This window comes from Adiantum capillus-veneris, chromosome 13, assembly GCF_014529385.1.
Source record: "Adiantum capillus-veneris isolate H3 chromosome 13, ASM1452938v2, whole genome shotgun sequence".
Lineage (NCBI taxonomy): Eukaryota > Viridiplantae > Streptophyta > Polypodiopsida > Polypodiales > Pteridaceae > Adiantum > Adiantum capillus-veneris.
In genome coordinates this window covers 113,179,721-113,251,809 of record NC_140943.1, presented here as the reverse complement: position 1 = coordinate 113,251,809, position 72,089 = coordinate 113,179,721, and the positions used below count along the sequence as shown (strand labels likewise).

The 72,089-nt window shown below is 41.7% G+C and overlaps 1 protein-coding gene and 1 pseudogene across 3 annotated transcripts; one reads left to right on the top strand and one right to left on the bottom strand.

Moving 5' to 3' along the window:
- Positions 1-2,013: 2,013 nt before the first annotated feature.
- On the top strand, positions 2,014-3,071 carry LOC147444676 (uncharacterized; annotated as a pseudogene).
- A 33,357-nt stretch (positions 3,072-36,428) lies between these two features.
- Positions 36,429-39,901, bottom strand: LOC147444675 (2-oxoglutarate (2OG) and Fe(II)-dependent oxygenase superfamily protein). Of its 3 annotated transcripts, none has more exons than XM_086527209.1 (9): positions 39,763-39,901; positions 39,501-39,627; positions 39,070-39,198; positions 38,754-38,911; positions 37,802-37,904; positions 37,567-37,662; positions 37,354-37,419; positions 37,143-37,262; positions 36,429-37,056 (listed from the first exon to the last, which is right to left on the bottom strand). In XM_086527209.1, the coding sequence occupies exons 2-9, from the start codon at positions 39,624-39,626 to the stop codon at positions 36,973-36,975; spliced, it is 882 nt and encodes a 293-aa protein (XP_086383335.1). In that variant the 5' UTR covers position 39,627; positions 39,763-39,901; the 3' UTR covers positions 36,429-36,972. The 3 variants fall into 3 exon arrangements, with proteins under 3 accessions (XP_086383335.1, XP_086383334.1, XP_086383336.1); XM_086527208.1 differs by having other exon boundaries at positions 39,758-39,896; XM_086527210.1 differs by lacking the exon at positions 39,763-39,901 and adding an exon at positions 39,297-39,372 and having other exon boundaries at positions 39,501-39,617.
- Between the last annotated feature and the right edge of the window lie 32,188 nt (positions 39,902-72,089).

The window sequence follows — 72,089 nt, the reverse complement described above, 5'->3', positions numbered from 1 at the left end:
GTGTTTGCTCAAAATTAGACTTAAGTGTGTTTTACCTTGCATTTAGATGATGAGCTAGCTTTGAAGAAAACCACAAAGTTAAGTGTAAATTTGTGTAAATGCTTCAAATTTTAGCTTAAAAACAACAACAGTTTTAAGTGTAGCCTTGTTTCTTTGGTTAGAAAAAATGTTTGTGGCAAGCCCTCAACCATGTGTTTTGCCTAACCGAAAGGGCCCTGGACTCCGTAGGATCATGTAGAATATTCTATAGAGCACTATACTCCACTGGATGTTCTCAAAGATCAACTAGATCAATCAACATTGACTCACCAATATTGTCTGCAATGTCTGAAGGATGTCTTTCCAATACAACCGTCCTTTTCAACCTAAGATTCCTCATTGATCTCCTCCCACACCAATAGGCAAAGCAACTAATGAAAATAAAGAACAGCAAGCCGTTGATACATATTCCTCCAAACATAGCAGCCTGCTTGAATCTCTAGTCACATGATTTTTTTTTGCTACCTATTTTCCATTGATCTGCAGTTGGAAAATAGGACACAATATGATGCTACAATTGTTTGGTAAAAAAAAAAGTGACAACTATGTTAGTTACTTCTCTCACTGTTACAAGTGAAGTTTTGAGTGCAACATTCAGGACACCTGCTCTAAAATCAAGTGAATGTTGAAAATCTTACCAAGGCCTTACCATCGTAAATGTTGCAGGATGATGTAGCATCATCGAGGACTTTGAACTAGCCATCTTTCATGCAGTTGCAGCCTTAGTACGTAACTACCATAATTTGAGGCACCGACATACACACATTCACCGTTGTAGTATTCACAATGCATATGTTCAAAGTTGAAGAGTAGAATTACCTACATCACTCTTGGAAGCCACTACTCAAATTCTACAATTTGATTTGACCCACTACTGCTACTAACCACAAAGACATCAAAATGTATGCGGGACATATTCTCGAAGATTGATTGACATCTTATGACCTTTGACACATGCTCCACAACCGCATCCTCAATGGCATGGCGATATTACTAACTCAGCATGGACTCATCATTGGTGGAATTCGTATCACAATATTTGTAAAATGAGTTGTGATACTACTTTGCGTGCACATTCATAGAGGCCAATATCTGCTTTGATGGGTTCATATCGACATGATACGAAGATCAACCATAGAGAGTTCTTAGCGTGTAATTTATCACAAATTAGCTCGCAAAAAAAGATTATTATGTCTAAAAATAATGAAGCAATTCATCTTCAAAGCCTACTTAACCAATTCAAGTTCTAGTTTTAGTATCTTGAATTGATAAACGATTAGTCTTCTCACGAAAAGCTACAAAAAGTTTTGATCTTTGGAGAAATTAGTCTAACAAGTAGGGGTATTTTGGGAAAATTGGAGAATTTGAAGGGCATTTTGGAAATTTATGACAAAATGTTGGGGGCATTTTGGGAATTTTTGAAATTTGAGGGGTATTTTGACAAAAAGTTTTAATCTTTGGAGAAATTCATCCAACGACTAGGGGTATTTTGGGAAATTTGGAGAATTTGAAGGGCATTTTGGAAATTTATGACAAAATATTGGGGGCATTTTGGAAATTAATAAAAATTTGAGAGGTATTTTGGGAATTTCCAGAATTAAAGGGGTATTTTGGTAATTTCCCTAAAAATACACTAAAGGTCGGTTTTTAGAGAACAATGCTTGATATAACCTCTCTGTAGTAGCGCGCGCGTTGATAGAGAGAGAGAGAGGTATCTGAACCACGTTAGGCTTTAATAGATTTTTGTAACAGCGCACGCCGGCGCGCGCTGCTAGAGAGAGAGAGAGAGAGAGAGAGAGAGAGAGAGAGGTATCTGAACCGCATTAGGCTTCAATAGATTTTTGCAAGGCATCTTTATATGCTTGATATAATCTCTCTGCAACAGCGCACGCCGGCGTGCACTGCTAGAGAGAGAGAGAGAGAGAGAGAGAGAGAGAGAGAGAGAGAGATCCCAGTTGATGTCCATCGGTGATAAGCTGCAAGGTATTTGAACCACATTAGGTTTCAATAGATTTTTGCAAGGCAGCTTTATATGCTTATATAATCTCTCTGTAGCAGCGCACGCCGGTGTGCACTACTATAGAGAGAGAGAGAGAGAGAGAGAGAGAGAGAGAGAGAGAGAGAGATCCCAGCTGCTGTCCACCCGTGATAAGCTACCAGATTTGGCGACTGGGATGACAATAGGACTTTCATGTGCAGCTGCAAGCCCATCATGCCCTCCCATCTCGTTCATCGCGTGTAACAACGAGCCATCACGTCCAAGTCGCAAGCTTATTTCTCACTCTGCCACCGAGCGTCCACCACGGCCTCTTCTTGTGTGTAGCAGGCCAACAGTCCTTGCCACATGCTCCACAATCTCTGCTGAGGAGAGGCTAGTGGGCAATGTGGATGGATGCTCTGGGTTGAAAGTAGAACAAGGAAGTATAGAGGAGGATTTGAGGCTGGAGGATCTCAGGCTTGGACGGTTATATAAGGGCAAGGTCTTTGTGGTTGAGTCATATGGTGTGTGTGTGTGTGGACATTGGCGTACATGTAGATGGATTTGTCCATATATATCTAAGGCTGGGCAGATCCTTGGTGAGGAAAGAGGAGGATGTCATGCAAGTAGGACAAGATGTGACAGTTCAGATTGTGGACATGCACCCTCATGCTGATTCTATCTCGCTCCTTCTAGCACCTGAGGAAGACATTGAAGTTGCAGCGGTTGACCCTTTCTGAGCGGGAGATTTTGAACAGGGCTGCTGCCAGAAGAGCCAAAAAGAGTGCTGCACGATGTGCAGATACTCTCTCAACAAGAAGTGTCATAAGCTTTCAGACGAGGCAGCGACTTAAAGCTCACAAAAGATTAGTGCTGGCTGAGCGACAAGCCATTCAACTACATCAAGTGAGATCAAGAGTGAGCTTATGTGGAACACCTAAAAGTGTGACTGCTCCAGATGGTATGAGAAAGTGAAAGCTTTGTCAGATGATGATTACATGCATTGTAAAAAGTGTGCTCTTGAAAAAAAATTCATGTCTCTTAGAAAATTTGATTCCTGTAGTTTAAGATAACTTTCACCTTGAGAGAGAGAGAGAGAGGCCCCCCAGAGCATGGGACCCATTTCCTCTGCATGCCACTCCCACCTTGTTTGTCAAAGGCCTTCCATCTGATTGCACCGCAGGGAGGCTGCACATGTGTTCGGTTCATTTTTTGGGTTGAAGTAAGTCTGGCTCGTGCACAAAGATGGGAGGCCTATCGCTTTGTGCTCAACATGCAGCCAATGCTTTGAAGGCTTTGCAAGGATAAAAATTTGATGAGATGAGCCGTGAGTCCTACGATAGGATTTTGATGGGGCCCGCGATTCTGATAATTTCCCCCGGGGTGGTCGGCCTTTTCGACACTAATTTAAGTTCTTCCGTAGTGCAGTGCTGAAGGTATTCATGTCACGAGGAGAATTATTATTTAGGATTGATGTGGAAATGCCTACAACGTCTTGCAATGTTGAAGTGGGTTGTAGTTATTCAGCAAATCAGTAAAGACTTGGAGCTGTTATTGCACGCCAATTTCTCTCTCATATGAAGTTCAATGACCTTACCTATATGAATATTCTGAAGTAGTTGTTTCTAAAGTTCTCCCTCAATAGAGTAGATGCACTTGAGAGAGAGAGAGAGAGAGAGAGAGAGAGAGACTCAAATTCTGCTTGTCAGTCACAGTAGTAGAAGATGGTGCATAGCATCATACTTGTGCTTGTGAGTGTGAGTGTGATTGTGCTTGTGCTTGCACCTTCACATAGGTGTTAGGTTGGGGACGAGGGGCTGCCGCATAACCTAGGGAAGGCGGCTTGCAAGCACTCCATTGAGGGAACTTTTGATGCTGCAGGAGACCTTGTCTGGTTACCTTAACTCTCAGTGTTTGTGGAGGTTGTGCACACTATAGTTGGTATTGTTCCAAATGGTGTCTTTGTTGAAATGGACCATTGGATTGTGGCAGTTCTATGCAGCATTAAAGAGGTCCAGAGACGTCGTTAGTATTTATCACTTTTGTAGCATGGTCATTGACTGAGGTCATTTGATACCCATAGTATGCATTAAGCATAATTGGTCTTCGTCCATGGTGGTTAATCTAGGCAAAATTTTGTGATGTAAATTTCTACTATGGATCACTCACAATTGGTCTTTGTCCATGGTGATTAACCTTGGGTAGATTTTTTAATGTAAATTTCTTGCCATGTTTTGCTCGCTTTAGAGAGTGCTCGAGAAAACTCGCTCGGGGTTTGGGATTCCTCGTTTATATGCTATGCCCCCAATATTTTTAAGAACTTTAAAGGGACCACAATATCTAGGAGAAAGTTTGTCACACTTTCCTATTTTCATGATTTTTGACTTTGCAGGAACCTTTAGGAATACAGAGTCACCTTCTACAAAGGTACATTCTTTTGTCCTTTAACAATTGTATACGTCTTAGCATGATTATCCAGCTTTTTGAAGACTTTCCTCCAAAAATTACCACTTAACTTTCTATCTCTATCTGACACTATAGCTATGGGCAATCCATATAGCTTATAGAGATGTTCAATAAAGAGTTTTGTCAACTCTAGCATTTTAACAGTTTCCTTTGTGGCAATAAAACTTTGGTTAATATATCCACTACCACCCACATTGAGTCATTTCCTTGACTAGTCTTGGCTAAGCCGGTAATGAAGTCCATGGAAATGCTTTCCCATTTCCATTTAGGAATCTCTAAAGGATGGAGTAGTCCCCCTTAACCTTGAGCGTTCATGTTTATTGACCTAACACTTATTGCATTTTAGCACATAAGTCTTGACTTCCTTAAATAAAATAGGCCAATAGAATTGTGTTTTAACTAGTGCTTAGGTCTTCTAAATCCTGAGAAGATCAGCATTTAGACTATCATGAATCACCAATAGTTGGTACACACACTCTACCCTTGTAGAGTAAGCACACATCTCAATGGAGTAGTTAGCATATTTTTGGGTGAAAGCATGTTAACGTGTCGCGCTTTTTGTGCTAGTTATCATATGCCAACAAGCACATCTTGTAAGCATAACACATGGATAGGACAATCATGTGTTTCCAAGTGTGTGGGCCACCATCATGAACTATACAAAGTGTATACTTGGACTTCAAAAAAATGAATTGTAATATTTTTAAGATCTCAAACAGTTAAGCTCAGTCATTATATTGAGGTAGTGGTGAAGCATGGAGGGAAGCTCGACGCATGGGCCACAGGTCAGAGAGAGGGAGGAAAGTGATTGTGAGCTACAAGCAGGTCTATAGTTAGAGGTAGGTCTGTAGTCAGAGGCCAACAGTCAGCCCAAGTGGAGGATAGCTCAGCATTGGAGCCAGCCACCTTCGACAGCCATCTTGACAGTACTCCACCAAGAAGGAATTCGAGGGGCAAAGGTTTTTTTGCTTCTCCTCCGCCCTGCAAAATATTGAAGGCTTCTAATTCCCAAGGATCCCCAATGTCAAAGTACATGCATGCAGGGAAGGGGAAGCAGGACTTAGGTACTCTCTCTCTCTCTCTCTCTCTCTCTCTCTCTCTCTCTCTCTCTCTCTCTCTCTCTCTCTCCAACGAGGGGGGCACATTTGGAAGTTGTAAATCAAGCAAAGCATCACACATTTTTCCAGCATGCCCCGACTACTAGTCTGTTAGTGAATCGTCTACCCACTAATCTGTTAGTGAATCCTCTCACCCATGAGAAAATTGTGTTGCTAAGCATATGTTGCAATCAACACAGAGGACTATGCATTCAACTTATATGCTTGTTTTTGCAGCAGCCCCTGGCTAGAATCTTGTTGTGGATTCTCTCACACTGATCAGGTGCTTGTACATTGCCTTAGCCATTCAAGGTGCATGCTTAGATGATTGCATCTAAGGAGAGCCCGTGCAATTGCTTGTGTAGAAATTACTTGACAGCACTATTCTAGTGGGGTTCTGCAAGGTTTTAATCTTATAATCCTGTGTGGTGTGCAGGCCGATGGAAAGCTCCCAAGCTAAGCATCCCATTGTAGCAAAACTTCTAAACAGTAGCTCGGGTCAGGAGCTTGAAGCTGCAAGGGTTCTGAAAGCAAGCCATGATATGGTCAGCCCTGTAGTACTTGCTATGAGACAGAAGCTTCATGATGCTGAGAATGAATTGCGGTGTTTAGGCTTCACCAACAGTGTGGATGCAAGGAGAGAAATAGAGCTCAAGGTAAAGATCAAGACACTAAAAGAGACACTGGATGGTTTGGGGCTTCCTCACAATGATGAGGACACCCCCACTGCTGTTGATATTGACATAAACTGTCTTCGTGTAAGTGCCAATGGTTTTTGTGATTGAACCTTATGTTTTGAATATGTGCACAACTATCCTATGTACTTACCATGCTTCTGTTTTAATTGGTTTGTAGATTAATGTGGAGGTGCAGGAAGCAAAAGTGCACGCCTATGATAGTCAATTGCAGCTGCTCATGCAGATAAGTAGGATGATACAAGGCTCCTTCATCCCCACTGCCCTATGCAAGATAACTATGACACTTTTACAAAGTGTACAGGAGGGGTACGCGATGGGACAACAAGCAACATGTGTACTGGCTGTGGTCTGCCACTAGAAGTACAAAAAATCAGTGCAATAGTCAAAATGCCATGTGAGCATACCTATCACCTAGTTTTCTTTGTTGTTGCATGCTCCCTGGGGACCGAATGTAGAGCTTCCACCTGCTAGCAGAGGATACCAGTTGAGTGGTGTGGCAAGGTCACAGGGCAAGGACCTCCAATCACACAAATTTCTGGTAAGATAATGTTAAGGAACAATTATCCAACCTTGATTCCTACACTAGCCCTGTGTATGCTAGTTAGCACAAAAGGTATGCTAGTTAGCTTAGAGGGTGTGGTGGCTAGCATATTGTGTATAGTAGTCGGCAAGCCTAGTTATGCTAGTTAGCATACTATGAGATATAGCTAGCATACATTGTCATGGTGGTAAGCATCCTATGTATGCTAGTTAGCACAGGTAGTTATCCTAGCTAACATATTGTGAATACTAGTTGGCATTTTTTATATGCTAGTTAGCATATTGTGTTTGCTAATAAGAATTCCTTCTATGCTAGTTAACATTAACAAACTATGCATGCTAACTAGCATAGAGAGTTTCCCAATTAGAAACAAAGTATGCTAATCAACATATTGTATACCTTGTTAGCTGTATATTCTAATTAGCGTAGGAAGGTAGGATGCTCAAGAGGAAGGTTTCAGGGCTGACCGTTGGCTGACTGCGCAAGACGCCGATCATTGATAGCCCCTTGCAAGGTTTTGTAAACAAAGTGAAATTAAAGAGAAAAGGTGGCCTGGAATAGATTCTGGAAGATCCTGGGGACAAGATATGTGCTACCCCTCCGAGCACCCTGGATGACATAAATGAACGCAATAGAGGTGAAAAGAAAGCCATTCGCTCATGCGCTTGCAAGAAACTATGATGAATTTGTTCCCTGTGTCACAGGGCAAGATAAATTGCAGCTAGGTGCTCTGCATGATTTGAATTATGCCATTGCATGCAAAACCATACAAAAGCAGCGTATTGCCAAGGCGAGACAACTACAAAAAGGAAAAGCCGAGATTGAGAGGCACCTGACTAGCTATCTTAAACGCTTAACAAAAATTCTTGCGTACTTCAATTACGTTCATCCCTTGGGGGAAGTTATTTTTGTTGAGTGGTATGCACTACCAGACCCAATATGCGTGCCAAAGCCATTGCCAGACGAGGGGCGCGCGTTGGTTCTTGATTTAAATGGCCTGCTTGTTCAAGCTGTAGAGCCAATGCACAGTGACATTCCCCCTAAACATGCAGGGGAAATGATAAAGAACAATGTGCAAGATAGGAGGTATGTATTTTGTTGCAAAGAAAGCCACAAATTTTTGGATTGGTGCCTCTGATTTTTCCATGTGTATATATGGAGCACCAGTATGGCACCTAAAGTGAATGCAATATTAGAAACATTATTCAAAGAGCAGCGGGCTAAGCTAAAAGGTGTTTTTTCATAGAATCATTGTAGTGACCAACCTTGACAAGTATATATAATCATGTATTCTTGAAGGATTTGAGATTGTTTTGGAAGAACTACAACTTTAGGCCCCAAAACAGTCTAATTATTGACGATAGTATGTACAAAGTGCACCAGAACCCTGAAGGAAGTTGGCTTGTTACTCCTAAGATAGAGGACCACACCAAAGAACAGTGGCAAAACTTGGTGATAGATACTTGAGCAGCTGGCTATTCCTGTTGGGATCGGAGAGCACACACACAGAGAGCCAGCACGAAGAAGGAGATAGACACAGTGTGTGGCGGGGCGGTACTCACACTACAATGTGTAGTTGTGAGTATAGTTATTATGAATGAGTAAATGAATGGTTGTACATGGGCGGCTGAACAACGGGCAGCCGGGCACACGGGCCTTTAACCCAACAATCTCCCACTTAAAGGCAGTGTGTGTCAACACTAGACATGGCCTCATCATAACATGATGGCTCCCCGCAATCAGTCAACAATACATAATCCATAGAAGGCACAAAACGCTGAGGCTGTCTTGCACGCCGCTCTGAACGCCTCAAAGGCTGTGCAGGAGGTGCATCTGGCTGTCCCACATCTACATGATCTCCCAACAAGGGCTGATCTCCCACTTGAGGGTCAATGGGCTGCCCACGAGCAGCCATGGGACCATCATATCGATTACCATCCTCCTCAAATATCACACGCCGAACCTCAACAGTTCGCGGTGATGCTCTATACATAGAGTCCTCATGAAAAACAACATCATGGCTGCGCACAATCTTCCTGTCAATAGGATCCCACAATCGATAACCCATCTCACCAGAGCTACCATAACCCAAGAAGATACATCTCTTGCTCTTTGGATCCAATTTGCTGCGTTTTGCCTTAGGTACATGTACATAAGCTTCACAGCCAAAAACACGAAGGTGACCATACGAAGGTGGCAAACCTGTCCATACCTCTTCAGGCACTTTGAAGCCCAAAGGAACACTAGGTGAACGATTTATCAAATGCACAGAAGTGGCAACAGCTTCAGCCCAAAATCCATTTGACAAACCAGCCATAGAAAGCATACTACGGACTTTTTCCTGTATAGTCCTGTTCATGCGCTCTGCCACACCATTTTGAGGAGGTGTATAGGGAGCACTAAGCTCGCGCCGTATACCCTTCTCAACACATAATGTTGTGAAAGCATGAGACATAAATTCACCCCCATTGTCCGTACGTAAGCACTTCAACTTACAACCTGATTGGTTCTCGACAAGAGCCAACCATTGCTTAAATATATCAAACACCATATCCTTCTTACGAATGGGGTATGCCCATACCTTCCTGCTAGCATCATCAATGAACGTAACAAAGTACATAGCACCTCCAAGAGAAGCATTGGGCATCGGCCCACATACATCACTATGCACCAAAGCTAGCTTTTCCAAAGATCTGTGTGGAACACTTTTCTTATGAGAAGACCGAGCATGTCGACCATAAAGGCAGTGCTCACAAAACTCAAAACCACCAAAATCTGAAATGGGAATGTAATCCGCACGTGCCAACAACTTCAAACCTTTTAGTGACATATGCCCCAAACGCTGATGCCATAAAGAAGCAGGAGGTTGCTCAGTGATCCCCACAATGTGATCAGCCACACTAGCTACACAAAGGGAATACAACGTATTCCTCTTAGCACCTTTAGCCAAAACAAGGCTGCCCTTAGTGAGCTTCCAACCTCCATCACCAAAAGATACATTGAAACCAAGTGAATCCAACTGACCCACACTAATCAAGCTTTTTGCAAGAGCCGGCACATGATGCACACGCTGCAAGACAAACGTAGTAGAGTTTGGCATAGCCAAATGAATATCCCCAATGCCATGAATCTGCATAGAACGCCCATCGGCAATCCTGACAGTACCTGTGCTCGAAGCATCATAGTCATGAAACCACGACCTATGAGGCGTAACGTGAAAAGAAGCACCACTGTCAATGACCCAATCCATAGGCATACTACGCTCATGAGTGAGAAGAAAAGCGTCATCAAAATAGGATGCAAGCAACACATCACCAAGCTCTTCACTAGTAGCACTAGTTGGAGCACATACATGGTCATCTTGAGAGCTACACTCTCCCTGTGTTGCATTTAACTCCTCAATCTTGACATTGGACTTAGGCTTGTCCTTAGCATCATGGTCTTTCTTCTTACCATCTCCATTTTCCCTTTTCCACTTGTAGCAATCCTTTTTGAAATGGCCTTTTCTACCACAATGAAAACATTCCACATCCTTTTTACTTGTGCCTGCACGGGACTTGCTTCTAGATTTACCCCTGTTGGACTTATACTTGTCCATAGTCCTGCCTCTGACAACCATTGCACTAGAAGACTTACTACCTGCATTATTCTTTCGATTAATCTCTTCTGTGAGAAGACTAGACTCCACATTAGTACTTGTCAACTCATCCGCAGGAACCGAGTTACTTATGGCTGTCCTAAATGTGTCCCATGACTCAGGCAACGTGACAAGTAAAAACATAGATTTTACATTGTCCTCAAACGTAATTTTCTGCGTAGCAAGTTGGCTGAAAATTGTATTGAACTCATTCAAATGCGCATTCATGGAAGCACCTTCCTCCATTCGCAAATCAATAAGCTTTTTAATCCAATACACCATAGAAGCAGCCGAATGCTTATCATACATATCGCAAATCCGCTGCCATAGCTCATAAGCTCCACCCTGTGCATCTTTCACATTGTAATAAACAGACTTTGAAAGGGAAAGCCTAATGGTAGACCTGCACATCTCATCCAACTCCTCCCAATCATCCCTCTCCATGTTCTCTGGCTTAACTCCTTGCAACTTTAGAGGTCGAATCTGTTTCTTCTGCACCAAGACATCCCAAATCTGATCTTTCCAATATGAGAAATTAGCACCATCCAATTTCTCAATATTGAAAACTGTCCTCTTTAGTGCCCATTACAACAAGAATGCAACAATGAGAAACCTGTAACCAACCAACAAACTGCCACAAAAAAGTAGTGTTGCAAATCTGACAACACCTGCTGCTCAATCAAAGAGCAAACGCATAGAGTATAAATCAGCTCATAATATGGTCAAAAAACGTACGTAGAAATCCACAAACAAATGCATAAACCTGTGACACCTGTAACTCAACCGGCCTAGGCAAACCGTGCCACAAAATGCATCAACAATGAGCTGTCATAGAGGCATAAACATACTCCATGTCTGAATAACCACAATAGAGACATAAGCTGACCAAGCTTACACAAATCCGTGAGCACAAATGGATCCAAGTGAGCATATAACCAATGCACAAGCTCAACGAAGTCCAATCTCTACTGTCAACCAAGTACCTGTCCGTACTCAAACCGCAACACTGCAAGCAAGAGCAAACCCGCTCTATGTATAAGTGAACCAAATCTCCACAATATCATGCATAAAGAGTGTCTGTCAAACTGCCATATCCACATCCATCAACATACATAGATGATGTAAACCTGTAGCTCAAGAACACGCATAAACAGACTGCCCAGAAGAGTAGAAGCTCCCACTCAAACCACAACCATATACATGGCTGTCCCACAGTCAAAATACATGTTTTGTAACCACAGAAGAAACCTGTATCCAAAGCTCCCTGTAACCTGTAACCTGTACCCGTACCTGTACCTGTACCTGCACCTGTACCTGTACCTGTAGTCGAAGAAGACAATGTCGCCAAACTCCCACTCTATCTGTGTGTATGAGGCCACTCCAAGAAGAGGCTACACACTCTCAAATGAGCTGTGGGCTCACGTAAGTGGAAGACACTACAACAATGGCACCTGTAATGGCTATGGAAGCTCTGGCAGCAGAAAACTACCAAAGAGAGCTGAAAAACGCAGCTCCTAGTCTGTAGCTCGGATGGGATTTCTAATGGCACGAATGGCTCCGAAAGGGGGGTTAAACACCAGGACGCCTGGTGAAAATACTCGCGGAGTGCTGAACCTTCCAATGCCAAGCTCAGAAAAACCTTCTGCTCTTTAGAAATGCGCGCGTGCGCGAAACCGAAAAACGGCAATGAAACAGCAACAAGTTTCAACACACTCAACAATGATGATGAAGCTCTCAATGCTCTCACTACCAAGCTCTGATACCACTTGTTGGGATCGGAGAGCACACACACAGAGAGCCAGCACGAAGAAGGAGATAGACACAGTGTGTGGCGGGGCGGTACTCACACTACAATGTGTAGTTGTGAGTATAGTTATTATGAATGAGTAAATGAATGGCTGTACATGGGCGGCTGAACAACGGGCAGCCGGGCACACGGGCCTTTAACCCAACAATTCCTATGGCCGCAATCAGAGGATCATGCAGCGTATACAACTGAAAATGCGTTTGATACTGCCCCAGATTTGTTTTCACAAGAAGTGATCATGAAGCTGGCATCAGAAATGCAAAAGCCCAATGAGGCCCAGCATAAGGAAGCCTTGCGTAGGAGACAAAGGGAGGCTGATGAAGAAGCTGACAGATATAAGAGAGAGAGAGGCTACAGAGAGAAAAATTAGAGAAGCAGTAGCAAGAAGAAGAAGAAAGAGAGTTGCAAGGACCAAAAGCTCAACAAGAAGAAGAAAGAGACAAGACCCAAAAGCTCAGCAAATGAAGAAGCAAATGGACATTGGGCAAAAGCGAGTGTACAAGCGCACTAAACCACAATCTTATCCAGAGTAGGAGGCTCTCTACAATTTTGTAACATTATGAGGGAAATTTGTAAATTGCCTTTCCAATGTTTGTAACTATTCTGACATTCACTTCAGATAGTAATGATCAGATCTTGTACTATTCTTTTTTTGAAGACAATACTATGTGTACTGTTGGCATTCTTTTTTGACTTGTAAACATTGAATTTGTATAGTGGAAATTAGCAAAGGTATGGTAATTAGCATAATGTTTATGCTAGTTAGTAAACTGTTTATGATAACTAGAAAAAATAGTATTCTAATTAGCATATCATGTATGCTAATTATCATACCCACAGTAGCTAATTAGAATACATTCTAATTAGCATACTGTGCATTTTTGTTTGTGCTAACTTCCACTCACAGCATACCATAGTATGCTAATTAGCATATACAGTATACAGGAAGCTGCCAAGTTTTCTCCTTGAGACCAGCAATGGTATGCTAATTAGCATATTGTCTATGCCAACGGGCACAAAAACAGTATGATAATTAGCATACTGTCTATGCCAACTGGCATAAAGAGTATGCTGATTAGCATACATGGTATTCTAATTATCATTCCTTCAATTAGCATATTGTGGATTTTTGTTTTTGCCAACTTCCACTCATAGCAAAGTATGCTAATTAGCATACACAGTATATAGAAAGCTGCCATCCCTTCTTGAAACCAACATACAGTATGCTAAGTAGCATACATGGTATGATTATTAGCATACACAGTATACAGAGAGCTGTTATCTCTTCTTCTTAAAACCAACAAAGGTATGCTAATTAGCATCCTGTCAATTGGCACACTATACATTTTTGTTTGTGCTAACTTCCACTCAATATAGTATGCTAATTAGCATACACATATTACAGAAAGCTTCCATCTCTTCTCCTTGAAACCAGCAAAAATATGCTAATTAGTATATTGTTTGTGTCAATTAACTATGCTAATTATCATACCCACAAAATTTCAATTGGCATAAACAGTATGCTAATTAGCATACACAAGATGCACAGACCTGTCATCTCTTCTCCTTGAAACCAGCAAAATGATGCTTATTAGCATATTGTTTATGCCAACTGGCAAAAACAGTATGCTAATTAGCATACATGTTATGCTAATTAGCATACTGTGCATTTTTGTTTGTGCTAACTTTCACTCACAGCATAGTATGCTAATTAAAACACACAGTATACAAAAAGTTTCCATCTCTTCTCCTTAAAACCAGCAAAGGTATGCTAATTAGCATACTGTTTATGCTAACTGGCATAAACAATATGCTAATTAGAATACACAGTGAACTGAAAGCTGCCATCTCTTCTCCTTGAAACCAGCAAAGATATGCTAGTTAGCATACATACTATACAAAAAGCTGCTATCTCTTCTCCCCTAAACCAACAAGATTATGCTAATTAGCATATTGTTTATGCCAGTTGGCATAAACAGTATGCTAATTAGCATTCCACTCACAACATAGTATACTAATCAGTATACACAGTATACAAAAATCTGCAATCTCTTCTACTTGAAAACCAACAAAGTTATGCTAATTAGCATACTGTTTATGCTAACTAGCATATATAAGTTTATGATAATTAGCATAAACAGTATGCTAATCAGCATTAGCATAGACAGTATACAAGAATCTGTCATCGCTTCTCCTTGAAAACCAGCAAAAGGTATGCTAATTAGCACACTGTTTATGCTAACTAGCATAAACAATATGCTAATTAGAAACTAATTATGCTAACTAGCATACCCACAGAACACAATTAGCATACCTTCTTATTATCATATTGTGCAAGCCATTGGCCTTCTTTGTACACATCTTTCCAAACCCTGTTACCTTTCTTATAAGCTGGGTGTCCCTTCTTTTATAGTTTCCATTTATATTTGTGGGCTACCTGCCCAAACCATATGGAGTCCTGCTGTAAAAAGCGTAAATTGTAAGACACCAAAGGAGGCGGACTTTGAGCTTGTTTGATCACCTCTCTAGAGTTCTACATTTTCTTGATGAGCTCAGATCCTCTAGGTTTAATGAGACAGATTGTACAAATGATCTCTCTTAAATTGAGACCCCTCTTTGATAGACACCAAAGCCATGTATACACAAAGCACACAAGAGACACAAGATACCCAAGTTTTTTATAAAACTTCATTCTCCGAGCAAGAAGTATATTGAAGATGAAGTGATTACAACTTAAAAGCTCAAGGACATGCTATTATAGATTGCTTCATAGCTTTCTGGGTTGATTGTGTACACCTGCCGTCTCCTTGGGATGTGCTCCATGGGTATTTTTATACATCATACCAGATGTGAAAGTACGTGGATGATGGGTTGCTTGTGGTCTAGCTTGAAGGTGTATGCATCCAAATGCTCGTAATACAGACCTTGCAGAATATATGAGCCTCTATCAATTTCATTACCCCACTCATTGAGGTACCCCTTCTCCACCTTCTCCTTTGCTGCAACACACTTGACCAGGTAGAAATCCACATCCTCGACGTTGGTCGAAGCATCTAGATTTATAGAAAATGTGTCGCCAGCACATAGAGTGCTACTCAACACATCATGATGACCTTCGTACGTGAAGTCATCGTAGGGGGTTGCTTCATCTTGCGGCTCTGAATCTGACACAGCCTCATCAGGTAATGGCAGTAGAGTATGATAATCCCAAGGCTGTACGTGAGATTTATTGACACATCGATTCTGTCTTCCGTGCATGCATGCATCACAGAAGCATGCCAAGGCTCTTGTTGCAAGGGCAATTGGATCCCCAGGGTTGTGACCACAAAAAGCATACAGAGAGCGAGTTTTTTCTGCAGTGGCACAATTCCCACTTCACCTCCCTGTTCACTTCCCCCTCTTTAACCTCCCAGAACACACGGGCACATTCCCTTTCTTTTGAAGGATAGTGTGTTGGTGCTCCCTATGATGACAGGTTGGCTTGGAAATAAGCAACCACATCAACTGCACACCGTAAAATAGCTCCATTAGGTTTTAGATGTTCATGGGTCAAGGTTCTTTTCACAACTGCTCCTGCACCATCATGCTCCCCCTTGCCGTGCCCTGATCCAAAGAAGAACCAGCTCATCCCCATCTCTGTGAGTCCACCATATCTTGCAATGAAGTAAAAAGGCATGGATCCCTTGAACTGCAAGGCTGCACCATTAGACCACACCCAATGTTGCTTAGGAGTGACACCCTCTTGTTGTAACCGGCATGGTGTAGCATGAAGCAGTGTTGCACGAACAACGTGTCATGCACCTTGTCATCTTATATGAAGAAGTGAATGGTTTTGACTACCTCCCCTGCCCTGCGGTAATACGTTATGTGTACAAAAATGGTTACTTGACTAGGGTGCCAATGCATTGAGTGAATCTCATTTTGTTCCGTGAAGGCATAATTCTCTGCAAAATCAACAACTGACACGACCACATCATCCAAAAACAAAGAAGGCAATCCTTGAATTGTTGTCCTTTCCATTGAGCCACATAGTTATGAGTGATAAAGAGCTCCAACTTGGTCTTCAAGAGTTGAAGAAACTCCCAGCACTGCATTTCTTTGTGCAAAAGATCTTTTCTTTTGTTACTATTTCCCTTCTTGTCTTGAGCTTGTACATATGCAAATACTTACACATTTATACTATTACCCACCTTTTTTGTCTCCAAGCAACATAATTCCAACCTATTCACTCCACATGTCAAACAATCTCCCATCAGGCATTCCCTTCTATGAAAACTGCATCTGCAGGCTTTGGACAGAGAAAAGACTCCCACATATGTGTGACACCTTTGAACATGTGATGTGAAGCCAAGCAACCCTTGTTAATGTTCTCACCTGGGCACACATACTGCATATACAGTCACAACATGCTTTATGCAGCCCAAAAGCACGAGAGGGCATGTGGTTCAGTGTGTCCTTCAAAAAGGACATTTGCACATGGTATTTGCAACAGCATGTGTATCTATCCTTCAGCCGCCTACAAAAGCATGGCTTGAATATCTCAAATATTTTCATGCCAATCTTACAATCTGGATGTTTTTCCTTGAATCTACGAAAGAACTCAACCTGCAACATCCAGATGATGATGAGAATTCAGATTGCTAACTAGGACATCCAACGTTTTCATGAAAATAAATTATAGTGTTAAATAGCACAATCAACATCCTAATGTGCATGCAATAGTGTATGTTAACTAGCATAAAGAGTGTTAATTAGCATATATCTTGTGTTTACCAGGTAACTTTGTATGCTATGTAGAGCACAAGGCATGCTAACTAGCATACTCATTAGGACACCCATCATGCTGTTGAGCATACTAGATGTTAACTAGAAAAAATTATGTTAATTAGCATACATTTTGTACTGACTAGCTAACTCTGTATGCTAGGTAGAACACAAAGCATGCTAACTAGCATACTCCATATGCTAACTAGCATACCCAACCCAACTGCTAGTTCTAACTAGCATAACCCTTGTCTTAAATAGGATACCCATCATGCTAGTGAGCATACTAGGTGTTAACTAGCATAAGTGGTGTTAAACTTGCATACTTTTTGTGTTGAACAACTAACCATGTATGCTATTTAGAACTCAACTAACCATGTATTCTTTTTGTGTTGAACAACTAACCATGTATGCTATTTAGAACTCAACTAACCATGTATGCTTTTTGTGTTGAACAACTAACCATGTATGCTATTTAGAACTCAAGGCTTGGTAACTAGCATAGTCCATATGCTACCTAGAAAACTCCATGTGCTAACTAGCATAATCACTTTCTGTTAGGCATCATACTTATCATGCAATTGAGCATACTAGGTATGTTAGCTAGCATACCAGGTATGTTAATTAGCATACATATTTTGTTTACCAACTAGCTCTGTATGTTATTTAGAACCCAAGGCATGCTAACTATCATACTCCATATGCTAACTACTACAGTCCATATGCTAACTAGCACAGTCCATATGCTAACTATCATACTCACTATGCTAACTAGTATACGCATTAGGACACCCATCATGCTATTGAGCATACTAGGTGCTAACTAGCATAAATGGTGTTAATTAGCATACATCTTGTGCTGACTAGATAACTCTATATGCTAGGTAGAACACAAGGCATGCTAACTAGCCTTACTCCATATGCTAACTAGCACACCCAATCCAGCTGCTAGTTCTAACTAGCATAACCCTTGTCTTCAATAGCATACCCATCATGTGAGCATACTAGGTGTGAACTAGCATAAGTGGTGTTAACTTGCATACCTTTTGTGTTGACCAACTAACTCTGTATGCTATTTAGAACTCAAGGCCTGCTAACTAGCATACTCCATATGCTACCTAGCAAACTCCATATGCTAACTAGCATAATCGCTTTCTGTTATAGACATTATACTTATCATGCAATTGAGCATACTAGGTATGTTAACTAGCATACCAGATATGTTAATTAGCATGCATATTGTGTTAACCAATTAGCTATGTATGCTATTTAGAACCCAAGGCATGCTAACTAGCATACTCCATATGCTAATTAGTACAGTCAATATGCTAACTAGCACAATCATATATGCTAACTAGCAAAAGTCTACAGATCAGTATGTTGTTGGTCAGCATATACAAGTTACTATGCACTAGAGATGCAATGCATAAAATGCATAAGTTATGGTACAAGTATTTGATTGGTCACATGAGGCTCATCTAGGAGGTGCACAAGGTGTTCTATGCACCTTTTCCTCCCCATCCTCTTTCGACGGACATCCTTCTTGTTTGATGAAACGTGAGTCTCCACTTTCGAAAATGTGTAGACCAATTTCTTAATTTCATCAGTGATAGGGCTATGATGGTATTTCTTGTGACAGGCAACCAATGAAAAAAATCAACCATCAACATCAGGCTTCGCCTGTCGTGATCTCCCCTTGTACAAGGTGCACCGATTAACATTTAAGACCCTGGAAATTTTTGCAAGAGGCATGTTTTCCTTTGAATTCAACATCATCTGCAATGCTGCATTCTTCAAAAACAACTCCTCATTGGAACCTGGCTGCTTGACGGTAGCCAGTGTGCTGCGGACATTAGAGACAATTGCGGTCTGTACAGTAGCCTCCTCCTTGAAAGAATCATCATGGATCACCCGAACATGCGGATGTTGAGCAACAAGGTTCAAATTTCCCACTTTGCTTATGTACTTAAACCTTCAGTCCTACTCTTGAAAGCTCTCACAATCTCGAAGGAGATTTTTTTTCTTTCTCATCATTGAGGGCATGATGTTGTCGCTCAAATTTCATTTGTTTCTGCTCCCGTTGTTTCCTCTTTCTTACTCTCTCATATTCCTTGAGTACAGAAGGAGCTGGATCTTGGGAGTTGTAATTCATTGCGTGTAGTGGCTCTCTTCTGCTTTTTCCTAAGAACTGTAGACGTGCATAATATGTTACTTACTTAAAATCACTTAAATGTATAGTTGTCAACACTTGATGATGTAATACACACATACTATGAACAAATTCCCTCACAAATATATAGACGTTACCAACAAAACCAATGACTTCATTTGGAGTGGGTGGGCTACACATAAGATTTGCTTAACATCACATTACAATACGGCTCCATTTCCAGCATTGGAGCTAGTGGAAATAATGTTGGCTGCTAGTTCTCCATTTTTGTAGGTCTGTGTCAGAACGAGAGAAAGAGCTCAGCTTTGACAACTCATCTTTGAGACAGGATGCCCAGCGCAAGGAACAAACGAGAGATAGAGATAGAGAGAGAGAGAGAGAGAGAGAGAGAGAGAGAGAGAGAGAGAGAGAGAGAGAGAGAGAGAGAGAGAGAGAGAGAGAGAGAGAGAGAGAGAGAGAGAGAGAGACTCTCCACGTCATCTTCAGTAAATGAAAACAAAAGCACATGAGAAGGGAAAATAGTTTTTTTATGGAACATTTGAAATTCAAAGGACTTGCCCATCTGTTTTCAATATATGCTAACAAGCACATGTAACTAGCACTGTCTGGGACAACATATTCAGTGACACGTTAACATGCTTCTACCCTTCTCCCCTCGATGAAGTTTATCACCTCCCTTTGAAGTAGTAGCAGTCAAAGGTGACTCAAAGTGTCTATGTTAGAGCTCTTGTCCCCAAAATATACCCAAAAGTCTCAGTTAGTTTCTTTCAACTAACTCTCACTTCCCTACTTGTCGTACCTATGGCTTGTCTCTTTGGACTTGCACTACGTGCCAATGAGGGAGATGGTCGCATTTGCAAAATAGTGCAATCGCGTATAGTGCACCATACCTCTATAAAGGATGGATCATGCTTGCATAAGCCATGTAGTGACTCCAAGAAATCATTCTTGAAGATTGTAAGCTTAATTCATTAAAATACAGCATGCAACTAAATGCATCCACCACTATGTTATATAATATATTTACCTCTTTGATAACGTATTTAAATGTCAAAATCTTGTAGGATCTCCGCCCATGGAACTTTTCTTCCCTTCAATTTAGCCTCACTTGAAAGCCATTTCAGACTTTCGTGGTAAAGTGGCACCATATAAATAGTGTCTCCACTTTTGAAGTGCACGTACTATATCTAATAGCTCTTGCTCATAGCCCCAGTAGTTAAGTTGGGCAAGATCTAACTTTTTGCTTTCAAATGCAATCAAAAATCCCCTTTGCATAAGCATGACTTCAAATGCCTCATTACTTGTATCTTTCTCCAAAACAAACGGCTCATTTGGATCCACTATATCAATATAAGTTCAACTAATGTAGCCACCCTAAGCTTTTCAAAGATTTTTTGTTAGAATTCCCCTCAACTTATATTCTTACTTTTTGATTCAATTGGTTTGTCAATAGGCCTGCAATCTTCATGTAGTCCTTTATGTATTTTTGGTAAAACCATGACATACCAAGAAAAATTTGTAGTTCTTTGATATTTTTGGTGTTGGCTACTTGAGAATAGCTTCTACTTTCTTAGGTTCCATCCGCATTCCCTCTACGGATATAATGTGACCCAGATAATAAATTTTAGTCTCAAAGAAATCACATTTTCTTTCCTTTGTGAATAATTCATGTTTTGTCAATAGCTCAAATACTAGATGCAAATGTTATAAGTGTAATTTTTTATATTTACTATAGACTAATATATAAACTAGGAAAATTGATATAAATTTTCCTAAGTATGGATGTAGAATGTTGTCCATCAACATCATAAATGTCGCCATTGCATTTTTTTAGCCCAAATGGCATAACCAAGAATTCAAAATTTCCAAAAAAAGTCCTAAATGATGTCTTTGCAATATCTTCCAGTTTAATTATGACCTGATGATAACCAGAACTCGGGTCTACCTTTGAAAAATACTTTGATCTAAAGAGTTGATCAAACAACTCATCCATACACGGCCACATATTTGTTGTTAATTGTTATCTAATAAAGAGCTCTATAATCTACGTACAGTGCATAGATCCGTCCTTCTTTACCAAAAGAATAGGTGCTTCTCATGGACTAGAACTAAGCCTTTGTTCAAGTATTCCATTTTTTCACCTCCTGTGCTTTGGAGTGGTTTAATATATAAGCAGGTTTGCTTATAGGTTTTGATCCTGGGCCAACACCGATACCATTATCTACTTCTTGAGATAATGGCAAGCCGTCTAGTAAGTCACTGGGAAATACATCCTACTAAACCTTCTCTAATAAATTCATTAAAGCATCTATGTACTTTTTCTTAAGAGTTTCTTTTGCCTTGGATTGTTTCATTTTAGAATTGCATGCATGCCATACATGTTCTCAAACAGTGGGTCTCGTCCAAGGCCATGTTTTTAAGTGTGTTTGTCTATGCAAACATTACTTACAGTTTCAACTACAAAAACAATTTTATCATTTTTCTTTAAAACAACAAAATTTAAAAGAGCATAACAAGAAAACACCTCTGCGGCCTGCGCTATGTAGCTCCATGGAAGAGATGAGAGGGGTAATGAGAACACTACGGTCACACTATAGGGTGATGACTCTGCCATCACACTGAAAATTTAGCATGTTGTGCAAATAACTCGTCACTACAGTAGGGCCCAGGTTGTACAGCCACTCCCGCCCTAGGTACACATTTGCTCTAGCCAAATGCATGACCTAAAATTCAAGCATAGACTCATGGTCCTGCATGGGAAATGAAACTCCTAAGACTACAATATTCCATACGGTCTTATCGTCCGTTGGCCAAGCCAATAGTATACTCATGATCGCTTGCGGTCTCAAGTAACCTTAACTTCTTAACCAATGTGTGGTTTAAGAAGTTATGGCTAGATCCATCATCTATGAAAGTAGTGACCCTAAAGCACACCATCACCTCCTTGAACTCTCCAAAATTGAGAGAAATCATCTACAATGTGTGCAATTTTCTTAGGCTCATTGCCACTCGTGCTAGTTTTGAGCTTTGGGCATTCGGCCTTGGTGTGCCCTATCGCATTATAGCTAAAGCAACATTGTCCTTTCGTGCTTTAACATAGCTCTCTTTTTTTTGCAACTTGGACTCTCTTTTCTTTTTAAATGGGACTCGTTGTTTTGTAGTCCAATGACCACCCTAGTCAATTGTCTCCTCCAAGCTCTCACCACAAAACCCCTTTCTTTTGAACCTTATCCCTTTTTTCTCTTTTTTTCCAGCCCTATCGACACCATCTCTTGAACCACGGCACTTAATGTCATCATATATCTATGCATATTTGATCCCCTTAGATAAATCCTTCGGCTGAAGAGGCTCAATGCACTCAAGATAGTCATTTCTGAGGCCCCTCTTGAAGCCCCACAAAGTCTGTAATGCATTTATTCCCTTTAACTTGAGTACTATCTCTTTATAGTTTGAGATGCACTAAGCTGGGGGCTTTTTTTGCATCGAGCACTTGTCTCATAACTCTTAGTTTCTCTGTTCCTCATTTCTTGGCAAGAATTCTTTTTGAAACATTGTTTCAAACTCTGTCCAAGTGACAGGATGAGTGGTCAATCTCATCCACCACTTGTACTCTTGCCAATCAATAAGAAACTAGCCTCTACGGGCTACACATGGCTAGGTTTCTTTTGTAGAATATGAATATCCGATCACTTTGCTAGGAACATGTTCACATAATCTTTTTTTGGCGAGTCTCTTTTTTCACCTTCAAAACTAGTCAATTTGAAATCCTTGAGTAGAGTTGAAGCTGTCTTTTGCGGATGGCCCTGCAAGCACATCGGCCAAGACTCTCGTAACCATAGGTGAGGCTACACTCACTCATATTGTGGGTGTCCTCTTGCTACCACGAAGAGAAGATGCAATTGGAGCATTTGTCAACGCATCTTGACATATAGAGATGCTCTCTAGCATCCTGACTACATTAGCCTGTACTTTTTCTAAGGTGGTCTACTTGGAATGAAAAGATGGTCTCTAGCATCCTGACTACATTAGCCTGTACTTTTTCTAAGTTGGTCTACTTGGAATTAAAAGATTTGAATATCTTGCTTGAGAGCTCCGTCTCCATAAGAATACCAGTAGGATCAGTCACGCCATAGTCTTCATCATCATCATCCAACGGTTCCTTATCGTCTCCCTCTGCAATGTCGATCTCCATATACTCTGGCTTATCATTCTCAAAATTGGATCAATAGGATCGGCGGCCTCCACGGGTGTCCCAAGTTCAATGGTAGTATCTACAGCCATGGAGGGCATTAGCGGATCATGTGAAGTGATCGGCGAACGTGCCCCCCAGAGTGAGAAAGAAGCTGGACGTGGTAGGGAGGTCCGCCCACCGGCAACCGGCCCCGTTTAAAAAGGATTAAACACACCCCAACTCCCCACCCCCACCCCCCCTTGGTTTAAACCATATATTCGTTTGAACACGGGCTTGGAACAAACCAGCATGGCTATGCTAGTGGTTGAGCATCACGCCTCTCACCGCGGGCGCCCGAGTTCAAACCTCTACCGCCAAGCTCCCTACAATGTAGATTTCCTCTCGAGCTGCTTCCTTGATTAAGTATTTGGCCACCTTTAGCCTCTCTTCTCCACTTCCTCTTCCCTTGGAACAAATTTTCACAGCAAGCTCCTCTTCTGTAGGGTGGTTAGCAGGGTTCGGCCTCCTGATGTAGCAGCTAGTGGCAAAGACATTCAAGTGTACCTCACCCAGAGACAGAGTCGAGAGGAAGCAAGAGAGTGACAGAGTGAACGAGCGAGCAAGAGGGAGAGAACTCAAAAAATTTTAACTTTGTATAGCTATGGCATTCTAAGTTCTCTAGCTCCCCCCTCGTAAAACCATTGAAACCTTATCTCCCCCCTCAAACCCTCATTATGCAATGATTGGTGGCTTAAATCTTAGGCAGGCCCGTTCATGCGTGGAACTTCACATCAAGCTCTGATACCAATGTTAGTTCCTTGTAAGGCCACTATGGGCGATCTACCACTAGAGGTTTAGGTCAATAAGCTCAATGAATGCCATCATCCCTCGACGCTTACTTATAGTGTGGCGTGCCTATCCACATTGGTCCAGCTGCTCGGGCACTATGACCAAGCGGTCTCCCCTTGAAGCCCACCTTCCTAGATCTACAATCAGAAGGTGGACAACGTGGACGCAGCCATAGCAAGCTACAAGACAAGAGCTCTTCCCTTTATGAAAAATTCCAAACATTGTTTTGCATAGTGATGTGCATGCTTTAAGATAGTTGACCTCCATAAGGCTACTTGAAATATTTTTCTTCTTATGATTCAACTTGAGAAGTGTTCTCAAAGTACTCTCATGTGCTTCTTCAGGAAATTTTTTTATTCAAAGTGTGGGCCATATCTTCTTTCCAACACTTCATCAATTCCTTTTGTGTATAGTACTCTGGCAGTCATTAGAACTAACCTCCTTTTAGGAAATACCCCATTAGTTAGAAAACCCACAAAAAAAAATCACAACAATTTTCTAGATTTGTTGTTTGCATTTGTGGAAGATACAATGTAGCCTTTGTTGGCATGTACCAAGGAGACATGTGTGAGCTCACAAAATGTATATAACATGTTGTTGCCCATGTTTAATGGTTGGATTACCAATACAAGTCTTAATGATGCACATCCATGGGCTATGTGGGTTTCAAATGACATTACAAATCAGTCAGTTTTTTATGGATAGGGCTAAAAATGAGCAAGTGAAAGGTACACTAACATGGTGCACACTTTCACGATTATAAATTGAGTGCACCTTTTTTGGTTCTTAGCATGCCACTTTTGATTGTTATATTTTGGATGTGTCTTTATTATGTACGATGAGGAAGAACCTTTTCATCTGACAAAGCAAAAAATTCAAAGAAATGGCCGGCTACAATGTAATATGAGTATGATGTGAAAGATGGCCTTTATCTAACTTGCCTCCTAGCAAAAAACCCATTGATACTAAGTGGGTTTTGAAGTTGAAATGTAAGCACGATGGTAGTTGACCACCATTCACAACATTTGTGCGTTAGCAATTCATAATGGTTGGAATGTACATCAGTTGGACATGAAGACTACATTTTGAATAGCCTATTTCTACTATGATGGAGATAGATTGAAGCTTAGTCTTCATAATGATGGAGAATACTATGATATCACTCTCTATCAGTAGGTTGTTGATTGCCTGATTTATCTATGCATATGAAGCTAGATGTTTAGTATGTAGCCTTGCATGTGAGTAAATTTATGTGTAGCGTAGGGTCTACACATTAGAAGTTGGTTAAGATTATCTTTTGCTCCTTGAGTGACACAATATTATACTATTGGGGTAAAGGCGTGTGGCTTCCCACACATGACTAAATTGTTAACTCCAATCTTCATATAAGAGTAAAGGTCACACACACTACTTCTTCTTGGTGTGTTGTTTCCCCCAGTTGCTTCTCCTTCTTCTTTCTCTTTCTTGCATGCATGTAACAGGCACATTCCACGTCCTTCAATTGGTATCAAAGCATGGTGTTAAAGCATCAGAGAACTGGTACCCTTAAAGTGGTATTAGAACATATTGGTGGCATAATCGTGGCTTTCGTGCAACCCCCCCTTCCCTTGCATGTGCAACAACCATAGCTTTGGAGGAAATGAAGAAGCTCACGAAAACAAAACCAATGTAGAAAATAGAAATGTAAGGTTGAAGCTTTTGAGATAATCTTGAACCTTAGAGAAACTAAGTTGCATTCTTTTGGAAAATAAACAAAGAGAAGCTTGAAACCTTTAAAAAAAAATTGGACCTGCAAAAAGAAAATGCCTTCTTCTTGAAGCTTTTGGGGGAAGGAGGAGATCAACTTTTGGCAAAGTCTTGGAGCTTTGAGTTTGCAAAGATTCCAAAAAGCTTTAACCTTAGTAAATTAAGGCTTATGTGCAAGTTCTCAAATGGAGAACTTTTGTGTTTCATTGTGTGTGCGCGCACACACACACGTTAAATTGGGGAGCTTGTGTGTGAGCTTAGGCATCGGCAACCTTGCATTGAAGCCTTCACATCGGCAATTTTTGGCAAGGGAGTGTGTAACTAACACACACACACACACACACACACCACACAGAGTGTGTCACAAATACACAAGAAGGAGATCACAAGAACCCGAACATCAGTGGCCACCATCATACTCTCCCTCAGAGGATCGGACCCAAGAGTTTGAGAGAAAATTCTATGGATATTGACACTCAATTTTGGCTTTGGATTGCATCTTCACTTCATTGAGCATCAGTGAGTCCGGCCGGCCCCACATTTCAAAGACTTTAAGCATCGATGAGCTTGACACCATCATCAAAGCTCGGCACTTCCATTTGGAAATGGAAGATGACATCAACTCACATCATCTTTCGTATCACATTGACTCACATGCATCTTTGGCATTCACGGCCTTTCCTAGCCTACCATCAACACACACTTACGGATCGCTTACACTCTTAGTGATTGATTTTCAGAGAAAGAGCGTAATTTTTGGCTCTTCTTGGGGTCTCTCAAGAGATCAATTTCCTAAGCACACTGCTCAGAGGTGGAGTATTGGAATCAACATCACAGGTGGGGTTTGTTGGAGTTTTGGCCAAGGATTTTATTCCAATTGAGGTGTAGTTTTTTGCATTGACATTGCAGGTGGAGTGCTTGCAAGGATAGTGTTTTCTCATCGCTTGCACAGAGTTTGTTAGCTTCTATAGACATAGGGAGTAAAGGTTGTTAGATATAGGGTTTATACCAATTTTTTATTTTTGATGGGAGATTTATGCATTGACAAGTGCATTTTCTTAAGCACCTAGAGTGCCATTAAACTCTTTTAAGAGCGATATCCCCATCAAAATTTGACACACTACTACTTGAATTGTACATGTTTTTACTCGTGTACATTGAGTTGCAGCCACTTCCTATTGTATATTGTGTGGAGCCATTTTTTGGCATTTTTTGATAGTTTCTTGGATTTTTCTAAGACTTAGACCTAAAGAGTCCTTTTTAAGACTATGGCTAGTGTTTTGTGTCTATTGCTTATTTTTTGGAGGGCCCTGTGTGAGGTTTTTTTGAGCTAGAGTATTCTCAAATGTTGAGATACCTTTGATGATACACATTGCTAGAGTTTCCTGTTACAATATCCTCACCAAAGGTCATGTATCTTCAGGGAAATTTTGCTTGATGTTGCATGATAGTTGATAGTTTATGTTGTGTCTTACTCTCTTGAGTTGATTTTATGGTTTTTATGCATCATTTGGGTTGAGTTTTTGCTCCTCATACAAAGGAGAATCTACCAAATTTTCTCACGAGTCTACCTGTGCGTTTTATGACATTTTGAGCACTATTTTGGCTTGAGATTTTTCTCTTGTTACAAAATAGGTTCTGCCAAAATTTTTCAAGGATTCTCGCCATAGTTTTTTGGCATTCTTACCATAGTGCTTAACTCTTGCAGATATAGCATCCTCTTTTGAGAAGGACATTTATAATATAAGAAATTTTGATGGCACAAATTTATCTATGTGAAAAGAGAAAATCCAGGTATGTTAATCTAGAAGAGACAATTGGAGCCAATATCTGAGAAACAAGAAGGTGATGGCTATACAGTTGTGCAATGGAAGATGCTTGATGCCAAAGCTAAGTCCACTATACACCTACACCTTGGAGAATCTATGTATTTCACCATAATGAGTGAAGCTATTATTAAATCCTTATGGGACAAGCTATCCAATACATATGAGAGAAAAAGCGCAAGTAACAAGGTGTACTCAATAAACAATACCTTCAAGCATTGCATGAAAGATGGTGACGTGGTTTTTGAGCACTTGATTGCATTCAATGTACTTTTTTGTTAATTGACATCAAAGAAACTCGATTTTGACAATGAAGTATGATGTATCTTCTTATTGTGCTCTCTATCCTCTTCATGGGACATATTTTGCACTGCAATTAGTAACTTTACGCTCGAGGAAAAAATGGCCTATGATGCGTTTTCCAGTCTAGTCAGTGAAGTCTATGGAGCCTGCAAAGCAAGGTGATGCATATATTGCCAGTGGCAAAGATAGAAAAAGGTCTTACTCATAGCCCTACCAAAAGTAAGGATTGCAAGAATTCTCACAGCAAATCTAGAGGTTCTTTACACAATGTTGAGTGCTACCATTGCCACATGAAAAGACATTTAAAGAAAGATTGTTGTGCATGGCAAAGAGAGAAGAAAATTTCTTAAGATAACAAGAATTCTAACAATGATGGCAAGGGCAAAGTCGAAATTGAGAAGCTCAATGTGCTAGAGTCTGCTAAGTTTGTAGATGCATCTAAGGTCCAAAATTTCTCGAATACCTTAGTATTTACATCATATCTTAGTGTTACTAGTATGGAGACCAATTTACCCTTGTAATTTTTATTCTAGAAATACGTATTTGTAAGGCCCCCGTTATGAGAAGAAGCCATTGTACATGAGAAAATCACTTGCTAGAAAACCAAAAATTCATCGTTGGAATATTCCTTTTTATCAAAATATATTGGCCAGATGACGATCAAAAAGTGATAAAAAAATGGCCGGAGAGAGGTAGACACATGGCCGGTGGCCAATGGCCTATGGTCTATGACAGCGTTCAATGATTAGTGGTTAGAAGTCAATGGACGGTGACCAATTTTTGGGTAGACTCGTCAACACATGGACAGTTACCTCTCATGTGAGAGGGCATCCAATAGAGGCTCCTTTGCATCAATAAAAGGAGGCCTCTTCTACACATGAAAAATAGAGTGAAGCAAAGAGAAGTGATAAGAAGAAACAAGGAAGGAGAGAGAGAGAGAGAGAGAGAGAGAGAGAGAGAGAGAGAGAGAATCAAGCAAGAGAACCACTAAAGGGTTTCTAAGCCCTTTGTAAACAACTTCAAGTTTGAAGTGTAAAGCCATTGAGCGGCTGCTTTCCCCCCATGGACGTAGCCCCACACTTGTGTGAACCACATAAATCTTTCTCTCTCTCTCTCTCTCTCTCTCTCTCTCTCTCTCTCTCTCTCTCTCTCTCTCTCTCTCTCTCTCTCGTATGTTTACTAGTAGCTATTACTAGATACAGGACGGTAGGTTGAAGATTGAGAGATTCAATGGCAAAGGCTGACAGTATTGGAAGATGCAAATCAAAGATTATCTCTACCAAAAGGATCTTTATTTTCCATTGGGAGGTCTTGTAAAGAAGCTCGCAACTATGGTAGATGAAGCTTGGAACTTCCTTGATGAAAAGACATTGGGAACAATTTGGCTTTTCTTGGCGTCAATCATGGCATTCAATGTTTTGGACATGAAGACCACGCAAGACTTGATAAAGTTCCTTAATGGCCTCTATGAGAAACCATCTGCATCAAACAAGGTATTTCTCATGAAGTGATTTTTCAACTTAAAAATGATAGAGAATGGTTTGGTTACAGATAACTTGAATGAATTCAACACCAGCATAAGTCATCTTTGATTGGTGAAGGTCAACTTTGATGATGATGAAGTCCAAGCTCTCCTAATACTATTCTCTTTGCTGGATAGTTGGGGTAGTCTTGTGATGGCTATAAGTAATTCAATCTCTAGTGTAAATACTCTCAAGCTTGATGATATTGTGGGTATTCTCTTAAGCTGGGAAATGCAAAGTTTTGCTTCTAGGATTTTTAAGAAATTTTCATGCTAAATGTCACTTTCAAATCTCCTTTCACTTTCAAGACTGTTATCACCCAAAAGTTTCCCTCAACATAATGCCATCTGGTGTAATAGAAGATCAAGATAAAATTATGGGTGGAGATTATCTATTTGCAATCAACGGAGTTGGATGGGACATTTCATGTAAATCCATTGACTATTTTTGTGTTCCATCCCTCATCCACAAGCTCAAGAACTTTTTCATTGCCTAAGTATTTGACCGAGAGCATTGTTCTAGAAGCTTTGACTTTAGTATTTGAGAAAAAGTCCACAAACACATTTATTGGCATGAAAACTGTTATTCTGCTTTGTTTGCTTGAAATATTCAGCTTCAAGCATATCTGGATTTCATTGAAGAGTTTACACCTATAGCTCTTTTGACTAAAAAAACCCCATTCCCCATTATCTCTTGGAGGAATATAAGAATGATCATTAAAAAAATCACCAATCTTAGCAAGACATCCCTTAGTTCTCCCTTTGTAAATCTCTTCACCAATAGACCCATGAAAGACATTCAAGATGTCAATGACACACTCCACATGTTGCCACTCCTCTATGTTGGAGGGATATAAGTATGTGCAAGCAATAGTTATACTCAATAACAATTGTATGTGCAAGCAGTCCCATGTGGAACATTCAAAGGTAGTTGTGGAGGAAGATTGCAGTTCTCTGGATCCACATATAGCTTTTTGTGCATGTACACATGCTTCACCAAAATTTTCTTAATGCTATTCTTGCTAGTTCCTTGTCTAAAATCTTTCACTCTTCCCTTCTAGCAAGACAAGAACGGATTCTTGGAGGATGGTTTCTCTCTTCTACTCTGTTGCATAAGAATCCTGCTACCTTTGGTTATAGTGATTCAAATACATTTCTTTCCTTTGTTGAATGTGTTGTAGATAATGATTGAATCAATGGACGTGCTTGGTATTTTGGATCAAGAAGCCATAGCTTCTGAGCAAGAAACGGGAAACTTTGAGGAGGTGTAGACGATGTGCAAAAGGAGCTGCAGACTCAAGGAGGAAAATCCAAATTTCAAATGTTAGTTCCACTTGTCATTTATTTTAAAAGGACATCCTGTAATAACAGAGATTTAAGAGGTTTTTTTTTTTTAAGGAAAGGTGAAAAGGATAGATTTCTTATACAAATAGCACTTCCACAAGTGGAAAGTGACTCTTACCCGATGATCTGTTCCATTTTTTGAATCTAAAACTAATTTTTAGATAGGATGATTCCAAAGATTCCATAATGGAAGATTTCCTCCCATTGGTTGAGAGCACTCTCTCTCTCTCTCTCTCTCTCTCTCTCTCTCTCTCTCTCTCTCTCTCTCTCTACTCTAAAAGGCAAAAAACTAACCTCAAACTTCTCCTAATGGTTGGGAAATACATCATCCTAATGTTGTATGTTGATGACATGCTAATTGCAAGTGCTAACATGAAAGATATAAGAGATCTAAAAGGAGAGTTGTCTAAGTCTTTTTCGATGAAATATTTAGGTGCTACAAAACAAATACTTGGTATGAATATATCAAGGGACAGGTTGAAGTAGACATTAAGACTATCTCAAGAGGATTACATCAAAAGGTACTAGAAAGGTTTGCAATGCAAAATGCAAAACTAGTTTCTATACCTTTGGATAGTCACTTTAAGCTACACAAAGATATGTGTCCAAAGACACAAGAGGAGATAGTATGTTTAATGGTTCTTGTGCCACAACAGTAGGTTATCTAATGTATGATATGGTTTAGACAAGGCCAGATATTGCACATATAGTGGGATTTGTAAGTAGGTTCATGGAGAATCTAGGTAAAGAACGTTGGCCAGTTGTGGAATGGATATTTAGATATCTAAGAGGGACAACGTGAAAAATGCTTTTTTGTTTGGAGGCACGGACATTTGTTTGCAAGGATATGTTGATGCAGATATGGTAGGTGATAAGGAAGCAATACATGCTACGTCTTCACCATATTGGAGGCACAATAGCAAGTTGGGCTTCAAAATTGCAAAAAGTGGTCTCATTGTCTACCATGGAAACAAAATATGTAGCTCTTATAGAGGCTAGCAAAGATATTTTGTAGCTTCACAAATTATTGGATGAGCTTGGATATAAGCAAGACAATTGTGTCTTGTATAGTGATAGTCACCTTGAGAATAATTTAACCTTTCACTCAAGGATACAGCATATAGAAGTGAGGTATCACTTCATACGTACTCTTTTGGAAGAGGGACAACTAAATCTTGGAAAGGTGGGCACAAGCAAGAATTCTGCAAACATGTTGACAAAAGTGGTTAACAAGGAGAAGTTGAGATTTTCATCATCTTCAATTGGTATTCGAGGATGAAAATCCAAATTAGAAATCAGTCACAGATTTGGTGAAGATTGGTCTCTAAGTGGGAGATTCTTAAGTATGTAGCGTGACGTACCGTTGTAATTTTTAGAAATTCACTCGTTGAAAAACAAAAAATTCATCACCCGAAATTCCTTTTTGTCGAAATATCTTGGTCGAACGGCGGCCAAAACACGATATGAAGAAAAAGGTCGGTATAGATAGACACATGGCTGGTGGTCTATGGCCAGTGGGTGGCATTCAATGGTCAATGGCGGAATTTTGGGTACACGTCTACACATGGGAGGCTACACATGGACACCTCTAGATTGCTCATAACAGTAAACTTATCTATAATAAACGATGATGATTATAGGCTTGGACTTCATGGTGTGAATAAGGTAAAACTAGGCATCATTACAACCTCAATATTGTCAAAATCTCTATAGTAGAAGCTGCAAGCAATTGTCTGAATCTACCTATGATCACAAGGAGTAAACCCATCAAGCGCATTGACTCCTTGCCACCATTCCTTCAAAAAATGTTGTTGTCTCATAGCCAAAGACTATATTGATGCATCCAATTGATTTATATCCTTTCAACTAGAGCACATCAAATTCCATGAGTACCACAAAACATATCAAATCCAAAAGCACAATCAACATAACCTTGCATAATACTTCCAAGACACATATAACAATGCTATAATCATGAATCGTCACCTTGTCAAATTTAATGGATATAATCCACACCACTACACAAAGTTTCTTCTTCAATGTTTTTTTGTAGAAATTTCCTTTTTTTTTTAAGAATGAGACAAACCTTCTCTCATGAAGTAACATATCCTCATCCTACTTTGTGGAGTGCAAGATGTGTAGATTGGTTCTTAACAATGATGGCATGGAGATGTATATAAATGAGTACAAAAAACACAATATGCTCATTCTCAATAGTGAAGATCCAATTGTATCTATAACAACACAAGACCTCAAGTCAATTGCCGACCAAAATTATAGTAGAATGCTCCACTTTCTAAAGAAGTTTCAAGACACCAACAATGCAATACTCACTATGCATCAATAGAAAATCTTTGAAGAGACATCCAAATAGAAGAAGGGCCTACACATCATAACAGGTGTACTAGTGAGCAGGAAGACGTTCCTCATCAAGTACTTAGCCTCACTATTCATAAGAAATAGTAAAAATGTTATCCTTACAACATCCACAAGAGCAACCACATTACATATCAGTAGCTTATGAACAACAATTTAGTACTAATTCAAAATACCATCATCAAAATTATAATTTCCACAAATGATACACATAACATTACTTTTTCACTTTCCCGTGCAACAGACCCAATTTACATCCAATTCCTAGATGTAATCCGAGTTAAGCAACCCATAGAGCAACAAATCACAAATATCAACCTAGCTTTAGGTGCAGCAAACAACTCAATTTTTGAAGGATTAGCAATATCATATGACAATAGTAAGAAGTTATTATGGACACAGATAAGGTAAATAGTATGGATACATATTGATTTTAGTCCTCTTAATACATGACATCCATTCTCAAAACAAATTTATATCATACAACTATTTCACATGCTCATAAAAAACACTTCAAACTCGAGCTTAAAATCAAATAATTCAAGAAATGGAGCTTGGGCATATACATCTTCAATTCAAACATGCTAGCAATCTTGTTGGTGAACCCTGAGCACTTCTATTACGGGCTTCCCATCCACCCAATGTGTCCACTCGTGTATCAGTAAGTGCAATGGTGAAACAAGGAGTTTAAAGACATCAAATTAAAGTTGGAAAAACAAGTATTTCTACCCAAGACATAACAAAAGATTATGGGCCCATAAAAAATTCACATATCAAGAATCCGCCAAAGTGGATGAGGGATGACGTGTCAACCGTTACCCCATTCTTATACAACTTTGAGTTTCAAATTTTACATACAATTAGAGTTTCAAATTTTACATACAATCAAAAGTAGTCCTATCGCTATTGCACTAGAAAGACAAAAAAACATATTTTCCATGAAGCAACTTCTAAGAAAGGGTACAACAATCTAAAGAAAAATCCCTTAGCAGCTCAAGCTAGTTCTATTTAAAGCACCTTAATGGTTTATAGTATGCAGTCGTTTAATTATTGCGGAACTTTTTAATTATATACATTGTCGAACACTTTTTGCATTTTCATGTTTGTAAATTCAATCAATGTGCTGACATATAGTCATGTTGATACAACTCGTGTTCTTTGTATCAACAATTTCAGTGTACATTCTGAGTAGATAGCACAGTTTTTAAAAATTTTAAAACAAAGAAAATTTACCAAAATACCCCTGTAATTTGTGGAAATTCCCAAAAAACCCTTTGAATTTCCAAAATTGCCAATGTACTCCTTGTATTTGGCCAAAATTTCCCAAAATGCACCTCAATTTTGCAAAAATACCCTTAATTCTCTCAAAACATCTCTAAAAACAAATTTTGAAAACAAATTTTCAAGGGTATTTTGGTAATTTCCCTAAAACAATTTAGAATCAACAAAGATTCTACTTTATTTAAAATGAATAGCATAGTCTGATTATCACTGGCAATCTGCATGCAGTCTCTCTCTCTCTCTCTCTCTCTCTCTCTCTCTCTCTCTCTCTCTCTCTCATGCATGGGGCAGAGTGGAGGCCTGTAGAAGACCTTGAGTGAGCATTCATGGCAATGTAATCAATCAAGGCATACTACTTTCGAGAGCATTGAAGCAAGGTCTTCTGCATTGTTGTCCAAAACACCTTCCAAATTCTTTTTTTAAAAACAACACAAGAGGGGGCCCACAGGGGGAGGTGCTTATCCCTTCCAAAAATTAGCCATGAAACACGGTTGGGCAAGGGCCGCATACCATCGGGCAAGACCCATGCATAGGCATCACCATGGCCAGGGTGCTGGGAACAACGGAGAGAACTCTAGGCGACCCATCCAAGGAGGACGATGCACTCAAGTGTACAAGGACAAGAGTAGTAGCAACGTGAACACCATGTGAGCACAAGGTGTCCCTCTAGAGGGGACCCAACGGGTAATTTGAACCCACAACCCGTGGGTTGAGAAGCCAAAACCAGTAACGAATGGTAGTATTCCCCACCTTAACTACTGACAATCTCCTTTAAGCTTACAACTCAATTTTCAATTTTCTTTCCTAGTTTGCTTAGATATTGAATTGTCATGTCTACTTTTGAAGTCAAACCTACATGCCTCTCATGTCTTGACAATAGATAAAGGTCCATCTTAGCTTGCCTTTGGAGTTACAAACATTTTTGTCTAGCTACGATGCCAACCTTTTATATACTAGTGATAGAACATCGAGCATGCTCGCACCTTGTTATCATCATCCACTGTGACATCAATGGATGCATCCACAACCTCAACCAATTCTCGTCATTCCATGGTGCACGACCTAGTGGTCTCAATGTCACCATCCCCATAAATCCCCAGGAAGTATAGTCCTAAGTACACAAACATGGTACATGAGACAACGGACTATTCTAAACTTCGTGTGGTATGTGTAATTCATGATAGTTTCACATAAAGAGCATACATACCCCAGGGTCAAACAACAACAAATCTGCCAAAGACGCTCACCAACCCAAACCCACATCCCCCTTTTTACACATTTCCTACAAATAAGAGGTGATTGATCGCATTGGCTTTCTTTACAACGTGTAGAAACCTGCCCTAGAGGAGAAAGAGAGGTGTACAAGTGTTTTTTATGCCTTTTTACAGTGAGTAAATCGATCCCTTCATTTGAGGGCTACATGTGACTTCCTTTCAACTTTGTAAGGCTTCACCTTGGTTTTTGGCCTATATTAGGCCTCAATAAAGCATTGAACTCTTGGGACAATTGTCCATCTATTTTGCAAGAAATTTTGGACCATTGAATTATGCTAGTTGAATAGGGCAACATGGCAAACTCAATGCTATTTCATAGTTTTGATGGAAACCTAGAGAGGCATTGATTAGGGGGTCAAAAACTCTCCCGCCGTCTTTTTGAGTGTCTAACAGGGGGCATTACCTTAATCTTTTAGCAACCCTCTTTACTCATTAGCTTCCACTACAAACTATCCACCAAACTAACCACTTACATAGCAATCTCTTTCTGTAATGCAAAAAAATTGCGTAGTCATTCCCACCTCATTACAATAAAAGGAAGCCTTTGAAGGATCACATTTTATAAATGTAGCAAAAGCAACACCACCATTTTGCATTCCCTGGAAGACTCAGACCTTACCTTAGGCCTTTATCAAGTTCAACTAAATATACAAAGGAATGGGCAAATAAACGTTGTTGGTGATTAAATCAACGAATATACTCGCTACAAGAGACACAATTTGCTCATCCAAGATGTTGGTATTTGTTCTCATGAATTCTCTTCAAGGATATATGTGGCACCATCCTATGCAAAAAGTCCAGTGACCAGCTCTCTCCAAGATTGCAATTGGCACGTCCACAAGTACAAACTCTTTACAGATGAGACTAGCTCATAAGTTGCTTTTGCTTACCATCCCCTGCAGGTCGACCATAAGCTGAAAAGCTCCTTGCTCCATTTGGGGTTTGGATTACAGGTTTAACGGTCAGCATGTTCATTAGTCCAGAAAACTAATACGGTAAAATGTAGTTAACCATGCAATGCATGCCTGGCACAGCTCAACATGGAATCACCGTTTGCAGTATAGAGGCAAAACACGCGAGTAATCACCAACTATCTTGATCCCTTATCCATTTGGTTGCAACCCACTTCTCACCTTTGATGACAGGGCAGCTACCATGTAATGATGTCTGCTTTACATATGCAGTCCAACTCACGTCAGCATAGAAGCTTCCTAAACCCCACCCCAAAACAACATAGAAGCAGACTATCTCACCTTATCAAATGTTCCATTGTGAAACATCGAGTAGAAAAGCAGAGCATCCCCTTGCCTAGGTTTCACTTTCAAGCCGATACATTGTTTGTAGTCATACTTTCCGTTCATATTGTGATAGCCCTGCAAAAGACACACAATCTCTGTATAAAGGTGAACAACTCACATTTAGCTTTTCATACAAACATATGTAGAAGCATATCAACCAGCGTACTTCAAAAGGGAACATGGTTTCCCCACCCTCCTCAACATCAGAGAGATAGAGAAGAAAAGATGCCATCTGCAAACATCCAAAATCAGCTGTTCAACTAGCAAGTAATTACTGAATCCAGTAATAGATGAACTTCCCCACACACACACACGCACGCATGCATATAATGTGTGCTAATGAGAAATAGACACATTTAAGACAGTAAAAATAACTGACTCTTTGGCTTTTCTGAGGACCATATTCAGCAGGATTAAAAAAGTCGTAATGGCTATTGTACTTCTGACCTATTTCGTACCGCAGAACATTAAATGCCTGCAAGGAACAAGACAGTAGTAACATGCTTTACTTGAAGGTCAGCACTACAACAAAGTGACATCGATAGCACAACACAATCAAATGCCAGTTGAAGAGGATTGAATTGAGAAGAGGATGAACCCCAACTCAGCCATACCTCACCATGAGAGACTGGCGCCATCGTAGCTCTTGCCATCTTCTGCTCTACCCAACCAAGGGAGCCACTTTTGTCTTGCTTTGACGTAAGAAACGTACCTGAACTGCCAAATTAAACCAATTGTGTTAATCTAAACCTTGGGCCTTATCATCCCTTGCTACTGCCCTCAAGCATGCCAAATACCTTCAGTATTTCCATGGTTACTTCACAACTCTCCTCAACAAGGAGGCTCTTGTCACACTGACAAATTTTTTACACTAACTAATGCATATACCAGTACAGCTATTCACAAGCAGGTTCTTGTTGTGCTTGCAAACAATTTTAAATGACAATTGCTTGCCGATACAGCGTGCTTTCTGGGTCAATGACAAATTGTTTAACTATCTAATGCATGCCAGTACAGCTGCTGACAAGCAGGTTCTTGTTGTGCTTGCAGACATTTTTAATTGACCAATACAGCAGTTTATGGATCCTCTGCAGCAAGCACGCTACTCTTATTCCACAATATTATCAGAGCATCCCAAAAAACGTGTGTGCACAGAGATAACTCCTGCATATCAGGTTCATGTGCCAGCATTTCAAGACAGCCTCCGGTCTCACAAGAGGCGACCATTTAATTGCCTCCAGATTATGAAACAGTGCAAGAACATTGTTATGTCACTATCCTCCTAGATCAGAGCTGATCCCAAGGCAGCTGACCTAAAAATCAGAAAAAAAAGGCGTAACCATAATGTAGCGTCTCTAACTGCCAGTAGATTTACGAGGACTTCAGCCAAAAGTGATAATGGCAAAACCCCCATAGTTTATTCAAACTCTAAATGATCCGATCTGCATACTGACACCCAAGTACACCATCACACAAAGTCCATCATCGGCACAACAACCACTTTGCCAATTCTATAAACACACTGACAGTTTTCAGAGAAAACAGTCACAAAATGAAAACTATCACCTGGTCCTAGTGTCCTTAGTGTTCTCTGCTGTCTCCCCTTTACGTAGAGCCAGCGAGGATGGAGCCAGCCTTGACTTTGCCAGTTTGATGATAGCTTCACATTTCTCCTTGCTGGCAAAATTGGGAAAAAGAAGTGCCCGCGGATGCCAGCTCAGTACCTGATAATAACAAATGGTCACATCTCTGCAAACAAGCTAATAATATATTCTGATGCAATCGACACATACATACCCGTGTATGTACGTAGTTATTTTTAGATACGCGCACACAATATAGACCAAAGAACAAAAGGCTTGCTTGTTTTTCAACTGGGTACCTGAAAACGCATCTCACTGAGATCGTCGTCCCCAGTCTCTCCATGCTCAAAAATACTATCTTCCTCTTCAATTATTTCAAGGGATCTTCTACCTCCCACTCCACCAATGCTATTTTGAGGGAGCATATTCTGCACCAGAAGGACAGATATTCAACCAAAATTAAACTGAACCATAAAAACTTTTTAAATCCCACCAAGCCCGGGTCCTAACACCATAAAATGGACACCTGCAGGACCATCTGTACACACTGCCAAGACTTTTCAGATAAAAGGATTTGTGCTTAAATCGTTCAATGAGTAAAGCTGGGAAAAATCAACACAAAATGAGCATATGTCAACGCCACTGCCTTGATCTGATGCTTCGAATGGAGTGTTTAACACTTGCAAATTAAATGTAATGGAGAAAGACCACGCTACAGAGAGAAGAAAACCTGAGTTACAAGTGTAGTAGAACCATAGAAGCCTGCAAGAAAGAATGCCAAACAGAGAAGAAGAACTAAAGGCATGGAAAGCTTGTAACAGTTGAAGATCCATTTCTCCTTGGCCTTACTCTTCATTCTGCTCAAGCCAACGCACAGAGGTGGGGTAAACAAAAGCGCGTAGCTTAAAAGCTCTATCGACTAGAGCAACAAAGAGAGCTACTATCTAGTGATATGCGTGATGAGCTTCCTTTGAGAAAAGAGACTACCTCACCGATCTTCAGCTTCAAACAGTAACGTTGAATATGGCAAGAAGCCCTTAAAGTCGCAATGGGGATGGACGGCCGCTCCAGAAAGATCTCAAAAAACGCTACAGCGAGAGAACTCTTTGATGAAGGATCTTGGATATGGCATCAAAGGGTGGGCCGTGGCAATGAAAAGACGACGGAATGGCGTTCCAACTTCGAAGCAGAAGAGACTGTAGCGTTACAGAATCGGAAGTTCGCAACGACGATATGGTCACTGGGTCCAATCCAACAGATTGAAGGAAATCTGCGTACTGCTCAGATTCTGTCGGGAGAGGAAGGGCGAGAAAGACTAGTCACTGGTCGAGATACGAATAAGCTCTTTTAAAATTGAAGAGAGATCTGAATTCTGGTCCTACACCTACCCGTCATCAAAGTGTACAATGAACGAGAGACCGAGAGTAGAGTGCTCGACAGGGACTCTTGAATCTTCCACGAGAGAGACTCAGGAGGAGTCAGGACTAAGCTCCCCCATAGCCTATCCATGCCACGCCCAAAATTTAATCTGCCGTTGATTCCATCTTCGTGTAATAAAAAATTGGGAAAATTATCAAAATACCCCTTTAATTTGTGGAAATTCTCAAAATACCCCTCAAATTTTAAAAATTAGCAAAATACCCTTACATCTATTTTGGTTGGCCTGTTCAAGATTTTCTAATCTTTATTCCTTTTTGACAATTTAGATCCGTTTTTTGAGTGCTTAGCATGTAATTTGTCACAAATTACCTTGCAAAAAGGGCAATAAAGTCCGAAGAAATTCATCTTCAAAGCCTACTTAACATACTCAAAGCCTACTTAACATACCCAAATTCTAGTTTTAGCATCTTGTATTGATAGACAATCAATCTTCTTATGAAAAGCTACAAATTTTTTCGTTTTCAAGAAATTATCACAAGACCAAGGGTACTTTGAGAATTTTGGAAATTGAAGGGCATTTTGGGAATTTGTGACAAAATATTGGGAATGTTTTGGGAATTTCTGCAAATTAGAGGGGTATTTTGGTAATTTTCCTTAAAAATTTAGGATTTCCATCGTCGAAGCGAATGCGCCTCGAGGTCTGGTCAACACTCCCAAGCCCTATCCAACGTTGATCCCATCTTCATGTAATAAAAAATTTAGGATTCCCATCGTCGAAGCGAATGCGCCTCGAGGTCCGGTCAACACTCCCACGCTCTATCCAATCCACCTACTGCACATTGTTGAATGCATCATAACTCCATAGGTATAAAAATATGCCCCCCCTGTTGCATTGATTCGATGACCCAAAGTCCCCCCCCCCGTCCGTCGATCATGCGCACCGTCGTAGATCCCTCGACTCCACGTCCGTGGCATTTTTAGATGAGGATAGCCTATAGCCTACGCCCTTAAACGAAAATTTGCCTTCCCTCAGCTATATCTCACACGGGATGGGATCAAAGGCTCTCATGAATCTAGAGCCCCAACATTAAGCCGGACGTAAACTCAAGTACAAAACTTCTCCCGAATTGACACTCCCTTGTTTGTGATATGTTTGCACGTCAAAGCTCCAAGAAGACCCCCATATTTCACGAACAATGTGCGCGAGCAATGTGGTTAGGTCTCATCCTCTAGATTGGGGGTTCAATCCTCTTAGGTGTGAGGGTGGTGAAGTAAACTCGGGTACCCAAGTTTACATTATTCTCGAGTTTACTTTGCCCAAGATCTATAGTGTTTAATCATCCCACCGTAGATCCAATCTCCTCCCATGCTCGTGTGAAATATAGCGGAGGTGAGACTCAGCTCCTCCAGAGCCTACACACTTAGAGGAACATTTACCTTCCCTCAGCTATATCTCACATGGCCGTGGGAGATGGGATCAAAGGCTCCCATGAATCTAGAGCCCCGGGTGTCCTAGATTTTGTCATAGAAGTAAACTTGGGTGCAAAAGTAAACTTCCCCCGAATTTACTTCCCCCTATTGTGATATGTTTTCACGTCAAAGTTGGAAGAAGACCCTCACATTTCACGAACAGCATGCGCGGGCAATGTGGTAAGAACACATGGCTCTCATTCTCCAAGTTGGGGATCCTCAGAGGTGTGAGGGGGGGCAAGGGTGGCGAAGGAAATTCGGGTACCCAGTTTACATTTTTCTTGAGTTTACTTTGCCCAAGATCTACGGTGCTTAACCATCCTACTGTAGATCCCATCTCCTCCCTTGCCCGTGTGAGATATAGCAGAGGTGAGACCTCGGCAAACAAGTGATGAAATCACAAGGCCTGCCTATGGAAGCCCATAGAACATACAAATTAAAGGTAACACAACTCTTTTTACATATAAGAAAGGAGTGCTAATAGTTTCACCATAAAAAAGTTAAACTAGTATGTGTCCCTAATTTTTCGAAGCAAAGAATTAAGTAGAATCTGTGAAGATGCTTGTCTAAAAGCTTGGATAAGAAAATAGGAGGATAAGACACGTGTAGAGAGAGAGAGAGAGAAGAGTTGCCAGGTGTGGCGACGAAGGCGCACAAAGAGAGAGAGAGAGAGAGAGAGAGTGTGCGCCCAGGAGATTCTTTGCGTGCGCAAAAGCCATTGAGGCTACGGAGCTTCTCCAGTTGTTCTATGCGAGGTCGATGGTTAATAGGGCAGCATAAAGCTGTGCCGGCTGGTTCGCACGAGGCAAGCGTGAGGCTAGGGAAGTTGGTGCTAGCAGGCACTGTAGGAGCTTTCTCGCAGGCCCAGTGGGCATGTCCACAGAAGGAGGACGGAGGCCGATCGACACACACACAAAGACACATCCTGCGGCTCTCGTCCGTTCGGTCCCGCTGCGCACGCACAGACTGTGGTGAAGAGGGGTACCCGCTCGGTGCTGCGCTTCTTGATAGCGCTGGACGGGAAGTGGAGAGAGCAGGGGTGGAGTTGTAGGGCAGGCGCGCAGTAGTCTTGCCTGCAAGGCATTGGCAGAGGGTGCTTGCATACTCCTGGTTCGGATACGCGTACGCGCGTGTGCATCGGATGCAGCTGAGAGATCGTGCTTCGTCGCTAATGTGTAGGAGAATCTTGTAAACAAATTAACTAATGAAATGTCGAATCGACCCAGTAGATAGCCAAAACGAGTTTTTTGCAAACCATTAATTAATTAGTTTGGAGGAGGGGGGGGGGGGGGGTAATTTGTTTTTTTTAGTGCTTAAGGGAGCCCTAAGGGCAGCCAAGGCGAATAGCCTAGTGGTTAAGCTTGTCTTTTTAGTGTCTACGTGCTGAGGTCAAATCCTAGGGATTAAGGGTGCTTCTGAAGCTAATTCGACCCAATATGCCAACTAAGTAAAGGTTGACTCCAATTTACACTTTGAGCAAAAATGCGTCGTCTATATTATATATGAAGGGGGAAGGGATTTCGACAGCCCCCTCTCCCACGTGTCTCTTTCTCCTACGCTCAACTAGGTTCAGGCCACACTAGGCAAAACAACGAACAATGAAACATAGAGAGAGAGAGAGAGAGAGAGAGAGAGAGAGAGAGAGAGAGAGAGAGAGAGATGCCACCGTCGAAGGCGGTGCCTGTAATGGAATTGGCCTATTAACTTGAGAGTAGCGGAAATTAGAGAGAGTACTTTTGAGAAATTACTTTGTGAGCATAGCAGGTGAACATAATTGAAGTTAGCAACATAAACATAGCATTTAGTCAACTTGGCATGAACAATACTTTTGCAAGAGAAAATTTAGAGAACATGACAACAGCTGAGGACTGGATTTATGTGGAGTCGGTCCCCCCTCCAATAGGCATTTGTATTATGATTTCTCCCATCAAGAGATACTTGTTACAATACAATCTTTGTGTTCCTTGTGACCTAGATGATGCAATGAAGATGGAAAGTTTCATGCATCACGAGCATAACATAAACTTTGTGGAAAGCATTAACTATCCCAAGACCTCAAACACCTTCGAAGGTGGAGAGAGCTAGCAGGGAATGAGGGTAGGGAAGAGGAAGAGAAAACATTTCATAGGAGAAAGAATTAGTTCCTTACTAATCATCACTCTTCTTGCTAGCATAGTAATGAAGATGGAGAAGATGGCAAGCTTAAGCATTGAAGCATTGCTCTTGGTTGGATTTGCATTCCATAGCCAAGAGTGTTGGTGTAGGCTCTCAACCTCTCTACTTGCTTGGAGAAGGAGAGCGAGCTCTTGCACTTTGCACAACACACAATGAGAGTATGTGTGTGTGTTGGGGGGGGAGAGTATACTCCCTAAGCAAGCCCCCTACTTGCTTTGGTCGACCAATCCCCCCTTGTAGCTCATGCTTGAAGCTCATTGGACCCTTCTAGGCCTAGCCAATCACAAGCAAGAGTCATACCAAGCAACAAGGGTAGCCTTGGGACAAGTGTCCCCCTTTCCCCTTTGAGAGACAGGACTTGATACATGCAAAGACAATTAATTAAATCTCCTAAATTATCATTGGACTCCTTGGGTGGCCAATCAATAAGCTTCAGGCACACCATGAGGGTAACCTAGCTAGAGGCTTGACATGTGTCCTACTTGCCTCTTGGGCAGGGGTGCCCTTTTTGGGAGAGAGAGTGGTCAAGCAACCACCCCCCCTTCTTGCATGGCTCGCCCCCTCCTTGTAGGGATCTAGTTTGACTTTTGTGCCACCTCAAGCCCCTCAACCTTGGGCCTAGTTCTCACCACAAGCTTGGCCCTTAAGCCCCTCAAGCTTGGGCTGGATTCTCACCTCAAGTACATCCCTAGCATCTCAAGCATGACAAGCACCTGAAGCATCCCAATCATCAAACACCTCAAGCATCTCATTCATCAAGCATGACTAGCACCTCAAGCTTGGGCTGGGTTCCCGCCTCAAGCACAGCCCTAGCTTACCTAAGGTCGAAGGACTTTTAACACTAACTATTGGAGGTCTTCAATGAAACTAACCCTAAGGTGTTTATGGTCCATTGGTTAGCCCTGCTCTTTGATATACCACTCTCTCATTTGGGCCTCTTTACCATTGACCCCGTGTTGAGATAGATCTATAAGCACATGTCTATATCGTAACCCTTGTTCCCATTTATTAGATCTTTGGGTTGGTTAGATATTAGAAAATCATTTAGGTTGGTTAGATATTAGATATTATGACAGTACCTACCAACTAGTAATGTTTGAGTGCAATTAAAACATACTTACTCTAGAGTTTAAAGAGTGAATGAGTTGTCCAATCATTTCTTTTGTTGTTCTTCTCTCTGATCTCTCTTTCTCTCTCAACACTTGAGTTCAACAAGTGTCGAATTGATCCTTGAGGTCTCTTGGAATTGTTCCTAGGACGTTAAAAACTTCTCTTCTCATTTTCTATACTCTCTCTCTCTCTCTCTCTCTCTCACACACACACACACACACACACACACACACACACACACACACACACATAATGGGGCTTAAGTTCAAAACTCATCGAATAGAATATTTGATGTCCCTTGGAATGATTTCTACGGGTTAAATCTTCCTCTTCTTTGTGCTCTCTCAAGTAGTGCTCCCAAAAAAACCTTGGTTTAGGGTTATCCCACCTACAAATTTTTAGATTTAGCTCTAAATTTTTTAATTTGAAGGTGAGAAAACCTACATAAATTAAGAGAAATTTAGTGTAATTTCATATAAAAACCTCCGAATTTAGTCAATTTACCTCTAAAATTACTCATATGTAGGTTTGCCAAGTTTTTTGGAAAAAAAAATCGAACACAAGCATTGTGTGTGTGTGTGTGTGTGTGTGTGTGTGTGTGTGTGTGTGTGTGTGTGTGTGTGTAACGGAATTAAGTTAATAACATTGATTGTAGATGATTAAAAATGACAATATTGAGCATTTCATTAAGATAATTCTTAATGAAGATAGAAGATAGCAATATAAACATGACACCTAGTTAACTTGGCATGAACAATACTTGTAAAAGAGAGAGAAGTAGAGAAATTGACAACAGTTGAGGACTGGATTTACTTGGAGTCGGTCCCCCCTCCAAAGGGATTTTGTATCCTATGTTTTCCCATAAAGAGAGACTTGGTACAATACATTCTTTGTGTTCCTTGAAACCTTGTTGATGCCATGAAGATAGAAAGCTTCATACACCAATATTATGCCCAAAACAGTAATTAAACTTACTTGCAATAGCATAAACTTGTCCCGGCCTCAATCCCAAGACCTCAAACACTTTCAAAGGTGGAGAGAGTTGGCAGGGAGTGAGGGAATGAAGAGAAAGGACATATAGCATACGAGAAAGAAGTATTCTCCTTACCATAGATTAATCTTAGAGCTTAGCTTATCATAGTTATGAAGATGGTAGAGAAGATGAGCATGCCATTGAAGCTTGACTCTTGCTTAGATTTGCATTCCATAGCCAAGAGGTGTTGGTGTAGGCTCTCTACTTCTCAAGCTTGGAGAAGGAGATGGAGTTCTTGCTCAACACATGTGAAAGTGTGAGTGTGTGTGGTTGAGTATGCCAAAAATGAGATCCTCCTCTTGCTTTGGTCGCCCCCACCTCATGAAATTACTCATGCTTGCATCCTATTGGTCCATGTCAAGGCTTAGCCAATGAGAGATAAGAAGCAAGGTGTAGCCTTGTGACAAGTGTCCTTCTTTCCCCTTTAGAGAGAGCTGAGATAATTGTTTAAATAAAGCTAAATTCTTATTGGACCTGCCTTAGGTGAAAAAGGGGAGATCTTGTAGTGTGTGTGTGTGTGTGTGTGTGTTCTCTCTCATCCCCTACGATGAGGGCTCGCCTCATGCAAGTGGGAGTGTCCATTTGGCCACTTGCATCCACTTGGTGACCATAGTCCACTTTTACAAAGGTTTAAAATACCTACAATAGGCAATAGTCACCCCTTTGTTCCTAAGCCTAAAGGCTTTTAACACTAACCTTTGGAGGCTTTAATGAAGCTTAACCCAAGGTCTATTAAAGCTCCATTAAGTGCACATTGCTCTTTGGTATACCTCTCTCCATTTGGATCCTTTTTGAGATAAGCTTTATCTCTGCTCTCGGTCCCATGTTGAGAATAAATCTAACAGCACATATTAATATTCTAACTCTTGCTCCCTTTTATCTTCCCATATTAAATGATTAGTTTAGTATGAGAAAATCATTTGATGTAGCTAGATAATAGATTCTATAACACTACTGTTACCATATACATGTGGTAGTGATGTGTGTGAACACACTAGGACCGTCGGGGCATTTTTTCCCTCTTTAGGAGGTTTTTTCCCCGTGCATTGTATATACGCCCATCACTCTAGGGCTACCTATCTTTCCATTGCACACTAAGTAACACACTATCTATTGTGTGCCTTGAGCTTCCTTCGTCTTCTCCAAGCTGTGTGTGTTTCTCTGCAACCCTAATTCCAACAATTGGTATCAGAGCAGGTTGTGTCCTCTCGGGCTTAGTCGCCAGCTGCTCCAATACACGCCTGCTCACTTTCTCCGATTTCAGTGAGCTTTTGCGAGCGTTCGTAGGTCGACAAATATTTTGGGATAGCTCAAAGATCTTGGTCTGCTCAGAATTTTGATTTGGGCTCATTTCGGCCTCCGTTTCCACTACAGGCAGTACTGCACAGGCTATTTCGTCATTTTGTGCAGAATTTTTGTCAGTGCCGTTTTCTGCATAACAGGTGCCTTATAGTCTTCTACGGTTTGTGCTATATAGCACAGGTTGTTCCCGCTCCGTTTCTCCTATTTTCGGGCAGTTTTCACATTAGGTGCAGCATTTACCATGGCTGACAACAACAACACAGATGTGTTCAAGATGTTTGCTGTTGAGGACAGGTTGGATGGGGACAACTACCCTATGTGGGCTTATATGATGCAACATGTTCTTGTGTCAAAGGGTGTCTGGAACATTGTGCAGGGCATTGATGTACGTCCTGGTTCTGAGGATGTAGGCGATGTTGAGGATGTTGCAGGTCTTGATGCAAGGATTGCAGCTGTTAGAGTTGTTTTGCCTGCGGCAGAACAAGCTCGTTGGGATGTTAAGGATGCGCAGGCTCATGCATTGATTGCGTTGTCTGTGAAGCGCACCATTGTTCCTCACATCCGTTCAGCAAAATCTGCAAAACAGGCTTGGGATATTTTAGAAGGTCTTTATGCAAGCCGCAATGAGGCTAAAATTGCTTTGCTGAGTGAAGAGCTGGAGTCGAAGATTATGCATGAGGAAGATGATATGGACACTTTCCTTGCTAGTGTCAAGGATATCAATGAGCAGCTTATTTTTGCAGGTGAAGTCATTTCAGACAGTTCCCTTGTGCAGACTATTCTTGATGCCTTACCAGATTCCTACCAGACATTTGCTAGTACTTGGAGATTGATGACCCAAGGAAATCTTGAAGTTGTCAAGTTTGATGCATTATGCACATTGCTGTTGCAAGAGTCGCTTTCTAGAAAAAACAGGACCAGGCAGCGTGCAGTTGAAGAGGCTTTTATTGCTTCTCAAAGAAAGGGTGGTAACAGTAATGCAGCCACTTCTTATGGTTCTGCTACGAGTGGCAAAAATTCTATTCCTAATGCTTCTGCTGGCAGTACTTCATATGGCAATTATGGTGATAAGGGCAAAAAGAAGATGTGTTGCCATTATTGTAAATCCAATGATCACTTGATCAAGTCGTGTCCTAAGTTGAAGGCCAAAGAGGCTAAGAAGAAGAGGCTGGTTCCACTACAAATGCTGGTTCCACTACAAATGCAGCCATTGTTGAGTCTTCTGTGAAAGGAGACTGTGTTGTTGATGTTGATGCAGAATGGAATTTTAGCGCACAGTGCACTTACAATCCTGCTGTCCATGATGCATGCTTGTCAGTTGCTGCAGATTCACATGTGTGGTATTTCGACAGTGGTGCTACAAAGCACATTACCTCACATCGTGAATTGTTTACCTCTCTCGAGTCTGTCCCTCATGGGAATTTAGTCACTTGTGCCAACAACGCCTCTTATCCAATTAAGGGAGTTGGAAAGATTGTGCTCACTGCTGCTAATGGCAGTTCCTTCACACTTGTTGATGCACTTTATGTACCTAGGATCAAGAAGAATCTCTTGTCTGTATCCACACTTGCTAGACTTGGACTTGTAGTCAAATTTGTGGATGACAGATGTACAGTTCATGATCTCAGTTTTGGTGATGAAATTGTTGCATCTGGGCTTTTGTGCCGTGGGCTGTATAAGCTCACTTTGTATGACAAGTGTGGACAAAATTTTGCAAATGTTGTTGCAGATTCAAGGGCTATTTCAGATGCAAAACTTTGGCATGCACGTTTTGGTCATCTAAATTTTGCCAGTTTGCTGCGTTTACAGAAATCTGATATGGTTGCTTCTTTGCCGCCTCTTGAAGCACCTGTCAAACATGTTTGTGAAGGCTGTATTTTGGGTAAGATGCAGCGTTCTAAATTTCCAAAGGATGGTTCAGTTCGGGCCACATGCAGGTTGCAGCTTGTGCATAGTGATGTTTGTGGGCCCATGCAAACTCCGTCCTTGGGAAATTACCTGTACTTCGTAACTTTCATTGATGATTACTCCAGGCATGCATGGGTATTTCCGCTTAAAGAGAAGTCCGAAGTTTTTATGTGCTTCAAACAATTTCTGGCTATGGCTGAAAATGTCTCGAAATGTGCTATGGGCACCCTCCGTTCCGATTGAGGGGGGGAGTATATGTCTCATGAATTTAATGCATTTCTGGCTAGTCGTGGGATAAAACACCAATGTGCAGTGCCTTATACGCCTCAGCAAAATGGTGTTGCTGAGAGGAAAAACAGGTCATTGACGGAAATGGCACGATGTATGGCCAAAAGTCAAGCTTTACCACATTCTTTTTGGCTTGAGGCCATCATGTGTGCCACTTATGTGCTAAACAGGTGTCCTACGAAAGCTTTGCAGTCTATTACTCCATATGAAGCATGGCATGATAGAAAGCCTTCTATTGAGCACATGCGTGTTTTTGGATGTTTGGCATATGCTTTGGTGCCACAAGTGCAACGCAGAAAATTGGATGATAAGGCTGTCAAATGTATTTCTGTTGGTTATAGTGCTGAAAGCAAAGGTTACAAGTTGTATCATCCGCAAACAAAACGTATTCAGGTTTCTCGGGATGTAGTGTTTGTGGAAGATTTTGTTCAGCCCTTGCTGTCATGTACTAGAGACAATAATGTAAGCTCACAGGACATTTATGACACTTTGTTGCCTCTTTTCAGTGGTGGAAATACGAATGTAAGTTCGAATGAGGCAAATGTACAGCCTATGGGCGTTTCTGAAAATGTTTTAGATCAGCCTATTATTGATGTAGATGTACATGATGTACTTGATGAGGAAAGGGCTGAAAATGAGCAGGCTAGAGGTATGCCAAAATGGCTGGTGCACACTTTGCGTGACAGTAAATTGGATGCACCTTTGTCTAGTCATACTCATTTAGGCTCTCACCATGCATCTTATGCATCAGATTGTTATGCTTTGGCTGTGTCTAGCTTACATGATGTTGAGGAGCCTCTGTCTTTTGATGAAGCACAGAATTCAAAAAATTTGATGGCTGCCATGCAATCTGAATATGATGCACTAAATGACACACGGACTTTATGTGATTTGCCTCCTAGCAAAAAGGCCAGTGGTACAAAGTGGGTTTACAAGTTAAAACGCAAGCCGGATGGTGAGATCGATTGCCATAAGGCTCGACTTGTTGCAAAGGGTTATGCACAACAAAAAGGCATTGATTATGAAGAGACTTTTGCTCCCACTTGTCATATGAATACTGTGTGTTTTCTATGTGCATTGGCAGCTCATTTTGGTTGGGATGTACATCAATCAGACATTGTTACTACTTTCTTGAATGGTGACATATTTGAGGAAGTTTATGTAACGCAGCCTCGCGGTTTTGTCATAAAAGGACAAGAGGACAAAGTGTGCATATGTAAGAAGGCTTTGTATGGGTTGAAGCAATCTCCTCGTGCTTGGTATGAGAAAGCTGACACTCATTTGGTGAAACGAGGCTTTCGTAACAGTCCAACAGAAAGCACATTGTATGTAAAGCGTGAGGATGATGTACTTCTCATTGTGGTTCTTTATGTTGATGATTTGCTGATCATTGGACCAAATGAGAGACATATTGCTGAATTTAAGGCTGATTTGAATGCTACTTTCAAGATGAAAGATTTGGGGCTGTTGCATCATTACTTGGGTATACAGTTTAAGCAGTGTGATGGCGGTATTGCCTTGTGTCAGAAAAGTTACATAGAGACATTGCTATGTAAGTTTGGACTTGAGGATTGCAAACCTATTGCCACTCCCATGGAAACAGGTTTGAAGTTGAGTCTACATGATGCTAGGGATCCTACTGATGTCACTCTTTATCAAACTGTTGTTGGCTGCCTCATTTATGTATGCAACATGAGGCCGGATATTCAGTTTGTAGTCTCACAGGTCAGTAGATTTATGCATAGCCCAGGGTCTAAGCATTGGCAGGCTGTCAAGAGGATTTTCCGCTACCTTAGTGGCACTTTACATCTTGGCTTGTTTTATCCCAAGGGGGGATCATTGCCGCCAGACTTACATGCTTTTTCGGACTCAGATTGGGCTGGTTGTTTTGACACGCGAGTGTCCACAAGTGGTTTTTGTTTCATGCTTGGCAGTTCATGTATATCATGGTTGAGCAAGAAGCAACCTACTGTGGCCACTTCGAGTTGTGAGGCTAAGTACAGGGCAGTCTTCACAGCTACGGTTGAGTGTGTATGGCTCAGACGCCTTATGGCTGATTTGGGTGTTGAACAGGACACTGCCAACACTATCTACACTGACAGTCAGAGCGCATTGGCAGTTGCGAGGAACCCAGTTTTTCATGCTCGCACAAAGCACATTCAGGTGCATTACCACTATGTCAGGGAGAGGCACTCAGCAGGAGAGATCAGCTTGGCTTATGTGCCAACACAGGACAACCTTGCAGATCTTTTCACAAAGGCATTGTCTCGTGAGAAGCTTGAAGCTTTCCGCAAAGCTTTGGGCTTACTCCCCTTCGTGGACTGATCCTATCCTCAGGGCATGGCACTTCCCTTTACTCATGTGTCAGCTCTCGTTCACCCCATCACTCCAGGGGGGATTTGTTACCATATACATGTGGTAGTGATGTGTGTGAACACACTAGGACTGCCGGGGCATTTTTTCCCTCTTTAGGAGGTTTTTTCCCCCGTGCTTTGTATATACGCCCATCACTCTAGGGCTACCTATCTTTCCATTGCACACTAAGTAACACACTCTCTATTGTGTGCCTTGAGCTTCCTTCGTCTTCTCTAAGCTGTGTGTGTTTCTCTGCAACCCTAATTCCAACAATTACCTCTCTCTTGAAATCATAATCGTCCTCAACTATGAGGTAGAGAAGATAAAGCCTAGTGATTAGTCCATGGTTTGTTAGCGTGTAAAAGGATAAGTTTCTACCCTACGACATCATTCCATAATGGATGACTAATCCATTTGGTGCTTGAGAGACTTAGCTTCCGCAAGCATGTCTGCTCTTTAGTCCATATCATACTTCCAAAGTAGAGTGACAATTTCTACTTGGTGTTTGGGAGACATCGTCGCCACAAACATGATTCTAAGGATGCATACTTCTTGAATTTGTATGCAAAGAAGGAGAGAAAGTCTTATAAGACAAAAACATTGCTTATTCAAAAGGCATTTACATTTGCTTACTCTATTGTATCATTGTAAGCATTGACAAGGTTCATATTATCCTTAAGCTATGTTCCTTGCATCCATATAGCATCTTCAAAAGGATAAATCTTGAATTTAACAAGATATCGTTGGATAATCTTACCATGTCTTAGTACCTTGTCTTCATGCCAAAGGATAGATTCGGGTTGGAGCACCTCTTCTTGATCCTCGATCTCTGGAGGGTCCTCAATTATTGCTTCTCTCAGTGGCTCTCCTTTATAAGGCTTAAGTAGGCTCACACGAAAAGCATTGTGTATGAGTCAATGATTGGGAAACTTTAATTCGTAAGCCATCTTGTTTATTGGCTTAAGAATTTGAAAAGGGCATAGTTTCTTTTTGCTAGCTTAGCATAATACTTATGGTGGCCCGTAGGATTCTTGCCCATAATTTGTCTCAGATGAGCCCTGGGGAACTTTAGCAAGACACAATCATTTTCCCTAAAGGCTAAGGCTCTTCGGTGCTTGCAGCAGCCTTTTGCCTTTGCTATGAGATGGATAATATAGCCTCTTTAATCTTTTGAAAAGATTCTTGTAGATCTCGGCTATACTCATGAGCAGGCGAAGATATTCTCATGTACTTTAAGTAGCAAGGGACTTTTAGATCTTCCCTCTATGACATCGAAAGGTGCCTTTCTTGTAGAAGTATGTATAATATTATTGTACGCATATTCTATAAGGGGTAGGTACTTCTCCCATTGTGAGCGTTGATCTACTTTCGTAACATAGGCTTTTAGTAGATATAGAATCATAAGGTTAGCTAATTCACTTTGGCCATCTGTTTGTGGGTGATAGACCAAGGAGAAATTTAACCTTGTGCCTAGGTTCTCAAAGAGACCCTTCCAAAAGTTACCGATCATTCTAGGATCTCTGTCCGTGTGCACTCCTTGCCGCACTGTCGAAGCAAGGGACTTGCCAATACACCGTATGCGAGCCACAAACGGCTCCAAGCACACAACAAGCCTAAACTAGCAAGCTCAAGAAAACAAAGGGTGTGTCACTCACCGCTCTACGCTCGCCTTCGTGGTGGATTCCTCGCCGTGATGAAGAAGAAGCTGCAGTCGTGCCGCGCTCAACCGCTTCGCCGCCGTCGTGCCTTCGTAATGCTCGATCGCACACACACTCTCCCTCTCTCTCTCTCTCTCTCTCTCTCTCTCTCTCTCTCTCTCTCTCTCTCTCTCTTACACACACACACACACAAGGAGGTGAAGAAGAAGAAGATGGAGATGGAGCAAGAGCACTCTTCAATTGCACAAATGAGAGAAAGAGTAAAAATTAGGTTTAGTTGGCTTTTATAGGAGCTCACCCTATTCACACTTGGGCGCCCATGCTTAGCCAACTAACCCTAGCATGTTCGTGTTAGAGTGCGCCTCTCATCGGCGATCACTCTACCTTTCCCTATTGGTCCGACAAGCCCGGTACCTGACTCTACCAAATACATAATACACGTCCGTCGTCGGTGATAGGGTGTCCGTGAGCCACGAGGGTTAACATTGCCCCCCTTCCTGATGTAGATTCCGTCCTCGGAAGCTATTGAGTTGAAGCTGGTTCGTCGAGGTGGAAGAGCATTTGAGATGAATGTCCTTAGCCTTCTTCAGTCACTGCAAAATCAAACAACATTGGCACAGTAATTGCATTCTCTTAAAAAGCATATGCAGTTTTAGGTAGACAAATTGATTGGTAAAAGAATTTCAAACAATTTGTTAGCAATGAACATTAAATTGCAATGTAATCAAATGCATAAACAGATGTAAAGGTAGAAAATAAAACAAGTCTGGGGTCGCTAATTTGACGGTCGAAAAGCACTAGAGATCGAATATTAATACCATGGGTAAGCTTCTTAATTTTCTGTGGTCAATTAAGTTGTTTAATCGCGAGAGCCAAGTATTCATGTTCGAGGGCTGACTAGAGGCTATATCTAGAAAACCTTGTAGTTAAGCTACCATAAAAGGAATTTCTCATGAAATCATCGCCTGACTGATTACTTTTTCTTTGACCCCCCAAAGTCTTTTCACATTGATTCAATTATGATGTGTGTGCTTATTTTGTATGCCTTGGGTTTTTTGCTTTTCAAGGAAAAGCGCCCACACTGGGAACCTCAAGGGCTCTAGTACCATAGGCAATACATGTGAGTGAAGTACCAATTTAAGCAGGGATTTCTCTTCCAGCTTAAAATTTTACATTGTGGCACTTTGATTTTTTGCTTGTTCATTTTCAGCATTTAAATTTTGTAACTTTGGGGGGTCATATAACACTGTTACCCTCCCCAGGCTCATCACATTAGTAAACTCCCTTTATAATACTTAAGCTAAAGGTCAATAGGGTCCAGCCCACTAGAAAGCCCTAGTACATTTCATACAATGCTGCCTAAATCGGATTAAGAACCTAAGTAACCATTGCTTATTAGGAAGGCATTCCCCATGGTATTAAGAGAAGATCTCTAATACCTAGCTTGGTCAAACTAGCTTAGTCGGACTGCTTGATTTTTAAACCTAGACAAGTGATTATGACAAAACATTACATTGAATTAAATGTTTGATACTAAGCCAATGCGCTGAATATTATGCTACCAATCACAATCAAAGCAGACAAACATGGATGCAAAAAGATAAGGGCAATGCTAATGGACAAGAAACACCTGTTTGTGTTGATGGTCGCGCTTGATTTGAATTGTGAACGAGAGAAAGGTTCCATGAAGGTCCAAATCCTATCAATAGCAACACGCTCCTGTACACACTATGAAACACAAACAATACCTCTAGGAGGCACATCAGTGGGAAAAGAGAACTTTGCTAATCTCTCAACTCTAAAACAGAAACACTCCTATCGTACTAATCGTACCTACCCTCCATCACTCAAGTGATGAGGATCAAAGGTGTTTTCTGGCATAGGTTTCTGTTTCACTGTAACAGATGTGACATGTGTAGGTCTGAGTCAATGTCTTGACTTTTAATGTGCATACTCGTTTGCTAATTGCTCTTGCTCTTTATTTTTATTTATTTATTTTTTGTGAGTATAAAGCTTTATATGTACATTCCCTAAGATCGGTGATTGAGAGGTCAGGGAAAAAGGTTGAGAGGGAAGCAAGTGAATGATGGATGTCAGCAAACACTCCCCCCTTCCTTGGGTAGATCATACCGTTTGAAATGAGCTTGTCACCCTTTGAAACCAATTGTTCCAGTTGGTAATAGGTGAGGATTTTTGCCAGTAGTTTTCTATTACCCTAGGTGCCTCGTCAAGTTGCAAGGGTGGTAAGGTACTCTCCCAGGATTGAACTTGAAGTGGTTCATCAGGTGATTCTTGAACACTAGGAGGTGTGGATTCCTTTGTAGCTTCATGGAGGTCCACTACTATAGATGGAGGCTGTGTAGAAGCTTTTATCTCTATGGATGTATTACATGAGGAGCTAGAAGCTTCATGGGACTCCCCCCTTCCTGAGCTAGGTGGAACAAATCGTTCTTTCTTTGGTACCCAAACTAGCTCGGGAGCGGGTGTGTAGCATTCTGTGATTGTTTTCTTTCCACGATCATTGATTCGTTTTGGAGCTACGGGATTGGGCTCACTTGGGTCTGGTGATAGGTAAGAGCACAATCTACGTTTTGGCACCCAGATTTGATCATTTCCTTGATAGTAGCCTTGGGCTTCCAATAGTCGTTTAGGGATCCATCGCAACATTTTCTTACTTTTCTTGGAGCGAGTGGTACGTTTTTTACAAGGCTTCTGTTTTTTAGCACTAGCTATGGTCACTAAAGAAGCTTTAGGGACCCACTTGTATGTTTTCTTCGTTACCTTAGGATGAGTCTTGTCGGAAGCGATATGCATTGCTTGTAGCATATTTAAGGGTATAGGCATTTCATCCCCCTCAGGTGTTACCCAGGTCGTCCCCCTATTTCCCCAAGTGTCTATGGTTGATGCTAGGTGGACCCAATCCACATTGTCCGATTCAGTCATCCCAGGTAGGATATCCATATAAGGAGAATCTTGGCCAATGTTTGTATCCTTCTTACAAGTGTAACAATATTGTAGTGGGGCCGAGTGAATTGTGGTGTCAGAGCGATGATCAATAATGGTTTTACTCCCTAAGGGGTGTACCTTACCAGTCACCAAATCCACTCTAAGGACAGAGTCTTGGAATTGCAAATAGACATGATTTTTAGACCAATCGTGAACCATTTGTGCTTCCCTCATGAATGGTCGTCCTAAAATCATCTCATATGACATAAGGTGTTTAGAGAAATCCATTACAATGAACGTATGTCGTACCTTGTGTCCTAGAACTTTGATCTTAAGATCCTTGAGCATCCCCATAGGTTTGGCTATGGTACCATTTGCCATCTTTACCACAATGTTAGTAACACTGAGGCGGGGTTTTCCCATGGATTCCCAACAATCTTTTGTAACGATGCTAACTCCCGCACCACCATCAAGAATTCCCTTTATAGTTAATCCCTTGGTAGTGATGGGTAGGGTCGCATTAGACTCGTCGCCTTCAAAATACTGCCCTAATTCGTTAATGGGTACCTTGATCATAGACTCGTGTCCATCTAAGTCAAGTGATTGCACATGATTTTCCTCATCAATCATAATCGAGTCAGGCCTATTTGGTTGCGCAAACTGCGGTAATCCCATTCGTAGCTCTCTGTTAAGGAATGCTCGAAGTGCTTGGAATAACTCAGGATCTCCATACAGCTTTGCTATGATCGTGGTTCGGACCTCAGAAGACATGAAGTCCACTAGTTTGGCAACATTCATTGGTGTTTTGCAGGGTGTAGGTCCTTGACTAGGAACTGGTGAGGATGGAATCTCATATTCCTCAATGGGATCAGGTATTCCTTCGTTAAACATCCTTTCCAACAAGAAGGGTGTATGCTCACTTTCTGATGTCCCGTCCTCACTCCCTTCTTGGATGATACTAGATATGGCTAACGGTCTATGGTTCATGTGGGGTGGATGAACTTGCGTGGGAAACACTGTGTCATGAATTTTGACATGCATGGGTTCTGGTTCTAGTTTCCTTTGAGTCTCCTCCACTGAACCTCTTAGATGTTTCACCTGCTTAATCTCGTCTATTGGGTTTGGGCACGTCCCAATCTTCTTTTTACGATTCTTCCCTTTTTGCCCCTGCGGTTTATCTTGGGGGTCTTGGATTGGATTTGGAAACACTTGTGGTGTTTTCAGAGGCTCTTTATGATTTTCTCTTATTCGGTTTTCATTTGGTTCCATGTTACGGTTTTCTTTGTCGGTCTTTCTCTTTGTGGTATTGGTTCTAGTCTCCATTGTCTCGATTGAATCTGAATCATCCTCGAGGTCATTCATATACACGGGGTCATCTCCTATTCCTATGTTTGTTTTGGAACTTGGCTTTGAATTTTCCGTATTCTGCGACTTCTTCCTTCGTGTCTTCTTTTTCTTTGCTTGGATAACTGACGCGGTATCTCTCTCTTCGAGGATATGGCCTGGCCCTTGAAGCATGGACCGTGTAATCACATAAGCGGGTGCAACGGGTGGTATTGGCGATGTCACACTAGCAATTTCGACCAAATTCAGGGGTGTGATTTTAGGCGCATTTGGGTTATAGGGGCATTGGGCAATCAAGTGATCTATGCCACAACGATTACATGTGAGTATTGGCATTGCAGACGTGCTCCCTTGATTCACTTGCATCTGTGCAGCATTCTTTTGCAGCCTAATAGGGCACTCCGCTACTCGATGTGGTCCACCACACTCGTAGCATTGAAGAGGTGGCCTCCTAGCCTGGGTGTTGATATTTTGACCTCTGGATGCGAGAGCAGCAGCTTGATAAACCGGCTTGACTTGTCCCCAACAATCTTCCATGTAGTATATAGGACACTCTTCCAATGTATCAAGTTCGTAGGCAATACTAGTGTCTATTTCCTCCTCACAACCATCTGCATAAGCATTTGATGGCTCGCAACCCACTTGGTTCATAGGGGCGACTCTTGGATGCGGGGGCTGCGATCCTAGCACAGGAGGTGGTAGCGGTGTAGCTTGTACAACATTTTGAGGTCTAGGGACCATGTGTTGCGGTAGTTGCTCAACAAGTGGAGCAGGCATCAATACAGGAGCTCGAGGCGCATCCGTCCAGGCTACAGGTGGTCTATTTTCCATCATACGTTTGATCATTAAACAATCCTTAGCTTGGTGACCATACCTACCACATGCGTTGCAAGTTCCATTAAATTTTACTCTAAACGTAGGGCACTCACTAGTGCTATGTGGACCTAAGCAAATGGAACACCATTGTTGCTCCCTTCTTGGATACATGTGACTATTTTGAGGGGGTCGATTATCCTTAAGAGACTCTTGGATTGCCTTGGTGAGGTCTGTCAAGAATGTCTCAAATACCTTTGGCTCATTGGCAATGGGCTTTGCAGTCATGGATTCATACTCAATGGCTTGTGAGCTAGTGGATCTCGTGTCAGTAGACACCCTCATGCCTGCTATCATCAAGTTGTCCTCTAATTGGATTGCATTGGCAGTGACATCTTCCCAGGTTGTGATACCTCTAATCACTAGTCCATTATAGATTCCTTCATTCCTCAACCCTCGAATGAATCGATCAAGCAGTTGGTTATTGTTGAAGCGCTCATTTACAGGGCAGCGAGAGTTTAAGTGCTTTAGACGACTAATGAAGTCCCTTACTGACTCTCCTTCCTTACGTTCGGCCTTCTGTAGCTGAGATGCTACACCCCAAAGCACACCTTCTCGTATGTACTCCTTTAGAAACAACCTTCGAAGGGTAGGGTAGGTTGTTTTCTCGTCCACCCTTAGGGTCCTATACCAATCTCCATCCTTCCCACTTAATGTCAAGCTTAAGGCATTGCACTTATGTAGTTCGTTGCGTTCCCCTAAGGAATCACATACTTGTTCAAACACTTCAATGTGTTTTCTAGCATCTTCGTCCCCATTGAATTTTTGCGTGAGTTTGGCAATTTGTACTGCCTTACTTCTAGGCTCTCTATCAGATGCATGACGCATATTTTCCGCGATAGATCGACCTATGGTTTGAGCAAACGCTGCCAAGTCACCTATGTGAGGAGGCAGGGCCGGTGGAGGTACTCTTGGAATCATATGTGGGAGAGGGACGGGTGCCGGTCTTGGCATATGTGTGGATGATGCAGGATATGGAACATAACCGGACATAGGTCCATTCGGATAAGGGCTAGGGAGCGGCACTCGAGGAGCATAAGCAAGTGGTACTATTGGAGGTGTGGGGGCCATGTGTGCATAAGGGGCTAGAGGCACATACGGTCGAGGCCCCATATTAGGTACTACGACACTAGGTAGTGGCACTGCGCTAATCGTAGATGTCATCGGTACATTCTCTGTCAGGCTTATCCCTGGAGTGAGCACTGTGTTTTCCTTGATAGAGGGTTGAGCCAAGTTAGGGAAGCTAAAGTTTTCGCTCGGAGGCTCAGATTGCATAGAGACCCCAGGTGAAATGACGTAAGATGGATCCATGGGGCTCATTAGAGGAGTCTCCATTTGTGATAGAGTAGACTGTTGAGCCTTGCTCGTATCCAGAAATCTCATGGGGCCAGTTGAGAGTATATTTACCCCTCGGTTTTGCCTTTCTGATTGAATAATGCCATGGATAACATTACAGATCATTTTCTGTTGATCTTCGATGCTCGTGGCACTAGAGGTGGATTGTACAATCTCTATCCATCCTACATGGTAGGCGTGGCCAAAGTGTAGATCCGTCAACACCTCAGTGTGGAGGTCGTATGTCCAATGATCATTAATGAACCATCCTTCTAGAGTCGACGTGTTAACGGTTTCTTGTGAGGTAGAAGCAATGTTGCTCCTCGTGGTTTTACTTGTCACCAACGGTACTCTAGAGGGAACTTCTGAAGGAGGCAACTCAACAGGGCCTTCTTGGTAAGAAGTTGGCATGATATCCACATGGACACTCTTTGGGGGTGTGGGGTCCACGTGCGATGTGAAAGGAGAGTCCACTTCCCCACCCCCTTCGTGTGCTTCATTTGCATCAGGTTCTGAGCGAGTAGCTCTACCTAATGTTTCCATGAAACGGCTAAACATACTAGTACTAGGCTGTGGAGCTTCGGGAGGTGCATGGCCTTCTCTCTCAGTGTTTTGGGTCGGGTATGCTTCCATGATTTCTGAGTCGGAGGAGGAATCACTAGCGGCTATTTTAGGGTCTTGGGTGGTGCTACCTTGTGTCCCCGCTGAGGGTCTAGAGCTTATCGTGGATGGGTAATGGGTGTCCGTATGAACAGAGGCACCCTCAATATGCTCGTGTTCTAGCACCCGCCCAGAGCGTAAGTGCATGTGCTTTTGATACCCTAAGGTGTCGAAAAGCTGCTCTAGGAGGCCTTGTGACTAGTTTTTAGCGTGTTTTTTGTTTGTTTTTTTGCTAGATTTTTTAGAGCGTGTCGTGGAATGGGCCGTGTGATAGCTCGAAACGAGCGTATCGGTCAGAGGGTCGTGCCGTGCTTTACAGCCCTCCGTTTGGTCACTCTATGCCCTCGGAATCCCTAAAACTGTCAATTTCCAGTAGGGAACTAAGCCCAAACTAGAAAGTCTAAGGGTGCAAGTGGGAAGAGAAAGGAGGAGAGTGGAGGACTTGTCCCACATGCTCTCATTCTCTCTTGACGGAGTAGGGTATATATATAAGAGTGAGTCTAGTATATATCAAAAGACTGAGGACTGGGCTTGGGCTTGGGCTTGGGGAACCGATCTCAATCTACCTTTTATACAAACCAACCCGTCCGTTTTAAGAGTCACGTTTTTTATTTTCGAAAAATTTAGCCGTCCGCTCGCTCGCGTTTTTTTTTTTTTCGTTTTTTTTTTTTTTTTTAATAATTTTTTTTTTCAGAAAATTTTTTATTTTTTTTTCTCAAAAAAAAAACTTTTTTTTTTTGATGCAGAAAATACAGAAATTGAAAACGCAGAAATTGAAAATGCAGAAAATTGAAAAAACACAGAAATGCAGAAAATTGCAGAAATTGAAAATGCAAAAAATTGAAAAAACGCAGAAATGCAGAAAATTGCAGAAATTGAAAACGCCGAACTTGAAAATGCAGAAATTGAAAAAACGCAGACAATAGCAGAAATTGAAACTTGACAGTAAATGCAGAAAACGCAAAAAACAGAAATCTCCACACACTCCTTCCCTGCCTTTCCTATGATAAAAATTGCACAACAAGGAAGTGTGAAGTGCTAACCGAGCTTAGTGTAGGGCATATCCCCGACAACGGCACCAAAAATGTGCGCTCCTTGCCGCACTGTCGAAGCAAGGGACTTGCCAATACACCGTATGCGAGCCACAAACGGCTCCAAGCACACAACAAGCCTAAACTAGCAAGCTCAAGAAAACAAAGGGTGTGTCACTCACCGCTCTACGCTCGCCTTCGTGGTGGATTCCTCGCCGCGATGAAGAAGAAGCTGCAGTCGTGCCGCGCTCAACCGCTTCGCCGCCGTCGTGCCTTCGTAATGCTCGATCGCACACACACTCTGCCTCTCTCTCTCTCTCTCTCTCACACACACACACAAGGAGGTGAAGAAGAAGAAGATGGAGATGGAGCAAGAGCACTCTTCAATTGCACAAATGAGAGAATGAATAAAAATTAGGTTTAGTTGGCTTTTATAGGAGCTCACCCTATTCACACTTGGGCGCCCATGCTTAGCCAACTAACCCTAGCATGTTCGTGTTAGAGTGCGCCTCTCATCGGCGATCACTCTACCTTTCCCTATTGGTCCGACAAGCCCGGTACCTGACTCTACCAAATACATAATACACGTCCGTCGTAGGTGATAGGGTGTCCGTGAGCCACAAGGGTTAACAGTCCGACACTATGGATGTTGGCAAGCCATGGTACTTGAGAATCTGAGATATGAAAAGGATTGCCATTTGGTGTGCCTTAATAGTCTCTTGACAGGTATAAAGTGTGCTTGTTTGCTAAACATGTCGACTATTGTCCATATTCCTGTATTCCCATGGATAGACTTACGCAATCCAAAGATAAAATCCATGGATATGCTCTCCCATGGTGAATTAAGAATCAGCAATGGGCTGGAACAATCCAGGTTGCTTCCCTCTATCACACTTCGTCTTTTGGCATACCACATATTTTGAAACATATTCTTGTACGTCTACTTTCATGGTAGGCCACTAGAAATAGGTCTCAACTCCTCAAAGAGTAGATTGAATCCCTATATGCCTTGTATAGGGAGGACCATGGGATTCATACATTACTTTCTCATGGAGTGAGTTAGTAACACATAGCCTATTGCCATAGAGAAGATAACGATCCTGCAAGGTGAACGGTTCCTCTTTCTTCCCTAATGCAAGGGCTAAAATTACATCCTTGAAATTGGGATCAGTAGCATACTCGTCTATTATAGAAGATAAATCATTGTGAGTTGCTATTGACACCACATTTACTCTTGATCATCATGATAGTACATTGGCCAATTGATTTTGCTTGCCAGCAATGTAAGCAATATGAAAATAAAATAACGAAATAAAATTTTCCCACCTCATTTGTCTGTCAGAGAGTGTTAGGGCATCATCACGACGAACCTCTATATCATAGCTATCTGGCACTAACATAATGTCAATACTCAGGGAAGTGACTTGGATGGGGCACAAAGACTCTTTGAGGTTGTCAATCTCAAGAAGTGAACCTAACAAGCTAACGCAACAACTCAACAAGCAAACCACCACTCAACGATCAGGGAAATCTGCCTATGTCCTTTCTCACTGCTCTAGGTCATCATGCCATTTCGACACTCGAACGAACTCGAAATGTAACCAAAATTTAGGAGGAGGTTTAGGACACCTAGGGACACTATCCTACTAAGTTTGGTCGCAATCCAACAAGGTACCAAAATCACGATCCATCATGAAAAAGGTCCTGAAAACTGCAATGAATCAGTCCAGAAAGGTCTTCCTATGGTCTAAGAACACTCTGTTATGGTCAAAACGACTAAAAACAATGATTTAAGCACTCAAATCTGCAATTAAGGTTCACAATGCGTCGTCGCAAACCACATCAAACTGACATGCTTACACTTGAATGAAAGAGCATGGAAAGAGGAACTCAATGCAAGTTTCAAAACTGAAATTGGATTACCCAACCATTAGTTGCAATGATTACAAGTTAGAGCTTCGTAGTCGCTTGAGCGTACGTATATCAGAGCTCTTTCTTCTTCCAAAGATAAGCCTCTTTTCACATTAAACTTATTGATCTTTATACCTATGGCTTTCTAAATGGACAGTGGCCGACTCACACGGACCTTTACAATTATCGTGACATGATTATAGCTCAGGGAATTGACTTGCTACTCTGGAACTAGGATTTACACAGAGTACCACTACACTAGCTCGAAAAAATAATAAGAGTACAAATGTGGTGTCTGGCTACGTGTCCGACCAGGCGTGCACACGCTCGATCAATCTGCTAACATTCCCCCCTTCTTAGCTCGTGTCGTCCCTTGACATGACCATGTGCAGTCTTGTCATCAGGGTTGTCTTCAACCTTGTTTTCAAGGCTGGTCTTTAGCTTGGGAAGTGTTTTGTCATTGATGACGCTCCCCCCTTCCTTGAGTGCTTCATATCTTTTGTGTCTTGTTGATACATAATTAGACTTCAATTTTCAGGGCGACTTTGCATTTTGCTACGCATTCGCCTCTTTGTTGCCAAGATTGGTTGCCTTGAAGATGGATTTTGATGTGTCTAAGTTTGTAGAATTAATCCTCTTTGTGGTGTGGACTTTATGATGGGTTTGCTTTCAAGGTCCACTGCAATTTGAGTCATCTGCAATTGGTAGCCAAAGTTGAAGCACTGTGTGAGCTACATACTGTTGTTGTGGATAACTCACTTATTGAATTTGTCATTGCTTGTCGTTGTAGGCCATTCTTCATTTTTCCATTGTCTGCTAAAGCCTTGTTGTTGTCCTTGAATATAAGATATGCTCTTGATAATTATGCTTGACATCTGCAGCTCTTGTTCCAATGCGTTGATGATCGTTAGTGTATCTATTTCCTTATTGCTGATGTAAAATGAGTACATACAAGAAGATGATGTGTTTCTAGATTAGGGTCTAAAACTTGGATGACCAAAGGGAAAGAATCCGATGGGAAAAAGGTGCCTTTGGTATACGCTCTTATTGGAGTTGAGCACTTGGACTTGAAGTACCTGTCATCCAAGGTGAGTGCTTGGGAGAAACAAAGGAAGAGTTCCTAATGCAAGTGCCAATTTTGAGACACACTGTATGTATATGAAATTTTGTCGAACAAAAGCATGGAGTGTAAGAGATGGAGTTGGGTTTTTGATGTAGAAGCTTCTCCACTCATACCTCACTATGCTTATTGCGTGAGTGCCTTTTGGACTTCCTCCTTCACTTCACCATATATAATTACATAGACTTTGACTCTTATGCTCACCTATACCATCATGAGCAACACAACGTAATTATGCTAAACTCTTCCAGCTTGAGCAATACCTAGACTAGCTAAGATGCTTAAACCACAGAAGATATTACTTGAAGCTATGGGACTAACGCCTTGCTCATTTAGTGGCTTAGCTGTCCGAATCTGACTTTTATGCCATGTATGTTTAATGACGACTTGGGCTTACCTGTTCAAGGCTAGAAACCCAATTCCATAAGTTTTGGAAATTTAGGCCTCTTCCATTGTGTTTATCTTTGGATGCCACCATTTTTCCGAGTAGGTTGGCATACTTCGGCTCCTCTTGACTTGCTCATTGTATATTGAAAATGCTTTGTGAAACAAGTCCGTTGGCTGTTGTAGGGACTGATGGACCTTTGCTTTATCTTCCATGTGAAGCGATTGTCGATTTGTGTAGGATTTTTGTGTTTGAATTCCCACTGCCCACCTTGTCTTCTGTCCTTGTGTGATCATATTTTGCATTTGCTTCTTTTTTTCGATGACTTGATAGACACTAGGCTTAGATAGCCAAATTTGACGATTTCTGTTGTAGAAGCTTTGATTTTGTAGTTGAAGACAAGGCATTTATCTCAAGGTTGTAGCAACCTTGGTTGCAATTGGCTTTTGTTGGATGTTGGTTGTCTTTGCTTTCTTTTGGGTGGAAGCTTGTGCTTTCTGATTGATCTTTGTTGGTCCAGATTGAGCTACAACTTTGGGTAACCATATATGAGTGTTACCTTCATAAAATCCTTGTGCTTTGAGTAGCTTCATTGGAATCATCCATTGTTACACCTGTTTGCGTTGGGTAGCTGTGACTTTGGCACCCATACTAGCCGCATTGCTTGTTGCTTTGAAGGTCTCTTTTGATGCCTTTTTCGGTTGTTCTTTCTCCTGCTTGAGTTGTTTGTCTTTTGTTGATGGCTCGGCTTGCTCCTTGTAGAACTTCTTTCTTGAGGTGAGTAGATCAAGTCTGTTACTTTAGGATTTTTGGCCCAAACACTGGTGTTTCCTTGGAAGTAGCCTTGAGTAGTTGACTCATTTGATACTACACACCCTATCACCTTTTATTGTTGAGGTTGAACCCGTGCTTGATGTATCCAAACTGGGTCGTTGATGTTGATGTACTCTTTGGATACTAACACTTGGTTTATTCTCTTCGGCTTCTTCTAGACAATTTTTTTGTGATGGAAACTTTGGTCGATATACTTTTTGCTTTGGTCTCCATTGCATTGTCGATGGTTTGGCTTGTGATGTAGAGGCTTTGCGGGAAGTTTGTTGAAGGCTCATTGAAGGTAAAGTCGTCTTGCGAGGTTGATCTTCTTTAGTATTTACCTTAGCTTTACCCTTTTCCATGATTGGTTGAGATTTCTTCTTCGCATGGATTTGAGAAGCTTCATGGACTGTTACTGTTGTCGTTGTCAAAGCTTTTGGTTTTTGTCAAGACCAGACTCTCTTTGATGTGATGGGAGTCGATTATTTGGAAAGTATCCTTGTACTCTCCGGTATCCAACTTGAGTACGGCTTCTGCCACGCCGAAGCTAGAAATTGGAATTTTGGAAGTTGTGTGCACTATCTCCTCTAGCTCGGTGACTGGTGGCTTTCCCATCATGATCCACTTTCCATAAGTCATTAGATTCTTTTTTGTTTTTGGATCTATCACATCTGAACATGTGATTTTAAGTCTTGTTTCTCTGCATATGCTCAATTTGATTTTCGTAGTAGACAATTGATCTTCTTCCGTGTCCCTATGCTTCTTTTGATCTTGCGTTTGTTGAACATTTGACGTTGAATTTGGAAACTTTTGGTCCTTCATCTGCTTTGATTTGCACTCTTTATTGAGTTGGCTTCTTGGAAACAACTTTTGTTGATTCTTTGGGGATGTCAATGATGACATATTCTCGTGGTTGCTCTGCTTCCTTTGTTTGCACTTTGGTATCATGCTCAATGACATAGACATCTGTCTCACCTTTTCTGCTTTCATACTCACAAACCTCATTAGATTCCTTCAACACCTTTATTGTAAATAAGGGGGTTATTTCATAGTCACTTGAAAGTTTGTCTTCAGCATCGTTCCCTAAATTGTCGCTCCTTGAATCATGGTATTCATTAAATTTAGAGAGGTTTTCAATTTCTTGGACTGCCAAAACCATTAAAAAGTTCTTATATCATAGCCACCTTCATCGCAAAATTTGGTAATGGTTACCTCGTTTACACACACATCAAGAGTCGCCAGTATTTGATCCCATCCAAAGGGTTCAAACAAATCCTCTGGGAATGGTTCCTTTATGTAATAATCGTCCTCTACTGAACGCTCTAGGATGCAATCTTCCTTTCTAAGACTCCCACATTCTGATGCCCCACACATCCAAATATGCACTTTGCTTTTGTTTCCTTGGGATTTGCTCTACATCTTTATAACTATGATCTTTGACACTGATTTTTGTAGTGATCTCTTTGTGTCTCAAGTAGATATAGTCATAGCCCAAGTCTTGTATCATTTTGAGCTAAAGCATAAATGGTCTGCCCAATATAATATCAAAGTTGCCGCTCTTGTCAAAATTCATTATGGCAAAGATGTGCTCATACTCAATGCCACACGAGGATACAATGATTTGTTCTAATATTCCTATCGGTCTCTCCATGTATCAGTCTGCTAATTGTAGTTTCATTCGAGTTTTCCTAAGAGCAGGCTTTCCCCATTTTTCTCACATCCCCTTGGTTGTAATGGCAATTCCTTCCCCACTATCTAATATCACAACCATCTTTACTCCTTTGTACTCGAGTAGTAAGGTGGTGTTTCCTTCCTCGCGTTCGCAGGAATCACCCACCTTATTTATTAATATTGGTTTTGCTTGTGGTTTCTTAGGCAAAGTTTCATCCATGTTTTCATTTGCAACTTGGTCATGTGAAGGGATTTTTAACCCCATCTTTTCCAAGTGTTTGTCTATTTGTCCCCGTGGATGCGTTCTAATTTTTAGCAACTCTGAGAGAGAAAGTGTGCATTGTATAAGAGAAGACATCAATTCATGAAAGCTCTTGGTATCCATCATTTTTGGTGTGGCTTTCCACTAAGAAGGTACCATTCTAACCTCAGATTTTGTTTCGAGTTCTTCTATGAAAGATGACAAAGCTTGTAGAGAGTGTGGTTTGCTCTCTTCCAATGCTACAGACACGGCATCTCCGTATAGAGATTGTATATCCCCTGGGGAAATCTCGTGGTCCATTTTAATTTCAGGGATAGATGTTGACTATAAGGTAGCACTACCATCTTTTTGGTTTCTTATTGATTCCCATAAGGATTATGGCCACAATTCTTCTACCTCTAGAATTGGCATCATTGCTTGTGAGGCCACCCCATCTGTGGTATTGGCCCAAACACCCACCTCATCAACGCATCAGAATCCTATCTTGCTGATCCTAACCGTGAGAAATTTACCGTACACCAACCTTCTCGACTCTGTCGAGGGAGATCGCCAAAAATCGAAAAAAATATATGTGATTGCCCGTCAACTCGAATTGGGCGCACCTAGTGCACATTACACTGATTAGCGAGCCGCAAATTTTGGATGATTTCCACATCACATACAATTTTTCAAGAACCCTAGAAGGGAGCTCAAAAAAACTATTGTCAGTGTGCCTACCAATGTCGCCCAGTGAGCACACAACTGGCCCCCTTGAAAACTTCGTCGGTCCATAACTTGCCCGTCTGAGCTCCGAATGGCGATCCAAAAAGATGCTCCATACCTTGAGTTTTACACACTTGCTTGCACATTCAAGCTCGGGCCACCTGTCCCCATATGCCCTGTTCATCGGGGATCTGTAAGACCTTCTCACTTTGGACTGACATAACTTCCACACCGTGGCTCCATTTGACAAGCCGTTTGGACGGTCTTTGTCAGGCCAATGGTAGGACCGAACAGCAGGCCAAGGGCCAGGAATTGAATGGCTCAGTGTGGCTAGGAGCCGAGGACTAGGCATAAGTTAAGAAGTCCTACTTGCAAGGGCCAAGGGCTATAACTAGGGAGGTTGGGAGGAGAACAATATGCCAGTCCATCCTTTGGCCTTTCACTGGTATCAGAGCGGGTCGGGGACTGAATGGCTCAGTGCAGCTAGGAGCCGAGGTCTAGTCATAAGTTAAGGGGTCCTACTTGCAAGGGCCAAGGGCTATAAATAGGGAGGTTGGGAGGAGAACATTATGCCAGTCCATCCTTTGGCCTTTCAGGCTTCTAGAGCATCTCGAACACTACATTCCAGGGCACATTTCGAGCACTCGAACACTTTGACCTTCCATTCTAATTGGCTCTCTCTAGAGCCCCTTTGGCCTAAAAAACCACATTAGGCATACATTTCTGCCATGACCTGCTTGCACAGGGCCTATATACATGCTTTAGCCCTTCACCATGCACCTGCCAACATACACAACGTTGCATTGCACACTTCTTAACATGGACCACCCCCTAGTTGAACATTTATGTTCAACCCCATACATGTTTATTGCACCTAAAAAGATTGCAACACCAAATTGGCAACCAAAAGCACTCCAAAACCTCAACCATATGTACAAAAGCTATCTTTTATCACCCGCCGCACACCTGCTTAAGCGGGTTTCCCAATCCCCTACATTACGTGCTATCATCCACCTGGATCAAACACCTGGCATTGGTCACCTCCATTCACATGCAACAACCACTCACAATGTTGCATCCCAATTCACAACCAATCATCCACATAATTTTTCCTTGGCATGCTTCCACTGCTCCCAATATCCATATGCATACTGTCCACTTCAAACAAAGAATCACCAAATACACTACCACTCTCTGAGTGCACATCATCATTCACACTAAACATACCATGCCCTCCCTCTCAACCATATAAAGCAAGATCCTCCTCAAGAAAATCCTGCACCTGCCTCGACAGTCCACTTCACAACTGCAATTATGATCTACCTTTCAAGCACCATACACAAACCTCCTTTAAAAGTTTGGCCCCAACTTGGGAATCTCCACCACCTGTCATAGAGCGCACTTGTAACACTGGAAGCTCCATGTTTGGCTCCCTGCTCTCCTCTTTACCTGCCATGCACTTAATTTTGGCATCCTCAAGCACTTTTGTACCATCGAGCTCATAGGGGTCTACCATCACCTCTTGCAGATCAACCACATGTACCTGCTTGTCAAGCTTCTCCTCATCTAGTGGCAAACAAAGCACAAAGCCACCCTTTAACCTGCAACCTAGCAAAAGACTTCTCAACAAGCACCTGTGATTCTTTATCCATTTCACCCACCGGGTCATCAAACCCCCAATCAGCTTCATTTTCATGCATTTCTCACCGAAGGAACCTGTATACAAGGCACCTCCCATGCAGTCCGTAGGTAACTGCAGTTGCTCTTCACTTTGATGAGCATCCAATACCTCTTGCCCGCCATTTTCTTCAACCTTCTCCGCCATAGCCATCACAAATCTCCCCTTCTTGGGAAACCCTTGTACCTAATGTACAATCAAAGCACCTTCCACAACTACCTTGATGAGCATCGTCATCAACTGGTGTCGCACAGCACCTCACCTGCATGTCTTCGTTGCCAAGCTCTGACACGCTTCCCTACTCTTCATTCATAGTGGTAAACACCACATCTTCATGCATATAACAAGGTAACTTTAACTTTACAAGTATCGGCTCTTTGGATTCTTTCTCCCAGCTTGTATCTCTATCCTCCTCGCTCGTTTCCTAGAAGCTCGAGCTTGTAGCCTCATCATCTTCACCATAGGCCGATTCCGCATAAACATCTCATCCTCTAGGTGCTCCACAAAGGTTGGACCATTGTCATGCCCACTTTCATCATCCAACCCCAAGCTCTCGTCACCTACAACTTGGCCACAATCTGCTCCTTTCTCATACAAGCACTTCACAAGAACAGGCTCCACCTCTTCAAGTTGCACTGGGCACTTGGCATCTACTACTCCCTCTGCATATAGGCTCTCTTTAACGAAAGGCTCATCCGCGTTGACGAGCTCCTCCACAATCGGCATAAACCCCTCACAAATAGGCAACTCCCAAGGAACAAAGTCGATCAAAGGCGTTACCCTAGCAGGCTCTACACTTCCCACACTTAGCATCATCCACAATTGGTCCATAGAACATCTTGCTGCCGCAATAGGCACATAATATGTAGGCTTTAATAATCCTAACTCCAGCTTTCTTTTCATTTTCTTTCTTTTCACCTTGGAAATTTTGATAGCCTCGACATAGCTTCTCGAATCTTCATAATCAATGTTCTCTTGAACACACAGATGCAGGCAAGCTTGGAACTTCTCCAGCTTGAAGAATTTTGCATTGGCCACTTGAGTGATAGCCACCAAATCTCTCCAACATGCTTCAAACTTATACACAAAAGCATCAAAATCTTCACCTACATCATGTCGTAGGCCTTTAATCCTTGTATCCGCTTCAACAGCCGACACCACCTTTCAAAAGCTGTGTAGAAACTGCTCTCAAAAACCAACCTAGTCATGCTTATCTGCAACTTCCATACCATCAAACCAAGCCTTCGCTTTACCTCACATCACCAATGTCACTGTCTCCAGATTTTCTTCATCACTCCACATGTGCAATAATAGTATAAACAATTCAAAATCTGTGAGCCACTCATTCACATCTTCATCACCATTGGAAATCGGGCCAGCACTCTGCCACATTTTTGCTTACAAACGCATCACCACGGAGCAATCATTGTGCTGCTCCGTGGGAGCACTAGAAGATGGATAGGGGGAAAGGGGAACACACCCGGAACCCAAACAAATGCCTCTCTATAGTGGAGGATATACACAACACCCCAATCCAATAGAGTTCACCTTCAAAACTCGACACCTGCACGGGCAAACCACCATTCACACCCAACTAGATGCACACACATGTTACGTCACTCTAATAACCATCAACCATCATGTACATCCCGATTTACAACCTTCACCACACACACAACCTCTCTCAATTCCTCTATGCACAACAGCCATCGGGGGGGGGGGCACACCTGCCGACACACCCATTTGAAACACATGTACACAAGTAGAGGAGGGAAAGGGGAAGGGAGAAATCGGCCCGAAACTGCACCACAATGATGGCTTAACCTTGAAAAGCACCATGTACAATCTAGCTCCAAGCCAACACACCCTCGGCGAGCTCAAAGCAACCATTCGGTAGCCCTCGGTCTCC

Bases quoted from the DNA above. Each gene is read 5' to 3' on its own strand.
- LOC147444675 (XM_086527209.1), bottom strand. From the start codon at position 39,626: ATGAAGAGTAAGGCCAAGGAGAAATGGATCTTCAACTGTTACAAGCTT. The intron at 39,199-39,500 runs GTTTTCTTCTCT...CTTCTGGTGCAG, and splicing joins CTACTACACTTGTAACTCAG to AATATGCTCCCTCAAAATAG. The intron at 37,905-38,753 runs GTGATAGTTTTC...TTAATTTGGCAG, and splicing joins ACTAAGGACACTAGGACCAG to TTCAGGTACGTTTCTTACGT.